Consider the following 72,089-nt stretch of genomic DNA (forward strand, 5'->3'; position numbering starts at 1 on the left):
TCTGAGCTATCCCTCTGGTTACACTCATCACTCAATGGTGCCCTGTATAAAGAAGGATCTCAAAACAGGCATTATACAACAAAATAACAGTCCTAACACTACAATCGCTATCACAACCATTATTCCCATTTTCGCCAACATTCCTCCCCATGATCCTAGGATGTTGTCAAACCAATCTACTTTCCCAAAGTCTGTGCCCTCATTTCTTCTGTGCTCCTGTACGATCTCACCCATTCCTTCGTCTTCTTCTCTGGTTTGCCTGAGTTCTTGCCTCGGGACCCTGGTGCCGTGGTTCTAGTGGTACCAGGTTAGGCTCCCTCGAACTTGTATTGCAGTGGGGGTGGCTCTCACTACCTTGTACGGTCCCTCTCTCCTTGGCTCGTTCCACTTCCTTCTGAAGACTTTGATGTACACCTGGTCTCCTGGAGTTCTCGGATTGGGCAGGGGTGTCTCCGGCTCCAGCTGATTGTCTTTTTCCTGTGAACATATAACTTTGTGTATCTCATTTAATCAATTCATATATTGTTTCAATTCTATCTGGCGATGTTCAAGCGGTGGTCCTTTGTAAGGTCCTCGTATTGTTAGTACTGGCATGGGTCGACCCGTAAGCATTTCATGCGGTGTTAAATGCGTGTTTCTGTTAGTCTGCATGCGATAATTCATTAATACAAGTGGCAAGGCATTTACTCAATTAAGCTTTGCGCTGGCACATATCTTATTCAGCTTTGTTTTCAGGGTACCATTTATTCTTTCTACCATTCCTTGCGATTGTGAATGATAGACACAACCCAATCTTTGCTTTATTCTTAACTGCTGGATGACTTGTTTCACCGTTATCTGAGCTAATCTCATTAGGTATTCCAAATCTGGGTATTACTTCTCTTGTTAGAAATGTAACCCCTGTTCCCTGCTTCTACCCATCTTCTGAATCTATCTATATCAACAAGCATTTATCTCTTCCCAATGACCTTTTTTATCATGTCTCCATATTCCATTACCAAATTTGTAATTTAAATGTTTTGAATTAATTAAATGCATTTCCTACCATTGCCTGTACATAGGGTGCCCAATACGCTTGGATTTTTATCTTTCTCACAACTTCCCCCCTTGCGCAATGGTCAAAACCATGCGCACCAGTGATCAAAATCCCCAGTAACACCGTAGGCGCCACTATAGTACCCTCATATGATCTCCACATTCCTGTAGAGTCCACCTTCGCCCCCCTTCGGAGCCACATGGATTGCTCAAACCGCCCTGCAATCCGTTGCATGCGTATTATATCCTCTAGCTGCGTTATTGGTTCTATTAATTGATTATCTGACTTTTCTTTTACCTGAACCTGTCGTTTAACCAATATGGCTACTTCCTGTGGTATATATTATTTTTATGAATTCCTTATCCGCAGAATGTTTTATCAATGGGTTACTTGTTTCTTTCCAATTACTTTTTAATGCGGTTCTCATCATAGGTCCCAAAACTCTTGCTCTATACCCTTTATTTACCATTAATGACCCATGATGAGCAGCATTAGGTATATTATACCACTTTTGTACGAATTCTAATTCATCTATTTGCATAGCTGCTCCCTGTTTTCCCCACTATAATATATTGTGACATTAATGGGACAACCAGATTTTTGGTTTGCTCCTGCCAAATTTGTTCTTGGCAGGAGTTGCAATTTAAGTCAAATCGTGGTCTCCTTGCATCTGGCAATTGGGCTTCAATATATTTTCTCCATTTTAACCAATTTTGCTCTATTTCATAATTTATTTCCCCTAACCAGTAATCATTTGCGCTTGCAGTTATTGGTATTTCTTGTATGTTTATTGCCATAGTATCTACATATACACCTTCTGGGGAACACCATATTTTCATCCCCAGCATGCATAATGCATCCCTCCCCAAGAGATTCACCGATGACCGGTCAGAGGTCAGTATGGGCAGGGTCGTGGCTCTGTCTCCTATCTTCTATTTGAACCTGCAGCATTGGTTCTTGATCAGCTTCTGTGGTTAATACTGGAAGCTGACCCTCCCTTTTCGGATTCTCTGGGCATCCCTAGTAACCATAATTTAGTCCCCTATATGGATTGGCCGGTCCTTGCGGAGGCCTCTGCTGCTGCTGACCATAGCCCTGTCTACTATTCTCCCTCTTCTTCCATGGATTAGTTGTACAATTCGTTCGGTTGTGTCCTGCTTGGTGACATCCCCAGCACACACCTGGTGGACTTAGTGGGTCTGTCCTTAGGACCCTTCCTTGGGGTCTCTTTCTGCCCTTCCCTGGCTTAAACTGCTGGGGCTGCCTGGTATACACCTGAATTACAGGTACGGTGGGTTGCTCTTGTCCCTGAGGTCTCAGCACTGGAAGTGGTTCTGGTGTGGCTCTGTATGGAACTGGTGTCCCGGTTTCGGCGCCCATTACGCCTTGTTTTCGTTCTGTGAGTTCCCCCAGCTGGAGCTGTGTTAACCTTCTCTGGTCCTCCTTTTCTTGCTCCTTTAGCCTTGACTCATCCTTGTGTGTTTTGGACGTGAGTCCCACCACATCCTCTAACCTGCTTTTCACCGGAGGGGACATGGCCTCTATCACTGCGGTTCTGAACAGAGTTGTCATCAGTGGGTCTCCCTCTGGGTCTACTTCAGTCTCCAGTTTCCACTTCTTTGGTTGCTGGTGCAGGTATGTGGCAGGATTCTCAGTCTCTCCCAGTGGGTCTCCCTTCAGGGTCTTAATATCCATCCTTTGTGGATATTCTTCTCTCAGGGTTGTCCACCTCTCATTTCTGGTCTGGTCAAATGACATCCCATCGGCTCTGGTATTGCCCTGTGCTCCTCCCAGTCCACAGCTTATGAGAATGTCTTCCATCTTTGCCACCCCCAGTACCTTGGCCAACAGGGCTATGAGGTCTCCCACCGCCAGCAGTTTCCCTGCAGTCTCTTCCTCAAGGCTTCTAATCCCTTTAGATGCTCCATCATGTATGTTAAGTAATCCGCTAACTATTCCCTGCACATCCTGCATACCCCAGGGCACATAGTGTCCTTGATTTCCTTTTATCAGGATGGGGCAATGATATCTATCTGGGTGACCTATCTTTCCCCTATCCCTCAACTCTTGTTCAGTAGTCCTGGATCTTTCCTCATGTCTTCTCCTAATATTTTCTTTCCAGTCACTAAATATTTCATCTATTGTTTGTGCTTGGTCTATCTCCCTCTGGCTTATCCCAGACCTCCTCTCCTTCTGTTCCTCGTCACCGGACCTCGGGTCATCTCTTGGGTCATCTCCTGGGTCATCTCCGGGTCCCCAGGTGGTTGCTCCCTCATCTCTGGGTGTGCTGTATAGCTGTTTCTCTGTTTGGCGTGCGATTGGTTCCTTCCCTTTTCCTCTCTCTCTTACTCCGGCTTCCAATGGTTTAGTCCTCTTCTCCTGCCTTGACTCTGACCTCCACACACCTTCTTCTAATCCTGCATAACAATCAAGCTCTATGGGGCTTCTAGATCCCCTTCTCACTTCACTTCCCTTCTCTTCTTTTAACATTGCTTCTCCTTCTGTTTTGAACAATTTCAACATATCTATTTCTCTCTTTCTTGAATTTACTCGAGTTTTGGGGTTCTGCAACATCAAATGTCCCTTCCTTAGGCCACTTAGTATAATTCTTACTGGTTAGTTTTTCCCATTTTTCTGACATCTCTTTTATTTGGTTATTTAAAAGAGGGTTTTTATTCTCTAATACTTCTACTGGAGTTACCATGGTAATCCCTTTCTCCATTTTTCCTTTTGCAGTAATTATTTTTAGGGTTATTGTAAAATGTTTTAATTTTCACTCTTTTCTGTAATTTGTCAAAAGAGAACAATATTGTATTATTGGTTATCTAGGATATCACTTTAAAATTAAAGAAATAAGTTAAGAAACAGCTTTGGAATCAGTTTGAGATATCCTAATCACAATTGGTGTCTTACACCCTGGGAATCAAATATAGATATAACCAACACCTGTGTACTTGCATGTATGTATGTGTACTTGAGAATGTAGTTGTACGTATGACAATGTATGAATGAGTGTGTGTCTATATTGGTATAATTATGTGTCTATGTGATGTGTGTATGAGTATAAGATGTGTGTGTGTCTATGTGTGTGAATGTGTAATGTATGTATGAGTATATAAGGTGTGTGTGTGTGTGTCTGTGTGTGAGTATATAAGGTGTGTGTGTGTCTAGAATGTGAATTAAATCAGTGTGAGCTTAGACAAGAATCTCTTCATTCAAGAATCACTTTCACTCAGCATATACTTGCATATACAGCATATATCTTATTTATTTATTTCGTTATGTATTCATTCATTCATTCATCCTAAACCTAACTGCTGTGGAGTCTATTGTTATAATATGCGCTCAACCCACTCAGTTGGTTCCCTCCCCCTTTTACAACAATACTGCCCAACTCGAATGACGTTTCAAGATGGCGGTCTGTCCGTTTTTCTTTAAACGTCTCCAATTATTACACTCCGACTCCCCAAAAGGGTTGTCTCTATTCTTACTTTTAATAATTTGGCTTTTACAAGAAGTATCTTACGTTTCCTTTAAGAGGCACCGATGGCTTTCTTCCAATTCCGTATACACAGATATACTATATATCACACAGTATTCTCATTATTCTGTACTCTGGGAGGCCTAAAAAGTTCACACATTGACCCGTTCTCTAAAAATATATACTCTTTATTCTTCTATATCTAATTTCTAGAATATATCTAATTAATTAAACTTTTGTCTTCTCTCTTATGTTATATACTAACTGTAGTCCTCAATTCCCGACCAACAGTGTTTATACAGAATATCTCTCTCTCAACACAAGCCAGCACAACGAAATATCACTCAACATAAACCAGCACAACAAAATATCACTCTCTCAACATAACTCAGCGCTTTTCACAAACACTCACAACATAGCAATTTTTACGAACATTTTCACAACATGACATAGCAATTGTACAAATATTATCACCACACGACACTGCGTTCTTACACTAAAACTACAAGCGGCACTTCTACAAGCGTCCATCACGTCACAATACTAATATACACCGCAATATTTCCCTTAAACTACAGGCGGCAGTTTTCTTTCATAACACAGCGCTAACAAGTACTTCTGTTATCTACGTCCGCCTATTTAATACTTCTATCCAGTACTTCAACAATGTATCCGATACACTTCCTCAACACGAACACAGAACTTAGTCACTTAGCTTCGGCCTATACTATCAACTTTCTGTCAATACACCTCCTCAACATGACAGCTAACCTTTCTGTCAATACACTTCCTCAACATGACAGTTAAACTTATTTACAGTACTAACAGTTACGCATGCACATTTTATGAAATCCTCAACAGCTCTAGTTCAAATCCTAAATTTGTTTTTTTGTTGGTAAGACTCATGCACGTGTCTTACCGTAGAGGCCGGAAATCCAGAACGATTTATACAAATTTTCTATACTAAAAGCAGGAATTCTGCTTACTTTGTTTTTGAGCTCATTAAATTTGTATAAATTGTCCGGTCCCCCTCTCAACGATAGTTTACGATGCGAGCCTTATTTATCCATGCTGTTCGTGACGCCAAATATGTAGTAGAATTTAAGTAATGGTATTTTTGAAATAACATACCGTTAAACCAGAGCTGTTGATTCATTCAAAGACTTTATTCACAGAGAACAAAGCCATGTCAGGTTTGCAAAGTTGATCCCCTTTCACTTCCGTTACCTGTCCTTTTATAAACATCACACAGGTCAACGCCCTTCATTCAAATTCCTGTCTACTTACACCAATGATATTTAAGAACTACATTTCGTCATCCAGGGGCTACTCCCACCTGACGTGGCGTCGGTCAGTCTGTGGAGAGATCAATTGACCTAGGCTGTTTACAAAAGCCATCTGTCCTGGCTGTTTACAACTGTGTTTATTATTCATCTATCCTGTTTCTGCAGCTTTGATCTATTGTACTCCATTGTGTTCATACCCTCTAGTCAACCCCCACTTATCTGATCTCACCCCTTCTGAGATGTTCCAGGACCATCTGGTGTCCTTGTGACCTTTTCCCCTAGGTGTGGGATTACAACCCTTATATTGTCTTTAATTTTACCATACCTTCACCTAACTTGTGCCTTCCTACAACTTTATCCCGGAGGCCTTTTGAAAGTACTTTTCCAACCATGGTGAATTCTTTGCAGAACCATGCACTTCTAGTAGTGGAATCCTCAAGAAACAGCTGGTTTTTATTCTGAAGTAATCAAAACCACTACAATTGATGTCAGGTGGGGGGTAATTAGCCTGGTGTTTGATCTGGAAGTTGATTGGTTGCACCTGAGCAAGTTTATAATGGTATACTCTAAGGGGCTGATCACTTAAGCAAACCAGGTATTTCACGAATTAATTTGTAATAATTGTCCAGAATTTCTTTAATTGTTATTTTCACTTTGATGATAAGGGTTATAATGTGTACATACAGCTCAAAAAAGTTAGATTTGATTTATTTTAATTTCCAGGGTGTAATGTGGCAAAAGGTAAAGATTTCACAGGGTATGATGACTTTCTATAGGCACTGTATGTCTACATTTGATTACCTGCAGAGCACTGTTATGTTACTGTTATAAGATTGTTTGAGAAATGTAGGTCTGGACTGTGTTGATATAATTTCAAGAGCCCAAAAGAGAAACTGCTTTTGTCCTTGCAATAGAATTCCCAAGAAATAATTTTTCTTTCTTAAAAGTGCATTTTAAGGTGAGGCAGCGAATCATTTAGAGTTGGAGGAGGGAAAGTCTAATAGCTGATTCATGCTAAATCAACAACAATGCAACCAGGGGTCTGCGTAGGTTCACGAAGGTTGCGCAACTACAGAGGTGGTTGCACAGGGCGTCGCGCACCTCTCTTGATTTCTTGATGAGCGACTGGCCGCATAGATGTTGCACACCATTGATTGGTTGGTTAGTGAATGGAGGCGGAGCTGAAGTAGTTCAGTCATGAAAGAAGATTCGGTACAACTTTGTGCGAATGAAAAGAAATATGAAGAAAAGAAAAGTGGAGCTACGGCTGGGAATCAAACGTTCTTTGTTATGCTCTCCTGGCTGGAAGTATTCATAAAGCACCGGGAGACCGAGACAAACTATCCTGAGGTAAATACAGGCAGCCTTTGTTTACTAGCTAGTTAACAAACAAAGCTAACTAGACACTAGCCTACAGTACTGACTTCTGCTACCCTACTTTGACTGCAGCTGTTCTCAACCATCAATTATGTCATCGGTAATATGAAAGCCACCAGAAGTGTGTTCAGAAGTGTAATGACACCACTGCGCACAGGTTGTGTGTACTAGTTAAAGCCTTAAGCGCTTTAGGGAAGGGGGACCGTCAAGAAACTGTTATTCTCATGTAAATTCCAAAGGTGAAAGGGGACAATGAAACTGATGGTACTGATCTAATTATCTGTAGCCAACACAAACCCCTGCCTGAATGAGCCTCCCAGAAAAGCTGACATTGAAACATAATAAACAGTTACTTAACAATAAGAAAACCGTTGCAATTCTGTAAAAACAAGCTTTTCTCTGGTCTTTACAGGCCTTTTTGCTCCCCTTTTACAGAAATTCAGGGTATCCAAAAGAGACATTCATAGCATCTCTATCATTTTATTTTGACAGCAGAGAGAGGGGAAAGTAAGTGTATAGTCTGGGCTGAACATTGGATAGTCAATTGTATAGTTTGTCATATTGTTCTGTTCACAATATCAACAGAAAATCAGTGCTTGATTTTTATGTTTTAACCAAACTTGTTTTTTTATATCATGTAGAAAAAAGTGATTATGTTCAAGTTAATGGCAAGCATACCATGATCCCTTAATGCCATGGACTTGTTTGAGTACTTTTTAATGCCATTTCTTTTCCTCCTGTTTTCTGGCAGCACTGTTTTGGCAGAGTGACATCATCACAGAAATGGTGGATATTTCCCCCTCTTCCCACTCAAAGGCTTTGGTTTTTCTACTGACGGGTCATTTACATTTTAGAGCCTGATGCTCAGATTCCAGAAACCTGTCACATAAAGTCACATAAAGCCAAGAGGATAAGAAGGGGTGGGCTGTGGCATACCGACTGAAAAAAAATGGACAGTTTGGTTCATTTGAACTTCCAAGATGGCCGTTGCCATTGACATTGTAAGTAAAAATACTTTTTCAAAGCCAAATAAGTAATGATCCATATTGTTTGGATATTGTTAAACATTGCCAATCACGCCCTCTACCCCCTGGAATTTACTCACTCAGCACCCAACCACCCTGTCCCTGGGGCTCAGAGCAACATGATGCAACACACACAGGCTTAATCTCTTCCCGCTAGTCTGTGGTCCCTGTCTGAGCAATGACACACTTAGGTCCCGGGGTCAGCCGAATACTAATAACATGTTTGATTGATGGCAGTGTCAGGGATAGAGAAAGGGGTGGCACAATTAATGTCCTGAGAAACGTTCAGGAGGGCTGTTCGGATGGGGACCTCCTCCTCCATGTTTATTTCTGTTTGTTTTACCAAGGACCTCTAAGACTCGCAGAGAGACAAAATGTTGTTGAAGTCTGGCTTTGTGTCTCAATGCAAAATCGTCTGACGCACAAGATGCTCCCTATCAGCTTCACAATTGTCAAGTTTAGAATTATACTCAAGCAAACTGGACATGATGATAAAGCCTTCCAAATCTCAGCACCCCATGTGTAGTATTAATAGTATTACTAGCAGGATGGAGCTAACCGGAGACCATGGACTGTCTAGGTACAGCATTTTAGAGACTTTGAGGCTGCCAGTGAATTCATGTGTGGAGAGGGAAGCCCACAGGTTGGTCCACATGGGGCAGGGTCACCTTGCTTTACTGTGCTAACATCCCACCAGTCACTTTATTGGCTTCCTTCAATTGAGTTTTTATTAAATTGCACACACATGCAACTGTTCTGACTGGGAATACCCCTTGCCAGTCCATACGAGACACAACTCTGGCTAGTTGTGTTATGATTGTATTAAAACGAGAATAGTGTCATGCCAATAAATTACCAATCCATATCTCTACTAAATGTAAATTAAGAGGCTTCATTGTTTTGTTTCTGAATGGTGGAGTATGGAGTTGAGATATTGTCTTAATCAAAGAAAAATGTACCTAAAAAATAAAAAAAAGAACAGCATGACATTTAAAACATAATGTGCTTTATTCAGAGTAGAACAGTGCAATAGCAGAAATTCAGGGGAGATTGCTTGACAGTCATAGCATCGTAAACAGGGCTACAAAACATAACACGTTAGGGTCAATGACAATTGACCCATATTTTCAAAATGAAATAAGAAAAATACTGAGCAAAATGGATTTTAAATACATTCTTAAGTCCACAAGAATGTATCCTGTGTATTTATATTTGTTTCATAGCTTTTAAGGTGATATAAATACATTTTTAAACAAGATTTCAGATTTTACCACCCAGAAAATGTCAGGTGGCAGGTGACGATATGTGAATTTTGAATAATACACTTTTAATGTATTTACCACTACTGAAAACCTGCAAATATGAATCATTGTAGTGTGTAAAATACACATCACATGGTAAATTCCACTTTAATTTCTTTATTTATGGCAGTTTTATTCCATTTATAGAAATGGTCACTTCTTTTTGTTTTCAAACACCTTATTTTCCATAGAGAGAAAGAATAATAATAAAATAATGTATACAAATGTTTAAATATTATATTATTAAAAACGTTTTTAACAATAAAAAATATTTGTATACATTATTTAATTATTATTATTAATTATATTATTATTTTCAGTTATATTTCTGATTTAATTTTGCAGTTGCAATGGGAATGGAAATATGGAAAAATGTAAATTTGCTGGTCACACCACCTGACATTGTGCTCAATAACGATTGATATTCACTAAATAAAAAGAAGGATATGTAAATGCATTTTACTCTGGTTTCATTTGGCTTTTATTTGAAACTGTCCTGGCGCCCCGCTGGTGGAATGAGCTTCCCACCACTGTCAGGACTGCAGAGTCACTACCGATCTTCCGCCGTAGATTGAAAACCCATCTCTTCAGGCTACATCTTAACAGTCCTTCCTAAAGACCTCTTCACCCCCACTACCCCCCCCTGTACTAACCCTGACCCCAACCCTTGAGACCTCTTCACCCCCACTTCCCCCCTGTACAAGTTCTCTCCTGTTAATAAATAATAATTAAAAAAAAATAAAAAATGCCTTCTGGCATTACGACTGCCAATGGCCCCTGGTGTGAGCATTGATTACTTTGTCTTATGATGACTGTTGGATAGATGATTCACTTACTTAAACAAATGTATTTGTCGTAAGTCGCTTTGGATAAATGCGTCTGCTAAATGCCACAAATCTAAACAAATGTAAATGAAACCTGAGCGTTTTATACTGGAACTTAATTATACAATTACATTTCATTCAGGCCAGCATTCAAAACAATACTGCAACAATGGTAATGTCAATAAGATAACATTTGATCAATGCTTAAAAAATAAAAATGAAACATCAAGTCTCAAGGAACACATTTCAATAATGAGAACTACATTTCATTCAGGTCAGCATTCAAAACAATACTGCACATTCAGCATTTAACACAGTACTGCAACAATGGTAATGTCAATAAGACAACATTTGATCAATGCTTAAAATGAAACATCAAGTCTCATAAAATGTCATATCATGGAACATTGCTTTCAGGAAACACAAAAGAGAATACTTTCTGAATACACATAAAACAGTGCAAACATGTTTAAACACACAAAAAAATAAAGGGTTAGGGTTTTACAAGCCTAAAAATTCAGTGTATTAGATCAACCATCAAACATTCTTTCAGGCACATCTGCTACAGAAACAGGAGATCTCCCTGTGCTGGATTTTGCCAGGTTGTGCTGAGGTCACCTGGTGGATTTTTAGTGTTCCTTTTACAGCTGGAACATTGTCTAGAAGAGCCTCATCATATCTCTTAATGTCTTCATCAGAGATCCAGTAGTACTTGACTCCTTTTCCTTTAACAGGTTGTACAGATCCTCTGGGGTCTGCGCATCTGCGCCTCTTTGAACAGCAGAGTCTGCAATGTGTTTCACAGCCCCACCAACTTCATCAGGAGCCCCTTTGCCATGGGACTTCTCTGAGAAGTTCCATGTCACACACTTGTCCCTGGCCTCGGGCATCATCCGGCCCTCCTCCTCCCCGATGGCAGCGGGGTTCTTCTTCGTCAAGAAAAAAGGAGGAGACCTCCGCCCCCGTATTGATTACCGGGGCCTGAATACCATCACCATTAAGAACAAATACCCACCGCCTCTCATCAGCTCGACCTTCGAGCCCCTTCGTCACGCAGCCGTCTTCACCAAGCTAGACCTCCGGAGTGCGTACCATCTCGTACGCATAAAGGAGGGGGATGAATGGAAGACAGCCTTTAACACCCACCTGGGCCACTTTGAGTACCTGGTGATGCCCTTCGAGCTCACTAATGCCCCGGCCGTCTTCCAGGCTTTGGTGAACGACGTGCTGCATGACATGCTGAACGACATGCTGAACATCTTTGTGGTGGTTTACTTGGACGACATCCTGGTGTTCTCCAGAACGGAGGAGGAGCACCGTCAGCACATCCGTCTGGTCCTCCAATGACTCCTGGAGAACAGACTCTTTGTGAAGGCCGAGAAGTGCCAATTCCACGCCGCCTCTGTGGAGTACTTACCTACGGGCGGACGAGAGGAAGATTCAGGCGGTGGTGGAGTGGCCCCAACCCTTGAACCACCAACAGTTGAGACGTTTTCTGGGCTTCACAGGGTTCTACAGGGGGTTCAGCCCGGTGGCCACCCCACTAACCGCCCTCACCTCCCCGCTCCGCCCGTACTCCTGGATCTTGGAGGCGGAGGCCGCCTTCTCGACCCTGAAGAGTTTGTTCATGGCGGCCCCGGTGCTCATCCACCCCAACCCATCCCGCCAGTTCTTCGTGGAGGTAGATGCTTCCGACACCGGCCTCGGGGCCGTCCTCTCCCAGATTTCTGCGGAGGACCAGAGGATCCACCCCTGCACGAACTTCTCCCAACGTCTGTCCCCGGCGGAGAGGAATTATGGGAGCTGCCGGGAGCTGCCGGCAGTGTATGTGGCCTTGGTGGAGTGGAGACACTGGTTCGAGGGGTCCCAGCAGCCGTTTGTGGTTTGGTCCGACCACAAGAACCTGACGTACATCCGGTCGGCCAAGTGACTCAACTCCCGCCAGGTGCGCTGGGCCCTCTTCTTCACCCGGTTCAAGTTCACCATCTCCTACAAACCAGGCTCCACTAACACCAAGGCCGACACACTCTCCCGCCTGGCCCCGAAGGAGGTGGCTCCGTCAACCCCCGGCACCATCCTTTCCCCCTCCCGAGTGGTTGGCGTTGTCACCTGGGCCATCGACTCCGTGGTCAGGGTTGCCCAACGCACCCACCCCAACCCAGGAGGCGGACCCCCTGGATGTGTCTTCGTTCCCCCATCAGCCCAATCCCAAGTCCTGGAGTGGGGTCACACCAGCAGGTTCACCTGCCACCCGGCAGTGGGCCAGACTCTCTCTTTTATCCGTCGGCGATTCTGGTGGCCCGCCATGGAGGCGGACACCATGGAGTACATTGCCGCCTGCACCATCTGCTTCCGGATTAAAACCTCTCACCAGCCCCCTGCCGGACTACTGCAGCCCCTTCCCATCCCTAGCCGTGGTCTCACATCGCCTTGGACTTTGTCACCGGCCTACCCGCATCCCTGGGAAACATGGTAGTGCTCACCATAGTGGACCGGTTTTCCAAGGCCGTCCATTTCATCGCCCTCCCTAAGCTCCCCTCCTCCGCAGAGACCGCCGACCTCCTAGTGCTCCACGTTGTCCGTCTCCACGGCATTCCCCTGGACATCGTGTCTGACTGTGCTCCCCAGTTTACTTCCCGGGTGTGGCAGGCCTTTTGTAAGGGGATTGGGGCCATGGTCAGCCTCACCTCCGGATACCACCCCCAATCTAACGGCCAGGCAGAGCAGGCCAACCAGTGCCTTGAGGCTGCCCTCTGCTGTGTTTCATCCAGCCACCCTTCCTCCTGGAGCCGACACCTGCCGTGGATCGAATATGCCCACAACACCATGGCTAGCAATGCCACGGGCATGTCTCCATTCGAGTGTTCCCTGGGATACCAAAGTCAGATCCATGGCGGTCCCGTCCACCAGGATCCACCTCTGTCGGTGCCGATGGGTCTGGAGGGCCACTCGGGCCGCTTTGGAGAAAGCCACCGAGCGGTCTAGGCGCAGCGCCAATCACAGACGCAGACCCGCCCCAACCTATCATCCCGGTCAACGGGTTTGGTTACGGGCCAAGGACCTCAACCTCCCCTCCACCTTCCGGAAGCTCGCCACACGCTATGTGGGTCCCTTCCCTGTCGACCGGATGTGTAACACTGCCCTTGCAACTGGATAATTTAACTAACTATGCTGTTTTTTCATTGCTTGATAATGGCATCTGCAAAAATGAATGAAAAAATAATAACTTAAAGGTGCAATATGCAACTTTGAGTAACTTTTTCACCTTTAAACAACTTAATATCATGCAGAAAGATGTATATATTTAAGAAAATGCATTTAATATCTTCAAACACATTAATTAACATCACTTTTTTCAATTGGTTTAACTGTAATTCTGGTCGCGCCACCTGACATATTGGTCGCACCACCTGACTTTTCAAACTCAATTCAAATCTAACAGGCATTAACTTGGACACCTACAAAATATTTGTCCTTGTACTCAAATATACATATATTTTTTAAATCAAATACACATTTTTATAATAACAGTTATTTTTCAGTTAGTTTTCCAGGGGTTGTACCACCTGACATGGTAAACCAACCTCACCATTACTCAAAAATGTCAAATTATGTAATATTTGTGGGAGAGTTACTAACCTTGTCACTCCATTACAGGGGTCCTTTGGGGTCTTCTGTGTGATGTCACACCCTGTTATATGGTTTTCTTAAAGGCACAGTACATAAAATTATGTTTTTATGTTGGTCGCGCCCCCTGACATTTGGAGAATTTTTCGAACAAAGGTTTTTTAAGTAATAAAATAGTTGAAATAGGACCGGTACACTACTTTCCGTCATTTATAAACAATCTAACATAAAATCATGGCAAACTATTTGACTAGGAATTTTATTGAAAAAATTAACCTTTTTATTGCGGTTTTGTTCTCTGCATGTGTTTTTCGGACGGTTGCACCACCTGACATTTTGGGACTTTAAACTCCAGAAATAAATTGAATTTGTCATAAAGGAGATATTGTAGTGCAATTTGATATAACATGTTTTTTTTATTATTGTTTTTTGGAAAATAATGAATTCGGACACAAAAAAATAATGTCATGTCATTGACCCGTTAACAACATTGAGACATTGCTGGGTCCAGCCCTTCTTCTGTCATTCTTGAATACTGGTCCTTGAATTTCAGGACCAAAACAATCTGTATTGATGTAGCCAGTTCGGTAAGAAATTGGCTGCATAACAGACTTCACACGCAAATATTATTCCAAATTCATTCCTATTGCCGACAGCATTCGTATTCTTGAATTTCAGGACCAAAACAAATGACAAAATAGTAGAAAAAAAACGAAATTCTAAATGTTTGCAAACAGTTACCAAAAAACTGAAAAAATGATTTTTATTTATTTATGAGCTAATCATTCAACAAAGTACAATTGTTATACTCATATAGACATAGTTTATCTAAATGTCAGTCAAAGTCAGAAATAAATACTTTAAATTAAATTATCTATTGAGGTGAATGGGTAAGACTTAAAAGTTAAAATGAAAGGGTTTTAGTCACAAAAATAGTTTTTCATACTAGAGCCCTTTCTGACACTGAAATACAAACAAACTTTGGCACAAAACAAAGAGCTCTGTAGCAGAAGATTCATAGAGATAACTAAACATAAAGACAAACAAAAAAGAAGTGTATTTCAGTCAGGACGTGGGATTAATCATTAAAATGGTAGTACATTTAAGTTTGGTGTAATTGAATGGCTCCGCTTTGTATAGCTCCCTGCCTGAAATGAAACATCACAAAATACAAATAACATAAGCAGGGAGCCCATACTATCAAACCCCAACAAAACAGAAACATTCAAACACCAAGCAACTATGTGACCTGTTTGTATCAGGAAAACCCTCCTGGTGTCCCCCTGCACCTTCTTCAATGCAGGGACGAAATGTCTTGCATCCTGGATCAGACAGAGGTCATTCTAGCATTATGTGAATCTAAGACTGTGTCAGCGGTAATTGCCCCGGTACCTGCTTTTAACATGGTGAGCCTCCCGGTGTCCCCCTGCACCTCCTTCAGTGCATCCTGGATCAGACGGAGGCCATTCTAGCATTATGTGACCTCAACTATTCACTATCACCCATGCATCACAGCAACCTCTCCTTCTCATCTGTATTATAGGGCATGGTCTTCTAAATGCAACAGCCCATTAGAGATTCTTGACTCTAAGTTCGGATTCTTGACTCAGCACCCATACAAGGCTCGATGTTCTCCTACATCATCGAGGTGCATGGGAATATTTTACCTTGTGAACTATGTGTTAAAAGTGAATCCATCAGCACTTTCCTGCACATGTTTCAGGATTGACCAAGGGATGCCAAGAAACCACATGGTTATGTGCTAGTTTTCTAGTTCACACGTCTGCGACCCACCATGGATCATTATCTACTTTACTACTGTAATGATGATTTTCGGATGTTGAAGAATGCAGTCACCGGTGATGTAAACAAAGTAGATACGCTGAATAAAAATTGGATCAGGATAGTTTAATTCAGATCGATCTGGGCTCACAATGGAAGATACATGGTCAATGTATTTCCCACAAGAGAGCAACGAAATGGGGGTTTCGCTCCTATTTATACAGGAAGACAAATAAGTCTTTGTAAGCCTCCCCCCCATACCATATGTGGCATGGTGCCAGTAAGTCTGGAGGTTGGGGGGCCCTAGGCTATGTTCCACATCTGGTTAGCATTACAATAGAGTCTTAAATAGTTTGCCCCCAGCTAAAATTCCTCATAACAACTATGCAATCAGTACAATTAAATGTACATTTACGGCATTTAGCAGACGCCTTTATCCAAAGAGACTTACAACAAATACATTTGTTTAAGTAAGCGAATCATCTACCCATCAGTCATCATAAGATAAAGTAATCAATGCTCAGACCAGGGGCCATTGGCAGTCACAATGCTAGAATTATTATTATTTTTTTTTTTTTATTAACAGGAGAGAAACTTGTACAGGGACGTAGTGGGGGTGAAGAGGTCTTTAGGAGGGACCGTTAAGATGTAGCCTGAAGAGATGGGTCTTCAATCTACGGCGGAAGATTGGTCGTGACTCTGCAGTCATGACAACAGTGGGAAGCTCATTCCACCAGCGGGGCGCCAGGACAGTGAAAAGCCGTGACCGATCAGGCAGGGGTTTGGGGGCTGACCATTGCTTGCAAGTAGGGAGGAGCTGTTCCCTTTGCCGCCCGGTAGGCGAGCACCAGGGTCTTGAATCTGATGCGAGCTGCTACTGGGAGCCAGTGAAGGGTGCGGAGGAGGGGAGTAACATGGGAGAATTTTGGGAGATTGAACACCAGACGGGCAGCAGCGTTCTGGATGAGCTGCAGAGGCCTGATGGTGGAGACGGGGAGACCGGCCAAGAGTGCGTTGCACTAGTCAAGGCGAGAGATCACAAGTGTTTGGACCAAAAGTTGTGCTGCTTCTCTGGTGAGGAATGGACGTATCCTTCTGATGTTGTAGAGGAAGAATCTACAGTACCCAGCCATCACCTGCTATGAACATTTCTATTCCACCATTTCATGCTGCCTGTATGCAGGCTGTTAATTTCTGCACACTATCGCATCTCCATGTCATACATTAGCGGTACTCAGTACTTGTGCTTGACACTGTCTTTTGATTTCATCCACTTGACATTCTTATGATGCTGAGGTGTGAGTGTGTGTGTGTGTGTCTGGAAGAGTATGTGTGCGTGTGCCATCTTCATCAGGGTAACCATTGACACCTTGAAGATTGATGCCGCTGAGATAGCAGAGCCGATGCAGAAGGAGTGAAGTGTGTATATGTTCCCGGATTTAGCCCACAATGGTGTCGGAGACGTGCACAAACCTGGTCATAGGTTTTCCCTCCTCGATGATGAACATCGGTTAGTAGGCATCGTCCATGGTCGGCATTGCAAATAGCAGGACATGGAAGAGAATGGGATACAATGCAACTATTACTTGAGAATTACAATGGAGTTCCTCTGCTACCTCTATCAACTAAGTGTTTGAGGGTGATGTAAACAAAAACTCATCGATTTTCAAATCAGAGAATGTGAGAATCATAAGGTTTGAAGAATAATCATGAGCAGTGTATTCACCACGCCTTAAAAGCCCATGCAGCTGTGAGAAAAACCTAGAAAAGCTACTCAGTGACTGAATCTACATCGTGACTTAAAACACCCTCTTCTTAGAGCTGTGCTCTAGAGGAAGAGTCAAAGAACTTTTATAATTGCTAAATTGCATTTCCTTAATCCCTTGAGGAGACTTATAGAGGACTTCCCGAACAATCTAAACTGCAGGGATCATGCCCGCAGCTGAGAGAATCCTGCCATCTGAGCCTTAAGAGGCTGTAGTTCTGTCATCTTTGCCGCCCCATTCACATGTATAGAGCAGCCTTGGACACACGGAACGCAATGCCTTTAGTCTAGAATCTAACCAGTCTAACCATAGCTGAAGGGGGGCAAGGCATTGGTAGGCCAGCGTCCAGGCACCTTGAGCAGGATAATAATTCACACTGTGCTCTGAACCAAGGTTGTTAAGACCCCCTAAAAAATAGAGGAGCTGCATCGCAACTCGATGCGCACGTCTACACAGCATGACTAGCGCATGTCTGACGACACTCTGCATCACACTGGTTCTGTATTGATGTAGCCAGTTCGGTAAGAAATTAGCTGCATAACAGACTTCACACGCAAATATTATTCCCAATTCGTTCCTATTGCCGACAGCATTCGTAGCCAGACTGAAGTTAACGTAACCTGTCGTGCTTATTGAGCCATTATCAGTCTGCTTCTTACAGCTTGCTTTGATTCCTCAAAATATTATTCTTTATTTAATATTATCTCCGATTTCATCGGTGAGGGACAACAAATCAGATATAAGCCGAAAGATTCACTTGCATCCTGTCCCATCCGCATTCTGTGAGTTAAAAGAATGCATGATTTCCAATGCGGGAACGAGAGCTGTGAACATCATGTATTTAATTCTAATACAGTATGTGGTACTTCTTAACCGCTTGAGAGGAAATACATAGGGTTGCCGAGGTGACCAATGCAAGTGACCCTAACCCAGTGAAACACCAAATTCCACTGAATCTGATACCTATGACTAACTAATTACAGTAACCTCAAAACATCCCAATGTCAAAACATGTTAAACACCGTCCTGAAGAACAAAGTAGGCCTATACAGTCCTTAGCACTGAGTCAGACAGCTCCTGCAAGTACAGGAAAACGAAGCCATTCCTAACCTAGTAACCTGCAACACACATTAAATGAAAGCATGATCATTGTGCAATGTCGCTGAACTGAGTTAAAGTTGTATGAGCCTCAGTCCTACAGCATGACACGGTAACCATGATCACTGAAACACTGGTGCTAGCATATTTGCTGGAGCACTCCTTGTTAATGGAGCTAGCTCTGACATTACCACTGAATTGCACCCAGTATAGCGAACCCAGAACCCAAGGTTACATTGTTGAAGCTAGAAAACACCACTCGCACTCGCAAATAACTTTGAACACTAAACTGATATTGCACACCCACAAGAGCTATTGAACATACAGTACATAGTGAAGAGTTCTTATAACTATTTGCTGTGTAACTCCTCACCCGGTACACACTGCTGTAGCCTACCAGTATTGTCACGGTATCCAGAAAATCGGGCCAAAAGAACCCCAACCAGACGACGGTAAGAGCACGACCCATCAGTATAACTCTCATAGCCAGTGGCGAAAACACTGTTTAACCATGGTGGAGTGTTGCATACTCGGCTCTTTTAAGCCCTGTCCCTGAGACATGTGATGATGTTTTCCTTACGTGTGAATCAGCTGTCCGTCACCCGACTTAAAGTGTCCTGCCTGAAGCAATGAAGCAATCAGCTCACATCTCAACAATATGGATGTACAAATCCAACTGGTGACTCTACATGAATGCATCTCTTTGGGGGAGCATTTCTGTAGCTTCTGGTAGTTTGGGGTCCAGGGAGTTCACAGTTTTTTTGGCCTCTCTGATCCACTGCTTAAAATAGTTAACCTCCAGAGCACATGCAGAGAGGACTGTGTGGGGGTCGTATTTGTTGTTGTAGCACAGGTCCAAGTGATGGGCTCCTTCAGGAATCACAATGGCAACCAGGGAATTTGAGATGTTTCTGGTCACTCTGCCACCCGATCAGGGGTCAAGCCCGCTGTAGGGCCTAATGAGATGGCAGTTACACTACAGAGGTTTGGCAAGGAAATGTGGCTATATATTGTTAATAGCAAAGCATAACTTAATATTAATAATCTGACTCCAAGTAATTTAAGTAACACTATGTGCAAAGAATTGTTGAGTTTGTGCTGATTAGTGCAAGAATGGTCAAAGTTTAATTGAGTCAAATGAGGCTTTAATAATACTATAAACTTGTAAATAAAAATAGACAAATACTTCATAGAAAAATGTTACATTCTACCGTCAGCGATAAATGGTATAGAAAGAGAGAGAGAGAGAGAGAGAGAAGACCACATGGCCACTCCTACAGTACTCAGGTTCAACTGAGACCTCACACCAAGGCAGAGAGAGAAGAGAAAAGAGAAAGACCTATCCCCTGCATTCTGCTTTTATATCCCACTTCAACCACAGTATTTAAATTAGAAGCTGTTTGCAAGGAGAACCAATGAGACCATCACACAGCATTACCACATTATTGAGACCTTGTAAAACTAGAAGAGATCACAGCCATTTGTCCCATCAGGGGAAGAGTCATTCGAAGATAGGGGCAGAATTGATGTTTTCCCCCTTCACCGCCATTGCTGCAATAGATCAGTAGAGTGAGTAGACGAAAGAAGCAGATTTAGTTAACTATGAATAATTCTTGGTGAAATTACTTAACCTGTATTAGATATAAAGAAATACAGGAAAAACTGTGTATTATCAGATATCTTGTGACAGATCATGCTTCTGTGGGAGCCAAGATGGCACCCAAGCCTGAATTATTGAGTAATAGCAGCAGGTGTTTACCTGAAGATGATGTTACTGTGGGAGACGATGTCCATTCCCTCATAGACTGTGTGTGCCCAGTCTGCCCATGGCTTCACCCCCAAACAGAGCATGGCACTCATCTGAAAAGGCCTGGAAGTTCCACTCCTCAGGCTCAAACATGTCCTGGACCTCATCAGTGCACAGAGGCATCACCATCTCTGTACAGGCCTGGAGGAGGTACGGTAGAGGCACCCAATTTACATTGCCTGATGCTATAATCACAGAGTAAAAACATATTTTTTTCAATGACATAAATAGAAAACATTGTTTTTCAAGAGTTACTTTGTTTTACGTGATAATACCAGTCAATGAAGCCTAGATTTCCAGTGGCAGTCAGAGATATTGAGACACTGCTTGGGAGATGCTGTGCAATAGCTGGAAGTCAAACACAGTGGTTTCAAAACCAATATGCTTGCAGACCACCTAACAACAAAACAGAATAATTAAAGGTGCAATCCAAATGGCTGGCCAGTCATACAGTAAATCCTTTTTCACTTAAAAGTGGTGGAGTCTGATTTGCATATGAAATTGAGTGGAATGAAAGGCTTAGCTTGAATTTATTACTGTTCACTTGGCAAGAGAGGAAGCACATTCTGTTTAGCCATGCATGATGATTAAAAGATTTAAAAACTTGACATGGTTCCCTGCCCCTTATCCCAACAGAGCAGCATTTCATGTTATAGTGGCTATTACATTACTGGCAACTGGTGCAGTTGAGATTTTAAAACTTGATTTTCATCACCTGTTTGCTTAGAACGTTGTTACTGCACTGTTGTTATGGTTGCGGCAGTTTGCTGTCTCTGTTCTTCTGCACTCTTTGTAAACTAGAGAGACTGTGCCTACTTGTCTGGAGGTGGTAGTGGAGCTCTGGCTATGTGGATTCAAAGGCTTTTGTCTACAAGCTGGGCAGGAGGTGGTGGTCAATGGACGAGGAGGGCTACAGACATGTCCCACTGCAGATTTATGGCATGAAAAATTGCAATTGCTCTAAAGCATTTGCTCCCTACTTTTTAGATAGGATTAGGCTTATACATTAATCTCTGCCAACAGATTTCCCTCCTCTAAGCCTTCAATGCCCCCCCTTCTCACAGTCACTCAGATAATCACATTAGCTTTGTCATAAAAAAAAGCTCCTCTTTGCGCCCACTGTCACGGAGGATGGGAGTTGACCACCAGTGGCTCTATACACCTTAGCCAAGGCTGATGGTAACCAGGCAAAACCCCAAAATACAGAGTCAGAGGCAGTAGGGAGGTCCAAGGCTTTTACTCGAAAACTTAGGTATCTTTACAATAGGCAGCAAGACAGTCTTAGGCATAAACGTTCATTACTTGACAAGGAAGCACTGCTAACAGAGGTCTTAATATACTATAACTAATAAGGTCTAAAGAGTAGAACACAGGTGAGAAACATAAACACAAAACACAATCACTCCTGTAATTAGTAGCAGGTGAGTTCCTAGGGCAGGAAGGACCAAATAAGGGCATCTCCAAGTCACTTCCTCTTGGTCCTCCTGGACGTGCTCTCTGTCGCCGTCTGCTGGTTGGACAGCCTCGTGACACCCACTGCCTAAACTGCTAAAACCACCAAGATTCAAGATTCAAGATTCAAGATGGTTTTATTGTCATATGCACAACAATTACAGAGCAATCGCTGGCAATGAAATTCTTAAGTCTTGGGCTCCTCCAACAGTGCAATAAGAAGTGTAAATAATAAAAATAAAAGAAACAACAACAATAACAATAGTTACCTAAATACAAAACTAAATAAATGTAAATGTAAATGTAAAATGTAAAAAGTGAAATGTAAACAGACGTTTTTATCCAGATGTCGACTGGTATAAAGTGGCATTTTATAAAGTGGCATGTTATAAAGTGGCATAGTTAAAGTGTCATTGTGGTGAGCTAAGTAGCTCAGGAGTTCAACAGTCTTATTGCCTGTGGGATGAAACTGTCCCTGAGTCTGGTGGTGTGAGACCGGATGCTGCGGTAGCGTCTGCCAGACGGGAGCAGCTGAAACAGTTTGTTGCTGGGGTGATGAGGGTCTTTAATAATCCGGTTAGTCTTCTTCCTGCAGCGCTGAGTGTAGAGGTCCTCCATGGATGGCAGCTCCGTCCTGGTAATGTGCTGGGCAGCTTTCACCACCCTCTGTAATGTCTTACGGTTGAGGGCGGAGCAACTGCCGTACCAGGCGGTGATGCAGCCAGTCAGGATACTCTCTATGGTGCACCTGTAGAAGTTGCAGAGTATCCTGGAGTCCATGTTGAACCTCCGCAGCCTGCGGAGGAAGAAGAGCCGCTGTCTTGCCGTCTTTGTGATGGCGTCGGTGTGGTGAGTCCAGGTCAGGTCCTCGCAGATGTGGACCCCGAGGAACTTGAAGCTGCTGACTCTCTCTACTGCCGTCCCGTTGATGGTGATAGGGGCGTGCCCGGCTCCCTGCCGCTTCCTGTAGTCCACAATCAGCTCCTTAGTTTTGCTGAGGTTGAGCTGGAGGTTGTTGTCCTGGCACCAAGATGTCAGGGCTCTCACCTCCTCTCTGTACGCCGTCTCGTCGCCGTCGGTGATCAGGCCGATGACGGTCGTGTCGTCAGCAAACTTGATGATGGTGTTGGAGCTGTGTGTGGCCACGCAGTCATGTGTGAACAGGGAGTAGAGGAGAGGGCTGAGCACGCAGCCCTGGGGTGCGCCGGTGTTGAGAGTCAGGGTGGATGATGTGGCGCCTCCTATCCGCACTGCCTGGGGTCTGCCCGTCAGGAAGCTCAGGATCCAGTCACAAAGCGTGGTGTTGAGCCCGAGGTCCCTGAGCTTCACAGCGAGCTTGGAGGGCACAATGGTATTGAATGCTGAACTGTAGTCAATGAACAGCATTCTCACATATGTGTTCTTCTGGTCCAGGTGGGAGAGGGCAGTGTGGAGGGCGAGGGCGATGGCGTCGTCTGTGGACCTGTTTGCCCTGTATGCAAACTGCATGGGGTCCAGTGAGTCAGGGAGGGAGGAGGTGATGAATGATTTGACTAACCGCTCAAAGCACTTCATGACGATGGAAGTGAGTGCTACTGGTCGGTAGTCGTTGAGGCAGGATGTTTTTGACTTCTTTGGGATGGGGATGATGGTGGACTTTTTGAGACATGTGGGGACCACCGACTGGAGCAGTGACAGGTTGAAAATGTCTGTAAACACACCTGCCAGCTGATCTGCACACACCCTGAGAGCCCGGCCAGGTATGCCATCCGGTCCAGGGGCCTTGTGTGGATTAATCCTTTTGAAGGATTTGCACACATCTGCCCTTGTTATTGCTAGTGTGCAGGGGTCCTGGTCCATCTGTACTTCCTCAGCCGGAGAGTAGCTCTCAAAACGTAGGTGTTAAGGTCATCTGGAAGAGATGGAGACACTTCCTCAGTCACACTCGTAGTCCCTTTAAAGTCTGTAATTGTTCTGAGTCCGGTCCACATGTGCCTTGAGTTGGAGCCCTCAAAGTTGGACTCCATTCTGTCCTTGTATTGTCTCTTAGCAATGTTAATAGCTTTCCTGAGTGCATACCTGGAATTGCTGTACTCCTCCAAATCACCTGAGTTGTAGGCGGCAGTCCGTGCCTTAAGTTTGGCTCGGACTTCTCCATTAACCCAGGGCTTCTGATTGGGAAATGTCCGTACAGTAATCCGCGGCACGACGTCATCAATGCATTTGCCAATGTAGCAAATCACCGAGTCCGTGTGTGTGTTTAAATTGTCGTCCTTAAACACATCCCACTCCGTAGTGCACCCATGCATACATTACAGGCATTGAGCCAAAAAAGCTCTGACCATTCTATTTTTATCACCTGAATTGTTGCACAAGAGGTGATTCTACAAATGCACCAAGCCAGCAAATATAGAAAAGGTAAACAAGCACTCAAATAAATATCTACACTACTTTTACGTATTCAACCTTTATTCATCCAGGTTAGTCTCATTGAGATAAAGTCAAAACATTCCAAGTTATTGGTATGTGATGTGTTTTTTCTATTCAAGTTGATTTGCTGTGTGAGACAAATGGGTGCATTGGAGCAGAATGTAAATGCACTCATGAGTTATACTGGGTGAAATGTCCCTTCTCTGCATTTCCATGTAACCAGCCACCATGGAACACCTCTGAGATCTAAAGGAGTGTCCAAATTAAAGGCTTATTGGTAAGAGAGAAGAAAATAATGGTGGCTGACTTGTAGCTGCTCATCTAAAGAGAAAGCAACCTCAAAATCCAACTATAAAATTAATATTATTGAAGTTAATTTACAGCTGGTGTAAACAAATACTACAAACAATTGGAAGACCACAACACCCAGTTGTAACAAGAATGACTGAGTGACAAAATCATTTGAATCAAAGAGAGACTGTCAGGGCAAACTTTTAAGTACAACCGAGAAAGGTTGCATTGCTTTTCAAAACATACTGTATAAAAGCATCGCCTGATTGGTAGCTATATTCATTGAGTAACACAGGTTGAATGGGTTCAGAGTGAAAGATGTTATGGAAAATACATTCATAGAACCATTTTCAGGTTATACACTTTCATATGACTGATACAACTTGTGTAACTACTGTGATGACATTTTCTCTTGCCACTCCTCTAAAGTTCTATAGCCATTGTTCTGAGAAGCACTGTATGATTTACCATATGAACAGCGGTGATCTCTGAGGGAGTGGTAGGAGAGAGCAATAGTGGGGGGACAGGCGCATCCTGTCGATAGGTGTGAAATGTTGAACGGCGATTAATCAATAAGAAAGTCTCCCCATTGTTCATTCTCTCCCGCCCTTTCTCACGTAAGCACAGGCCCATCAGCCGATAGCCTTGGCGGCGCCTGTATTATGTTTAAACTGTATAAAAGACGAACCTGATCATTGTCTCTTTAGACTTGTGCTGAACGGACCCCCGGTTCTACGCTGGGCTGCTGTTACGCTCTTGTCTCTTGTTTGCAAGCAATAAATACCGGACTCAGATATTGTGGCTACTCAGGACTTGTTTCTTGATTCTTACCTCCGAAGAGCTAAAGTACAGAGTGGTAAATCCTAGACTTCCACCACAATTTGGGGGCTCGATCCGGGATCGCCTGCCCTGATTTCGTCGTCTCTCTGCCAAGAAGGTCAACTCGTATACGGTCAGGATATATTCCTGGAGCCGAAATCCTCCCTTTGAAAGTTCAGAACGCAAAGGTTGAGAGAAAAGGCGCCTGAAAGGAGAGAGATGGCGTTTTCAGGAACGGCGAGTCCGAAAAGACGTTGAGCTCGGAAGAGGTAAGACCACAATATTTGTTAACCCTCCTATTATGTTAGGGGTCAATTTGACCCAATTCAATGTTTACTGTCTCTAAAAACATGGTTAACATACTTTTTTCAGCTAGATTTTTTATGACTTTTCCTAACTTTATGGGGTAAACAAGGCAAACATGAAATTAACCAAAAAAAAATGTCCTGTACACATTTTGTACGCATCGGTCGTGTTAGGGTCATTTTGACCCCTAGCACTATTGTTCTATAAAACCCTGATTTCTATCTCGTTTTTGTTGTGTTGGATGATACTGAGGGCACCTACACGTTCATTTGTGTGTGTGTGTGTGTGTGTGTGTGTGTGTGTGTGTGTGTGTGTCTGTGTGTCTGTGTGTGTCTGTGTGTGTGTCCTTCCTTGTGTGTGTGTGTGTGTGTGTCTGTCTGTGTGCGTGTCCATCCGTGTGTGTGTGTGTGTGTGTGTCTGTGAGGAGAAAACAGTTCCCACGAGATCTCTGATCATTCAAGAAGTAATGAGAGAGGGAAGACAAATTTCCCGCGAGAAATCTGACAGGACTCATAACAACTATGACAGTTCTCATAACAACTCTGATCATTCTCGCAGCATGGGGGGTGGGGCAAACATATAACCGCGGGAACTCTGATAATTCTCGCAGTATGTGGGGTGGGGCAAACATTGTTCCCACAACAACACTGATAATTCTCGCAGTATATAGGATGGGGCAAACATAGTTCCCGCGAGAAGTTTGATAATTCATGCAACATGGGGACAACCTTATAATAAGGGCTGCACACACAGGGCTGCACACACAGCCCTCTAAACCATTTCTCTTTGCATTTGTGCCTCAACTAAACATTTTGAAAATGACCACCAGACAGAGGAAAAGATTTGCTGCAACTGAGGTTCTGTCACAGATCTTTCAGGATGGAAGTGATATAGATGAGGATGTGTCTGAGACAGAGGATAATGTTGAGGAGGACCCTGATTATGCGGCATCCTCCTCTGATGAGAATGAAGCCAGTGAGATAGGACATTCTGACCCTCCTGTAGTTTCTCAAACACAAATAAACCCCCTTGTCATATCTCAACCACCAAGAACTAACATGACATCCAAAAATGGAAAGCTCCTATGGTCTGGATCCCCAGTTACAAGACAGGGTAGACTGACTGCAGCTAATGTCATCAAAATGGTTCCAGGCCCCACCAGATATGCTAGCAGTCATATACAAGACATACAATCTGCATTTGAACTCTTTAATTAGCATTTAATATCAACATAAAGCCCTGCAAACATCAAAACATAATTTGTTTTTCATTTTAGGTCAATGAATGAGATAGTACAGTGATTTGCATATTTCGTAATAGTCATATACAATCAATACTTGATGTATAAGGGGAGGTTGGGGGCAGTCATGTATTATTTACTGGGCTATAAAGATGGTCAGTAGGAAGGCCTAAAGTTGCTGAGATAGAAACTTGGTTAAGACTTTCAGTTAAAATCATTTTCTGCATGTTTACATTGCTCGGGTCAAATTGACCCGAAACATCAAAGTTGTAACTTTATTTGAACATAATAGGAGGGTTAAAAAAAAAAAAAAAAAAAAAAGGGGGGGGAAAAAGGTGCTAGCTATTGGGTTGGATGCCCACACGGTTAGATTCCGTTGTAAATTCTATCGGGTTGGATGCCCACACGGTTAGATTCCGTTGTAAATCCTATTAGGTTGAATGCGGTTAGATTCCGTTGCAAATTCTATCGGGTTGGATGCCCACACGGTTAGATTCCGTTGTAAATCCTATTAGGTTGAATGCGGTTAGATTCCGTTGCAAATTCTATCGGGTTGGATGCCCACACGGTTAGATTCCGTTGTAAATTCTATCGGGTTGGATGCCCACACGGTTAGATTCCGTTGTAAATTCTATCGGGTTGGATGCCCACACGGTTAGATTCCGTTGTAAATCCTATTAGGTTGAATGCGGTTAGATTCCGTTGCAAATTCTATCGGGTTGGATGCCCACGCGGTTAAAAGGTCCGTGTAAATTCTGGTTTGGTCTGCAGTTTGTTGTTTGTGTGTGTTTCTATTTTGTTTTGTTGTTTGTGTGTGTTTCTGTTTTTGTTTTTAATCTAGATAAACTTGTTGCTAAGAGCCGACGGGCTGATTGACACTTCGAGAAGAGGTGTCGGGGACACTCAACGTGTGGAAGGCACACATATATGAATATATATATATTTTCTATTATAATTTTTGGTATACCTAATAGTTAGAATTTGTATGAAACGCGTAAAGACCGGTGTGGAGACACGTGAATAAAAGGTAAGGAACTCACCTATTGTCGTTGACGACACTTAACCTTTTTAAAATACCTGAAAAAGTTGCTACACTAATTGATAATGGGGGAAGCGGCCAGTAAAGCAAACCCGCTGCCTTCGAGCACGGAGGGATGCGCTAAGATAATGATTGAAAAATATGGTCGATGGACATGCGAACAATTGCCTATGTGGGAGATTTTGGGTTTTCCATTGAACGGTAGCTTTAGCCAACAACAGATTAACATGCTAGAAGACAGGCTTGAAGTATTAAATTATTATGCTACAGATAAAATTAAGAAGTTACAACAAGGGTCACGCCGAGTAGATTGGAAGGCGTTTTGGGCTTGGAAAATGGAGGGGGCAGTTAGACAGTCACAACAAGAACAGGCTGAACAGTTTAAGAAGGTAAAACAAGTCGAATTAGAAAAGGTAAAGCCAGGAAAGGAACCACAAGTTGAGTCAGATAGGCCAGGGCTTTCTAACCAGTGTCCTATAGTATTCTTGTCCGAACAGGTTGATGCGGATCTCGACTGCTCCTCTGTCCGTCCTCCACCCTACAGACCCTTGACAGCACCACGGGCAGATCTGGCTCGCCCGAACCCAGCGTCGACTTACGGACGCAATCGAGGGCGAGGAAGGTTCGGAGGCAAGCGCAGCAAGAACGATAATTTTACGTACCCTAGACAGATGGGGTGCTTCCGCTGCCAAGCAGAGGACCACTGGCAAAGAGAATGTCCCGAGCGAGCGAGAAACGGAGAAGAACGGAGCCTTAAAACAAGGAATTACGGTCAACAATCCGAGGGGAACGGAGCGGGAAGGATAGTGACGGTCAGAGGAGGCGGGAGAGGTCCCATCAACGGCGGTACCCGGTGAGATAAAACCAATACGCAAGCACACACGTACACCACAAGTAGACATACAGGCTATTAGGAAAGAAAGTGCATATGAGGTACTACCTAGAATAACATTGAAGGTGGCTGGCAGATCGGTTACATTTGTTAATAGATTCTGGAGCAGGGTACTCTGTCTTAAGAACAGAGGATTGGCAACCCCCACCGAAACTCAGTGGAAGGGTAATCACCATAGTCGGAGCAGAGGGAAGAGGGGTAAAAGAGAGATTCACAGTGTATGATGAAGATAGTTATCAATATAGTAAACATTCATTCATATTATCTGACTGCTGCCCAATTAACTTACTAGGTAGAGACTTGATGTGCGGGATAGGACTAAATCTGTGGTGTTCAGAAGATGGGATTAGAATAGAAAGACGTGTAATGCAAACTATATCGTTGGGTAATGCACCACTAAATTATTTTTACGAATGGAACTTGCCCGTCTCTCGGCTGAGATCAATTGCACAGAAATTGTTGGCGGAAGCCGAGCTAAGAATTAGAATTATTAAGTATGTTCACGGATAAAGATAATTTTCATTGTATAGCTAAGGTCTCGGAAATTCAGTATGAGTGTTGGAAACGTTTGGTTCAGAGAGAAGCCATAGATGATATTTACACTAGCTTTTTAGGCATTATTGGAAAGAGGCATTATTGTTCCATGTCCTGACAGCCGTTTGTCGTACTCTCATGTTCCCCGTAAAAGAGGCCAAACAGGAAGGCCAACCACAAACCTGGCGCTTTGTTCGGGATCTTAAAAAGGCTAATGAAGCAGTCCAAGCGCGCGCCCCTATTGTTACGGATCCATATACTAATTACACATATACGAAGTAATGCTACATATTTCTCAGTGGTCGACCTAGCTAATGCGTTCTCCAGTATTCCTGTACATAAGGATTCCAGTTCTGGTTCGCATTTCGCTTTAAGGATAAGTGATATGATATATATATATAGATAGGTATAGATATATAGATAGATAGATAGGTAGGCTGATTGATTGATTGATTGATTTATAGATAGATACATGGTCTAGAGCCCCTAGGGGCTACGTTGAAAACCCAGCAGTATTTGGGCAGCTATAAGAGATAACTTTAGTATCTATTCAGTAAGAATTTGGTGTTGAAAGGGGGTAGGCACCCTTAACATATTTGGCAGAACAGAGCCACAAGGCAAGCCTGCAGAGAATACTATTTGTAAAGGTGTTGCTGTTGTTGTTGTTATTGTTATTTGTTTTTGGGCCATAAGCTCACCAGGGAGGGCAAAAGCCAGAGTACAAACAGAATAGACACATTTACTAAAATACCTAAGATAATTACTCAGAAACACCTGTTATATATTTTTTAGTTTTTGTTTTGGGTTGGCCTAAAATGATAACCCATGTTTACCAAATGTTTATTTTATTTTTATGAAGTGTTGTCACATGGAGAAGATCATGTGTCAAAAGGGGGGATGACGGATATTGTAAATAAGCATTATTCACAGAATTTGGCATAGTGTAGAAAGAGGGCAAATGGTTCCCCAATCAAGCCATCCTCCCCCTGATGGCCCATTTGATCATGTTATGATGAACTTTGTTGTTTTGTTGAGTTAAACCCCTGCGAGGGAAAGAAATATTGTTTAGTTTTTGTGGGCATGTTTTCTGTGAAGAAGTCGGACTGAACTGGGTTAAAGCTTTTCCATTGATCCTCACAGCTAGGCAAGGGAGGCCTAGAGCAAAGAACGGCCTGTCTCCTCATGGGATCCTGACTGGTAGACCAATGCTACGTGAATTACTCTATGCTAACATGCTGTGCTAACTTGACCAGAGTTTTAAGAGGCATCCACAGAACCATGAGGGAGGCACTCCTCACACCACTAGGGGGACCTCTCCACGACATCCAGCAAGGGGAGTGGGTGCTGATCAAGAACTGCAGGAGAAAACACTGGAGCAGTCCATGGTGGTTGGGTCCTTTTCCAGGTACATCTCGTCATGCAGTCTGCAGAGAGAGGCACGTGGGTACATGCCACACACGGCAAGAAGGCACCACCACTGGAGAGACCAGTGGGGACGTCAGCAGGCAGACCAGGAGCAACCCAGTGAGACCAGCCATCAGCGGGCAGACCAGGAGCGACCCAGCGAGACTAGACGTCAGCGGGCAGACCAGGAGCGACCCAGCGAGACTAGACGTCAGCGGGCAGACCAGGAGCGACCCAGCGAGACTAGACATCAGCGGCCAGGACCAGGCATGACCAGAACACGACAGGACCAGGCATGACCAGCCAGGAGGAGAGAAGCAGCAAGGCCCAAGACAAGGACAACACTGAGCCACCGCAGGGCTCCAACAAGAATCACGTGCTAGTAACCTCTGATTCCAACATAATTGAAACACCATGAAGCCGCCGAGACGATTGCGGCCTACGGAGTGGCTGTATATGAGCTACATAATGTGACATACTGTTCTCTAATAAGACAAGAGGCAAATTTTATCTGGGAAAGAGTGATTGTTCATGATAACGCAGGAAACCAAACCCAATTCGACCTCACCGTAGCTAAACCACTGCCAGCAAGTGTACTTAGTCTGCGGTCCAAAAGCTTACAGTTGTGTACCTAAAAATGCAGGTGGAACTTGCTATTTGGCCTATGTGACGCCCTTAATCAGGTGTGCACTTATCGCTTTCTTGATGAAAAATAGTTATATAGTGATGTCGGTGGTTGGCAAGGCATGTATAAGGAGGGCGGCCACCCATATAATGACAACTAACATGGTGCTCGAACGAATGGAGACAGGGGATGACTTTTCTAACCTGGATCCCTTTCCCGGGTTTAACTTATTTGATGAGGAGGATATGAGAACCTCCGTCCAGTGAAATATGATATTTAGGCTGAAGTGTTGTTAACATTCAAGGAATTGAATGTTAAAAGGAGGGATTGTTATGGAAAATACATTCATAGAACCATTTTCAGGTTATACACTTTCATATGACTGATACAACTTGTGTAACTACTGTGATGACATTTTCTCTTGCCACTCCTCTAAAGTTCTATAGCCATTGTTCTGAGAAGCACTGTATGATTTACCATATGAACAGCGGTGATCTCTGAGGGAGTGGTAGGAGAGAGCAATAGTGGGGGGACAGGCGCATCCTGTCGATAGGTGTGAAATGTTGAACGGCGATTAATCAATAAGAAAGTCTCCCCATTGTTCATTCTCTCCCGCCCTTTCTCACGTAAGCACAGGCCCATCAGCCGATAGCCTTGGCGGCGCCTGTATTATGTTTAAACTGTATAAAAGACGAACCTGATCATTGTCTCTTTAGACTTGTGCTGAACGGACCCCCGGTTCTACGCTGGGCTGCTGTTACGCTCTTGTCTCTTGTTTGCAAGCAATAAATACCGGACTCAGATATTGTGGCTACTCAGGACTTGTTTCTTGATTCTTACCTCCGAAGAGCTAAAGTACAGAGTGGTAAATCCTAGACTTCCACCACAAAGATCTCAAACAAATTTGAAAAAGAAGATTATAAATGAACACTATAAAATTGATAAATAAATAGTAGTATTAGAAGTAGAAGAAGTTTATACGTGGTTATACTGTATGTTGTTGTGGTCGTAGTTGCCATCGTTATAGTGGTAGTAACAGCTATATAAACAATGTTAGACATTATGTACCTTCAATTCTGTCAAGTGCTGTCCATGTTCTTGCAAAATATCAAAATAAAAAACATTACACTAGTGCCTGTATTTACATGTACCTGTATTGGCCAATGTGGGAGTGGCTGGAGGAAGGTAGCTTCAGAGGGATAGTCAACCATCGCCAAATTCACCCAGGTCTCTTGAAGCCAGGCCTTAAAGCCAACTGAGTCCTCCTTTTTGAGTGGGAAACACAAACTAAACTCACTGGACAGCCATTGGAGACCATCAGCTTCACAAATATGACCAAAAGAAGAGAAAAGCTCTCTGTTTGGTTGTTTACATTCAAAGGAGGGCTCATTTATACCAGTTGAGGATTTATTGTCAACAGACCTCTTGCCATGACCTCTTGATGTTGACATCACAGTTCATTCCACTCCTGGCAAAATCCTCTGTCAGAATTTTGTAAAAGACTCCACAAGGTACCATATCAGGAAACTGCCAGATTGGAGCAGAAGCGGCGAGAGCTCTGGAATACACCAGGAAGCAGTTATAACACATTATTTTCAACAACAAACTTTCTCAGACACAGATTAAGCACTTTTAATTTAGATTCTCCATTGAACATGGTCTTAAATCCAGGAATAGGTTTAATTGGAGTCTGGACAACTAGCCTTAGAACTACAAACTGCATTCTATGAAAATATGGGTTGACAAGATGGGCATCATTTATGGCTGCCTGAAGTTATTAAATAATCAGAATGAGTACAACTGCCAGAGTTTCTGTTTCAAAGCCGAGCTACACTATGACATCCTGAGGCCTCTTACCCAACAACAACATTGGGATATTTCATCCTCATCCAGGCAGAGAGCATCCCGCCATACGATCCTCCCACAGCAATCACTGAGCTGAGCTGAGCTCCAGACACAGTCTTCTTCAGCTCCCTGATTGCAACAGCAATGTCTGCCAAAGCCTGCTCTGATGTCAGGTAGTTCAGATGTTTGCTAACCTGTAGAAAAAGTATGCTAAATTTAAAGACAATATAAGGGTTTGTAATCCCACACCTAGGGAAGAGATCAAAAGAAAACAGATGGTCCTAGAACATTTGGAGAATGCAGTCAAGAGGGGTGAGGTCAGATTGAGGGGTTTGCTATAGGTGAAGAAAACAAAGGATCAAAGCTGGAGAAAACAGGATAGAGTAATTAAAAGTTAGGGTTGCGCACACCTTGATGACGAAATGTAGATCTTGAATGTTATTGGTGCATGTAGACAGGAAACAGAAATACGTTGAATAGAAGGCGTTAACCTGTGCGAAGTCTATAAAGGTGACTGAGGAGATAACGGGGTCAGCATTGCAAACCTGAACGGATACATATTCTGCGTGAATAAAGTCTTTGAATGAATCAACAGCTCTGGTTAACGGTATTTTATTTCAAAGTATTATATCTACGACAAAAGCATCTTATAAGTATTGTTGCTGGGGAACAAATTGTAGCGGTGTTCTGCAAAAACCAGCATGGCACCAACTCCTCTGCATCATCCCACATGAAACCCTAAAGACAGGCTGCATGGTAAATATTTGTCCAGCATTGAACAGACAGAGGTTATTACAGTATTATTGCAGAACCAAGTGATGTCCCCTTCATTGCCAGTATAGAACTGGGTAGGGCCTTCTTCTTGGTGCCAATCTGTGATTGGCAATCTGTGATCAATCAAAGTGATCAATCTGCAAGGACAAAAACATACAGTGGGGGAAATAATTATTTGATCCCCTGCTTATTTTGTTAGTTTGCCCAATTACAAAGAAATGAGCGGTCTATAATTTTTATGGTACTTTTATTTTAACAAATAGACACAGAATATCAACAAAAAAAGTCCAGAAAAACATATTATATAAAGTTATAAATATATAATTTGCATTTGATCGAAGGAAATAAGTATTTGATCCCCAAGCAAAACATGACTTAGTACTTGGTGGAGAAACCCTTGTTGGCAAGCACAGAAGTCAGATGTTTCTTGTAGTTGGTCACCAGGTTTGCACACATCTCAGGAGGGATTTTGGTCCACTCCTCTTTACAGATCCTCTCCAAATCCTGAAGGTTTCAAGGCTTTTGCTTGGCAACTCGAAGCTTCAGCTCCCTCCACAAATTTTCTATAGGATTAAGGTCTGGAGACTAGCTAGGCCACTCCATGACCTTAGTGTGCTTATTCTTGAGCCACTCCTTTGTTGCCTTGGCCGTATGTTTTGGGTCATTGTCATGCTGGAAGACCCATCCACGACCCATCCTCAGTGCTCTGGCTGAGGGAAGGAGGTTCTCGTCCAAGATCTTACGGTACATGGCCCCGTCCATTGGCCCCTCAATGCAGTGAAGTCGTCCTGTACCCTTAGCAGAGAAACAACCCCAAAGCATAATGTTTCCACCTCCGTGTTTGACGGTGGGGATGGTGTTCTTGGGATTGTAGCATTCAGCATTTCTCTCCCTCCAAACACGAGTCGAATTTATGCCAAAGAGTTCAATTTTGGTCTCATCTGACCACATCACCTTCTCCCAAGCCTTCTCTGAATCATTTAAGTGTTCATTGGCAAACTTCAGATGGGCCTGTACATGTGCCTTCTTGAGCAGGGGGACCTTGCGGGCACTGCAGGATTTCAATCCGTTACGGTGTAGTGTGTTACCAATGGTTTTCTTGGTGACTGTGGTCCCAGCTGCCTTGAGATCATTACCAAGCTCCTCCCGTGTAGTTCTGGGCTGATCCCTCACCCTTCTCATGATCATCCTTACCCCACGAGGCGAGATCTTGCATGGAGCTCCAGGCCGAGGGCGATTGATGGTTATTTTGTATTTCTTCCATTTTCTAATAATTGCACCAACAGTTGTCTCCTTCTCACCAAGCTTCTTGCTGATGGTCTTGTAGCCCATTCCAGCCTTGTGCAGGTCTACAACTCTTACCCTGATGTCCTTTGAATGTTCTTTGGTCTTGCCCATGGTGGTGGAGAGGTTGGAATGGAAGAGATTGATTCTATTGACAGGTGTCTTTTATACCCATAACAAGCAGAGATTAGGAGTACTTTTCCTAATGTGACAGGACTAATCTGTGTGCCTCATGGGCATATAACCGGTCTGTATGAGCCAGAATTCTTGCTGGTTTGTAGGGGATCAAATACTTATTTCCTTCGATCAAATGCAAATTAATTTATAACTTTATATAATGTGTTTTTTCTGGACTTCTTTGTTGATATTCTGTCTCTATTTGTTAAACTAAAAGTACCATAAAAATTATAGACCGCTCATATCTTTGTAATCGGGCAAACTAACAAAATCAGCAGGGGATCAAATAATTATTTCCCCCACTGTATGTCTATGAATGTGAGAATGGTTACATTTCTCCAGCCCCTTCCCTAGCTATTCATCAAAAATATTGGCAGGGTGACCACTTTGTTGTTGTTGAAATCCCAGATTGCCGATTTAAATGATGTTTCCATGGTAACAATTAAATCTTTGTGTATGATTGCATGACTGTATTATATGATATACAGTATGTGTACAATTAAATTGTATGGACTCAATTCAACTTAGAGTGATTTGTTGATTACACTTTTGCATTTTAGCAAATTTTAAGAGTGGCATAGCAAAGGGTCTGAATACTTATGGTCATGAGGTATTTCTGTATTTCAATTTTAATAAACGTACAGAAATTTCGAAAAACATGTTTTCGCTTTGTCATTCTGGGGTATGTGGATTGATGGCAAATTATTTTAATTTAATCCACTTTAAATTGAGTCTATAACACAACAAAACGTGGAAAAAGTGAAGGGGTCTGAATACTTTCCGAAGGCACTGTCTCTCTCCCCCGGGGCACCATAGCCGTTGAGATTCCCCATATCCATGTTCTCAAAAACATAACTCAGACACACAAGGCTTTACTTTGTTCCACGTAACACAGACAGCATCCGATGTGCCTGAGTATTCCCAGAGGGGCAATGTGATATACGCTGAACCATCTGTTACATGCATGTTTAGACATGGTTGGTCAAACAAACAAGTTAAGTACTGGTATGACAGAGTTCAATGAGGGTATATGAAGGCACTCCGAAGTTCACAAAGTCACTCCGGAGCAATTCCTGAGACCCAGGTTCCTTCAGTCCCCCCCTTTGAACTATCCTTCATAGTTAAACCAAAAATAGAAAGAAAAGAAAATAACAAAGAAAGAAAAAGAACATAAAATGAAAATATAATAACAATGTATTACATTGACACTGATTTTACTAGTGTTTGATTGAACTGTATATTTGGCTTGTTAAACAGTTTCTTCTTGAAAGGATTCCCACAGTACGCACCATTCCCGATTTGAAACAATTATGAGCTTGGCTCACGCCAAACCCATGACCCAGTGTATTTGATGTCCATTGGTGAAATAGTGGAAGGGTCAGATGAACAATAGATAGCCTGCACAGTGTCATACAGTAACAAGCTGAATTCAGGAAATGACTTCAGTTCTGTACAACAGGGGATATGAGGGTCAGATTCCCCACAGACATAGGTAAAATTCTATTCCACATGCTCTCTTGTTTTACCCCTATAGGTGTCACGCCCTCCACTTCCAACTAGCCGGTGTCAGTCCCTCTTCCTCTCCCCAGTCTGTGTGTTCCGTGTGTGGGTGTGGCTCCAGGCTCCTGCCAGCCCATTCACGTCCTGCCGGCCCATACACACCTGTGGCTCGTCTACTCATCACCCATCTGTGTTTTATACCCTGGTTTTCCGTCCACTCGTTGCCAGTTCGTCATAGTACTTCCTACCTATACATCCCAGCATTTCTAGTCTGTTGATTCCTGGTTTCGAAGTGTTTTCTAGACTGTGCTTCTGCCTAACCCCTGTCGGATTATCTGCCTTCCCTAGAACTGCCTACCCGTGTATCGACCCCTGCCTGGACTACACGCTATCCTGCCCTGCCTGCGTGCCCAGTCTACCCTGCCTTCCCGTTCCCCCCCCAAATCCTTCATTAAATACTCTATTATTTTACACCTGTGTCCAGACTCTGTGTTCTGCATTTGGGTTCACTAGCTCTGATTCATAACAAAAGGGATCAAAAGGTCTACTGTTATCTCAAGATTTGGCCACTGACCTGACCTAGTGTGGGTGGACAGCAGGACTACATCCTGCCATGGGCCTTTAGCAACACTGGGTAAAATATCTTCAAATACCTTGTGCCGTAGCAGCAAAAACGAAATCAAAGGGGTTGCATTGTGTTTCTTCAAGTCCACTGATTAGACCGTACAGTTGACTTTTTACCCATTGTAACAAACCTAAGAAATCTCCACAATGATGCTCCCATAGAGCCATGCTTAGGCCAACATTTATTCTAAGGGGTGTAAAATATATCTCCCCCAATTGTTTCATTCAAATCTATTTTTCTAAATGAATCTGCCAATCCCCACTTGACTTCAGTGATAACTGGTTCTGTGATGACTTTATGGAATACTTACATAGAAATCAGATGGTATGGCAACTTCCTACTCCTCAACTCATCTCTTTTGTCAGTGTTACAACCAGTCTTAGCCCGACGATAAACCATCCTTGTCTCTGCCTGGGGAATGGCTTGCTGGGTGTTTACTGGGGCATCTTCTGGTGGTGTGGGGGCTGGGCCGGCCTGAGCAGCTGTGCCTCCCCACCCGATGCAGGAATGCCACTGGGTTGGCATTGGTCTCGTGGCTGGTGTTAGCTGTTAGCATGTCGATTCCATGCTCTCCTCATCCCTCGGGGTGAGCAAGCGCTGGTGGGTTAAGGCTTTGGGCCGGCCGGGGCTGCTACCGCATTCCGTCTCCATGCAGGCATGTGCCATGGGCTACACAGATTGTGGGCGGTTGGTGGTTGCCCCAGGCATTATCCGGGTCTGGCTGAAGTCATCGTATGTGGGCGTGGGGTGGCCTGCGCCGGCGGACGGGGAGAGGCTGGTTCAGCCTGGGTGCTTGGTGTTGGCCCTTCTACCGAGATGGTACAGATTGGAGGGGCGGCATCTGCTGCCTGGACCGGTTTCGGGTCCTTCTTTCCGTTCAGTGGTGGGTGGGCTCTTGTCGTGTGCGGGCTTGGGATGGCTGAAGCCTCTGCTGAAGGCCGTGGCAGAGTAGATGTGGTGTAAGCGGGCGCTGGCCTTGTCCTTTAGATGTATTTTAGATGTGCCGGGGGCCCCAGGCCACTTGTTTTATGCTGATTCTCTCCTACTGTTTAATGTATCAGTTTTTCAGTTTGCAACAGCCTCTAATCTTGTGTTGTTCTCTTTGTGCTTATCTGTCCGAGGGGCTCTGAGGCCCTCAAAACGAGACTCCAGTTCCTGAATTCCTCCAGGCTGAGTCTACTCCACCCTTTATCCTGGTCCTTGCCGCCCCACCTGGGTCCCATCAGAAAGCTGCCCTTCACTATGAACCCCTGAACTCTTGCACCACACCACATTCCACATTAGTTCCGTAGGGGCGGAAGGGTATGCTTAATGATTAACAACAACTGGTGTACTGATGTGGAGCCACTCTCATCCTACTGCACTCCCAACTTGGAATATCTGATGCTTAAATGCAGACTTTTCTACCTCCCTCAATGATAACCGATGAGAATTATCATTACTGCTGTATACATCCCTCCCCAAGCGAACACTACAACTGCACTCAAAGAACTGTACGCGACAGTGAACAGGGTGGATTCGGCTCACCCCAAGGCCGCCTTCATCATTGCAGGGGACTTTCACCAAGCCAGCTTAAAGAAAGTCCGACCGAGGTACATTCAACACATTTCCTGCCCCACGTGAAGATAGATAGATAGATAGATAGAAACTTTATTTATCCCAGGGGGAAATTCAGGTTCCAAGTAGCATACAGACATAGGGGTATCACACATAACATACACATACAACATACAACATTAGCAGTATTTTATACAGGCGAGGTGCAGTTGTAAATGTCTTTGCAGTTAGGTGAGGTGCAAAAAGGTAAGGTGCAATTATAGCATTAAATACTAAAAACTAAATACGGGCTACATAAATATGGACTATTTTTAAAGTGCATTTAGTCCAGGTTGGTGGAGGGAGGTAGGGGCTGTGTATGAGACCTAGCATAGCTAGTAAACATTGTAGATAATGAGGTGAAACAGTGAAGGGACAATACATTAGACCATCTCTACTCCACTTTCAAGGATGGCTATAAATCCCTACGTTCTGCAAATCTGATCACACCTCCATTCTGCTGTTACCTGCCTACAAACAGAGACTGAAGCCAACATCACCTGTGACGTGGATGATTCAGCACTGGAGTAGCCATTCAGACTCTATGCTGCAGGACTGCTTCGATTCTATGGACTGGAATGTATTCCAGGACAATAACAACATCAATGATTATGCACACGCTATTACCAACTTCATTAGCAAATGCGTCAGTGACTGTGTTCCCGCTGTCACTGTTCGAACTTACCCTAACCAGAAGCCTTGGGTTAATGGTGAGATCCATGCTCTGTTAAAAGCACGGACCAATGCATTCAACTCCGGCGATTCCGAAGAGTACGAGAAATCGAGAGGCGATATGCGCAAGGCCATCAAGACCGCAAAAAGGAATTACAGAGGCAAGGTCGAAACACTATACCAGGGCGCTGATGTGAGAGGTGTGGCGCGGCCTACAGACTATAGACAGAAAGCTGACAGCTTGGGTAACGATGCTGCACTACCGGACGAGCTTAACAACTTCTATGCTTGGTTTGACGGCAGCAACACTCTGCCCCCCCATCAAGGCTCTCGCTGCTCGTGAGGACAACGTGCTAGCAATCAATGCGGCCAACGTGAGGAAGGCTTTTAAGCGCATCAACACCCGCAAAGCTACTGGTCCAGATGGCATCCCTGGCCGTGTCCTCAGAGTATGCGCCGACCAGCTGTCAGCTGTCTTCGCGGACAAATTCAATCTATCCCTGTCCCAGTCTGTAATACCTACCTGTATAATACCTAGCGATCACTATCATCCCAGTCCCCAAGAAGAACAAGGTAACCTGCCTCAACGACTACCGCCCCGTTGCACTCACCCCAATGATCATGAAGTGCTTCGAGAAGCTGGTTAAGTCTCACATCAACTCATCATTACCTGCCACTCGGGACCCTCTTCAGTTTGCATGCCGCCCCAATAGATCCACAGACAATGCCATCGCCTACGCTCTGCATACCGCCCTATCCCACCTGGACAAGAGGGACACCTACATGAGAATGCTGTTCATCGACTACAGCTCAGCATTCAACACCATTGTCCCCTCCAAGCTTGTTACCAAGCTCAGGGACCTGGGTCTCAACACCTCCCTATGCAACTGGATCCTGGATCCTTCCTGACAGGAAGGTAGGCAGCATCACCTCATCCACTCTGACTCTCAACACAGGGGCTTCCCAGGGATGTGTGCTCAGCCCCCTACTGTACTCCTTGTTTACCCACGACTGCATGGCCACGCACAGCTCCAACTTCATCATAAAGTACGCTGATGACAACTGTGGTTGGCTTGATCACCAAAAGCGATGAGTCAGCCTACAGGGATGGCGGACTGGTGCCAGGACAACAACCGCTCCCTGAACATCAGCAAAACCAAGGAGCTGATTGTGGACTTCAGGAGGAAGAAGGGGGGGGACCATGCCCCCATCCACATCGGCGGGGCTGCAGTGGAGAGAGTCAGCAGCTTCAAGTTCCTTGGTGTCAACATCACAGAGCACTTAACATGGTCACACCACACCGTGATCAAGATGGCGCGCGAGGCGTGAGGAAATTTGGTATGGACCCCCAGATTCTTACAAACTTTTACAGATGCACCACAGAGACTATCCTGAACAACTGTAGAAATATCAGAAATATCACTCCCAATTATGAGATGAGATTCTAATTGCAGAAATCACAATGCTTTGAGCATGAGGAGATTCATTTAGACCAGAAATAATGTAAACAATCCAGCTTACTTCAAGTCATACAATCAAAACTGTGAACACACCAAATACTGTATGTACATAACATAAAAGGCAAAAGTTCTAAGAGAGCATTCAATTAAGAACACAAAAGTCGTAGGCTGACAAAACGTGTCAACTTTAAACATTCAACCCTCTCACATATCAGATTTAAGAGAAGGGATAAAGGACATGACTTGTAACACAGCTCTTTCCTTGAGCTGGTCTCAAAGGTAGGCTACTTATTGACGCAGAACCACTGGAACAGGGATGTAACAATTGAAACTGAATATCAGTCCAAAATAGGCTATTAAGCACGTATCACTTGGAGCAACTCAACTATAAAATCAATTGCTGTATTAATACAACATTGGCCCAGTGACTTGCTACCATGAGAGATATGAATGGAGTGTGAAAGTCATGGCACGTATCCATGCCATCCTCGTGGTGCACACACGGGACAGCGTGAAATCTGCGCAAGAAGTTCACTACTTCAATTCAACTCCCGTAATAGGGTCAGTGGCTAGGAATATAACAAACAGCAATACATTACACTATTCCAGCAACAGATACAATCTGATTTCCCTTTGTCAATCAATATTTGTTCAAGAGACCATTAACCAATCATTAGATGTTAATATAAAATCTTGCTATATATACAGTGGGGGAAATAATTATTTGATCCCCTGCTGATTTTGTTAGTTTGCCCGATTACAAAGAAATGAGCGGTCTATCATTTTTATGGTACTTTTATTTTAACAAATAGAGACAGAATATCAACAAAGAAGTCATTATATAAAGTTATAAATTAATTTGCATTTGATCAAAGGAAATAAGTATTTGATCCCCTACAAACCAGCAAGAATTCTGGCTCATACAGACCGGTTATATGCCCATGAGGCACACAGATTACTCCTGTCACTTTATCTAATGTCCTAATCTCTGCTTGTTATGGGTATAAAAGACACCTGTCATTAGAATCAATCTCTTCCATTCCAACCTCTCCACCACCATGGGCAAGACCAAAGAACATTCAAAGGACATCAGGGTAAGAGTTGTAGACCTGCACAAGGCTGGAATGGGCTACAAGACCATCAGCAAGAAGCTTGGTGAGAAGGAGACAACTGTTGGTGCAATTATTAGAAAATGGAAGAAATACAAAATAACCATCAATCGCCCTCGGCCTGGAGCTCCATGCAAGATCTCGCCTCGTGGGGTAAGGATGATCATGAGAAGGGTGAGGGATCAGCCCAGAACTACACGGGAGGAGCTTGGTAATGATCTCAAGGCAGCTGGGACCACAGTCACCAAGAAAACCATTGGTAACACACTACACCGTAACGGATTGAAATCCTGCAGTGCCCGCAAGGTCCCCCTGCTCAAGAAGGCACATGTACAGGCCCATCTGAAGTTTGCCAATGAACACTTAAATGATTCAGAGAAGGCTTGGGAGAAGGTAATGTGGTCAGATGAGACCAAAATTGAACTCTTTGGCATAAATTCGACTCGTCGTGTTTGGAGGGAGAGAAATGCTGAATGCTACAATCCCAAGAACACCATCCCCACCGTCAAACACGGAGGTGGAAACATTATGCTTTGGGGTTGTTTCTCTGCTAAGGGTACAGGACGACTTCACTGCATTGAGGGGCCAATGGATGGGGCCATGTACCGTAAGATCTTGGACGAGAACCTCCTTCCCTCAGCCAGAGCATTGAGGATGGGTCTTCCAGCATGACAATGACCCAAAACATACGGCCAAGGCAACAAAGGAGTGGCTCAAGAAGAAGCACACTAAGGTCATGGAGTGGCCTAGCTAGTCTCCAGACCTTAATCCTATCGAAAATTTGTGGAGGGAGCTGAAGCTTCGAGTTGCCAAGCAAAAGCCTTGAAACCTTCAGGATTTGGAGAGGATCTGTAAAGAGGAGTGGACCAAAATCCCTCCTGAGATGTGCGCAAACCTGGTGACCAACTACAAGAAACGTCTGACTTCTGTGCTTGCCAACAAGGGTTTCTCCACCAAGTACTAAGTCATGTTTTGCTTGGGGATCAAATACTTATTTCGTTCGATCAAATGCAAATTAATTTATAACTTTATATAATATGTTTTTCTGGACTTTTTTTGTTGATATTCTGTGTCTATTTGTTAAAATAAAAGTACCATAAAAATTATAGACCGCTCATTTCTTTGTAATCGGGCAAATTAACAAAATCAGCAGGGGATCAAATAATTATTTCCCCCACTGTATATATGTATATATATATATATACACACACACACTCACCGGCTACTTTATTAGGTACACCTGTTCAACTGCTCGGTAACGCAAATATCTAATCAGCCAATCACATGGCATGCATTTAGGCACGTAGACATGGTCAAGACGACCTGCTGAAGTTCAAACCAAGCATCAGAATGGGGAAGAAAGGTGATTTCAGTGACTTTGAACGTGGCATGGTTGTTGATGCCAGACGGGCTGGTCTAAGTATTTCAGAAACTGCTGATCTACTGGGATTTTCACGCACAACCATCTCTAGGGTTTACAGAGAATGGTCAGAAAAAGAGAAAATATCCAGTGAGTGGCAGTTCTCTGGGCGAAAATGCCTTGATGATGCCAGAGGTCAGAGGAGAATGGCCAGACTGGTTCAAGATGATAGAAAGGCAACAGTAACTCAAATAACCACTTGTTACAACCAAGGTATGCAGAAGACCATCTCTGAACGCATAACACGTCGAACCTTGAAGCAGATGGGCTACAAAAGGGGGCCCAACCCAGTACTAGCAAGGTGTACCTAATAAAGTGGCCGGTGAGTGTATATATATCTAGTAATACACAAGGGAGACTATTGGGGCGCTCAGTCAACACGACGGTCATAACAGGACTGTGTTATAGTATATCTGATGGGTGGCTTGTCAACAGTCAAACAGAGCCATGTGCTGCAACACAAAGGATGGGGGAGGAGTTCCATTCCCGAAATCCCTAAAAAGAGTTTGACTCGGTGTGACCACTCCATTGGCAATAGTCACAGTGGGTTATTTGAGATTGAGAATATACACCATGTCTGAAATATGGAGGAGGATTGCCTCTTCTCAAATTCCAACATCGTCACAGAGTGTCCCTGTTTTTTACAGTAACTACAATGTTGGTCGTTGGCTTTGATTGAGTCTACCGAGGACTGACTAGAAAGTAACTCCCAAATGCTGTAGCTGTAAAAGACACACATTCCACATACAAAGAACATACAAAGATGTTAGTGAATAAATACATACAGCAAGGTTCCTAAAAGTATGGTACATTTAAAGACAATAGAAGGGTTAGCAATCCCACACCTAGCGAAGAGATCACAGGAAAACAGATGGTCCTAGAACATTTGGAGGAGGCAGTAAAAGAGGGGTTGGCTAGAGGGGAAGAAAACAAAGGATCAAAGCTGCAGAAACAGGATAGAGTGATCAAAAGACAGGGTAAATGAGTGATAAACAAAGTTGTAAACAGCCAGGACAAAAGGCTTTTGAAAACAGCCTGGGGCCAATCAAGATTTAAGTAGACAAACTGGCGCCAGGGCAGGTGGGAGTAGCCCACCTTGATGACGAAATGTAATTCTTGAATGTTATTGGTGTATGTAGACTGGAACGAGAAGTTTGTTGAATAGAAGGTGTTGACCTGGGTGATGTCTATAAAAGACAGGTGACGGAAGTGAAAACATGTTCAACTTTGCAAATCTGAAACGGCTTTATATTCTCTGTGAATAAAGTCTTTGAATGAATCAACAGCTCTGGTTAACGGTATTTTATTTCAAAGTACTATTACTTAAATTCTACGACAAAAGCACCTCCAGACAAACAGAAAAAAACAAACATGAATAAAAGCAAAGATCTGCACAAATCCCTTGAATAAAAAAAAGATCCTCCAGTGTCCATTCCTTTTCTTATCTACCGCTATTTAAAAGTTTTATTGACACAGGGATAAATGAATTTTTAAATCTATTTAATCTGCAACAAGGGACTCTGAACCTCCTCCCAGAGGGCAATAGCTGATACTCAGTGTGTAGAACATGGGATGGGTCAGTAACTATCTTATTGGCTTGCTTTAGGGTAGCCTGTTCGTACATAGACTGCAAGGATGAATGTTGTCTTACCCCTATAATCTTCCATGCAATCTGCATCAATTGGACTAGTTTGAACTTTAGTTGCAACTTTAGTTGTTACCAAACCAAACTGTAATGCCGTATCTGATAAGGCTCTCTAAGACTGCCTCATAAAAGACTCACATAATTTTTTGATCAACACCATGAGCTCTAAGTCGACACAGGAAGTGCAGTCGTTGTTGTAATCTGGTACGGAGACTGTCCACATGGATGTTCCAAGTTAATGAGTTGTCAATAAAAGCACCAAGGTATTTGTATGAGGAGACCTGTGAGATGGTTTCATCATGAATAACCACAGGCCTGTGGTCGCCAACTCCCCTGGGGTCAAACACCATCTCCTCAGTCTTTTTAACATTCAAGACAAGGTGGTTGTCATCACACCACTTTACAAACCTTTGTATCTCTGAATAGTAGTCAGATAGATCGCTATCCTTTTTCATTAAAGCTAAGATGGCATCATCTAAGAATTTAATGATGCGATTGTTAGCGTTATAGCTTCTACACCTGTTCGTGTATAGGGTAAAAAGGACAGGTGAACTGACACAACCCTGGGGGGCTCCCGTACTCAAGGTTCTAGGTTCTGAGAGAGTACCATAAAGACTGACCTGTTGTTTACGATCGGTTAAAAATGAGTGGTACCATCTAATAATGAGAGGGTGGACATTGAGGTCAATCAGCTTCTTAATTAACAGATGCGGCTGTACCGTATTAAATGCTGAACTAAAATCTACAAATAAAAGACATACATATGAGGTAGGATCCTCTAAGTGCTTAGATATAAAATGTACCATGGCTATGACTGCATCGTCCGTACCTCTATTACACTGTAGCAAGGTCCTAGACACAGAGGCGGACTCGGTGGTGGTGATAAGGGTAGATTGCCCGTTTATTTAGAATTCTGCTTCTTTCTCCGGTCCTCGTCGACTTTTCAGCCTATTCGCTTTTCAGACTTCTCCTCTACCTCTTCGTCGCTGTTGTCCAGCCCTCCTACTGAAAGCAGAGGCACACACATCTTAAACCATTCGTTAACGAGGCTTCATTCGCAACAGGTGTGCGACAAAGCCTCGCTTCCGCACCTTGGCCACGGTCCTGTAGCACCCTCTCCAGGCCGAACGCTGCGTGTCCCCCCACATACCCCCACCGCCCGACACAGGCCGGGGATACGACGGCCGACAGCCTACTCCCCCCCCCTGCACGGGAGAGGAAGTCTGCCATGACCATCTGCACCCCCGGGCTGTGCACGACCGAAAAGTTGAAGGGCTACAACACGAGATACCACCGGGTGATCCTCGCGTTCACATCCTTCATGCGATGGAGCCACTGGAGGGGAGCATGGTCGGAATAGAGGGTGAAAGCACGACCCAGCAGGTAGTAGCGGAGGGCGCTGACCGCCCACTTGATGGCGAGGCACTCCTTCTCCACCGTGCTGTGCCGGCCCTCCCTCTCCGACAGCTTGCGGCTCAGGTACAGCACCGGCCGGTCAGCCCCCTCCACCCGCTGGGTCAGCACTGCTCCCAGGCCTCTATCCGACGCGTCCGTCTGTAGGGAGAAAGGGAGGTTAAACTCAGGCGCATAAAGGGCCGTTTCTCCACAAAGAGCGCCCTTAAGGGCCTCGAAGGGCCCTGGCACTGGCCCGACCATTGGACAGGATCCGGGACACCCTTCCGGGTGAGGTCCGTCAAGGGACTGGCCAGCTCTGAAAACCCCGGCACGAACTGCCGGTAATAGCCAGCCAGCCGCAGGAACGCCCTCACCTCCTTCTTAGTCTTGGGCCGCGAAGAGGCGGCGATGGCCGCAGTCTTTTCAACCTGCGGCCGCACCTCCCCACGACCCAAGTGGTACCCCAGATACCGGATCTCCCTCCGCCCGATGACGCACTTTGGGGTTGGCCGTCAGCCCCGCCTGCCTCAGGGACCGCAGAACAGCAGCCACACACTGCACATGCTGCGCCCAGGTGTCACTGTAAATGACAATGTCATCCAGGTAGGCAGCAGCATAGGCAGAGTGCGGCCGCAGAATGCGGTCCATGAGGCGCTGGAACGTGGCTGGGGCTCCGAACAACCCGAAAGGGAGCACCGTGAACTGATATAACCCGAGCGGAGTGGAGAATGCAGTCTTCTCCAGGGATACCGGCGAGAGGGGAATCTGCCAGTATCCCTTCGTGCAATCCAATGTCGTAAAAAACTTGGCCGTGCCAAGCCGGTCCAAGAGCTTGTCAACCCGGGGCATCGGGTAAGCATCGAATTTGGAGACCGCATTAACCCTTCTATAATCCACACAGAACCGTATAGACCCATCCGGCTTGTTGACAAGAACGATGGGGCTACACCAGTCACTGCGGGACTCCTTGACCACACCCAGCTCCAGCATGGCTTCCAATTCCTTGCACACAATGTCTCGTTTGTGTACCGGCAACTTATAGGGACGCGTGCGCACCGTTAAACCCGGCTGCGTTTCTATATGGTGGTCGATAAGCGTAGTCCGACCGGGCAGGGGAGAGAACACGTCAGCGAACCTAGCTTGCAAATCTGCAACGTCCATGGCCTGGCTAGCAGAGAGATGGTTATCAATACCTACTATTGTGTGCTAACTTTTGATTTTGGGACTTCCAGTCCGAACTCCGGTCTCTCTCTGGAATTATTGTAGCCAGAGCAACAGTGACCACGTCGTTCCATTTATTAAGGAGATTTACGTGATACACCTGCAAGCAATCCCCCCGGTCCGAGCGTACTACCTAATAATCCACGTCCCCCATGCGACGTGTGACCACAAACGGCCCTTGCCACTTCGCGAGTAATTTCGTGCTGGAGGTGGGTAACAGTACGAGCACCTTGTCTCCCGGTGTGAATTCTCGCAACCTCCCAATTTTCTTTAAGAAGGTCTAGGACACCCCGGGGCTTACGCCCGTAGAGTAATTCAAATGGGGAAAACCCGGTGGAAGCTTGGGGAACTTCCCGTACCGCTAACAGCAGGGGATCTAGCCATTTATGCCAATTCCGACTATCCTCGTGCACAAACTTCCGGATCATTGATTTCAAGGTCCGATTGAACCGCTCACAAAGGCCATCCGTGGCTGGGTGGTAAACACTGGTTCGAATCGCCTTGATGTTCAACAACCCGTATAGTTCCTTGAGGGTACGTGACATAAAATTGGTGCCCTGGTCGGTGAGAATCTCTTTCGGGATTCCCACCCGGGAGATTACTTGAAACAATGCCTGCGCTACACTCCTGGCAGAAATATTGCGCAGCGGTATTGCCTCGGGGTATCGGGTTGCGTAATCTATCAAGACCAACAGAAATCGATATCCCTGTGTACACCGATCAAATGGCCCGATAATGTCCATGGCAATACGGTCGAATGGGTTCTCGACCAATGGTAAGGGCCGCAACGGGGCTCAGGGAATGGCTGGGGGATTTACCAACTGACATTCGCGACAGGAAGCGCACCACCTACGCACCTCTGTCCGAATTCCCGGCCAATAAAATCGAGCCATTATACGGTTTAGTGTCTTATCATAACCTAAATGGCCCGCCATGGGGTTGAAATGAGCCGCCTGGAAGACCATTTCCCGGCGGCTACGGGGAACCAACAACTGGGTTACTTCCTCCTGACTATGTGAGTCACGACTTACTCGGTATAACCTGTCGCTGATGATCGCAAAATAGGGGTGGGCGCGCACTGTGTCTGGCCGTACCAAAGTGCCATCAATCGCTATCACTTGGTCATAGGCCGATCGTAGGGTCTCGTCACGAGGCTGCTCGAGGGGGAAGTCACCTAGCAGCGGATAGTTCAGCGGGGAAATCTCGGGTTGAGACCCCCCCGCCGGCTCCGGCTCCGGCTCCTCGGCAGTGTCGCGAGGCACCGCCTCAGCACAGAGCACATTACACGCCTCACCTCTCCCTCTCTGTCGTGCACGCACCCCGGTAGCCCGCTTTACCGCTTGAGGAAACCCCTCCCAATCTACACCCAGAACAAGGGGATGCGTGAGTCGCGGGCTAACCGCCGCCTGTACACTATGCTTTTTCCCCTCATAATGAATTTCGATAGCGACCACAGGATATTCGTGAATGTCCACATGCACACACTTCAACAACACCCTTGATGCCTTTAACAATGCCCCCGGTTGAACCAGGCACTCCTGGATCATGGACTGCATGCAGCCCGAATCCAAGAACGCCTGGTGCGTATCGTGTTGTATCCTTACCGGAACACAATACGCCTCTCCTGGTCCAGGGGGAGGGCCCGGTATGTTGCTGATGCGGACGACCTGCCCCACCTCCATCACTGGGCCATTCGCCTGCACATGGCCCGGCCGTCCGCATCGCCAACACACCCCCCCCTGCCGCTCGTGGTGCTTCCTGTGGGGCCAGGGCTGGTTCTCGATATGCCTGCCCCTGCCATCTCATCCTCGGGGCGGGCGCCGGCCTCTCCTCGTCCGGCTCCTTCCAGGTGCGGGGCCGGGGCTGGTCGCTGGGGCTCCCACGGTGGGAGGGAGAAATGGTCCTCCGCCAAGGTCACGGCGGCCGCGAGATCCTGGGGCCGGTGGTACTGGACCCAGGCGGCGGTCCAGGCCGGGATCCCCGTGAGGAACTGCTCCATCACCACCCGGTCCCCGCCTCCTCCGCCGAGCTGTTCCTAGGGTCCAGCCACCGCCACGCTCTGTCCCGCAGCCGCTGTGCGTAGGCAAAGGGCCGGCTCCCCTCCTCCATCGTCAGAGCCCGGAACCGGCGACGGTGTTCCTCCGGTGTGAGATCCTCGCCGCCCCCTCGAACACCGCCAGGAACGCCTCCGGGTCGTCCAGGTCCCCCATTTTCTGGAGGTGGACCTTGGGGGGACCTTGTGCCGACCCGGGCGCCGGCCCCGCCTTGATGGCCCCGATGAGCTCCCGGAGGAGGGCACAGTCCTCAGCCCTCGCCGTCACCATCTCCCCCACCGCGGACTGCTGCTCCAGGATAAGGGTCATCCTGGAGATGGCCGCACTTAATGTCTCCATCTTCCTCTGTGTCCCAGGTTGGGCGCCAATGTAGCAAGGTCCTAGACACAGAGGCTTACTCGGTGGTGGTGATAAGGGTAGATTTAGAATTATTTAGAATTCTGCTTTTTTCTCCGGTCCTCGTCGACTTTTCAGCCTATTAGCTTTTCAGCCTTCTCCTCTACCTCTTCGTCGCTGTCGTCCAGCCCTCCTACTGAAAGCAGAGGCACACACATCTTAAACCATTCGTTAACGAGGCTTCATTCGCAACAGGTGTGCGACAAAGCCTCGCTTCCGCACCTTGGCCACGGTCCTGTAGCACCCTCTACAGGCCGAACGCTGCATGTCCCCCCACATACACCTATAGGCGAACTTAAAAGGATCTTGTGAGCAGCTGACTTCTGTTTTCAAAAGGTTGATAATGATTTTCTCAAAACACTTCATAACTACTTAAGTCAAAGCAACTGGACGGTAGCCATTATTTTCCTTACAGCATGCTTTTTTGGGATCAGGAATAATAATGGAGTTTTTCCAGGTGGAAGGAACAGCATGTAAGTCCAGAGACTTCTGGTAAATTGGATACCAGGCCTCTGCCAGAAACCCAGAAATGCCATCTGGTCCAGTGGCCTTCCTGGGGCAGGTGCAACAGTCTCTGTACTACAATGCTGGTCAATGGTGATTTTTGGATAGTTCGATGCAGGTAATGTATCTAGAGCCACTTTTTGCTCCTGAGAGAAGTCAGCTATTTCAAACCTCAAAAGTTGTTCAATTCATTGGCCTTCTCACCCTCATTTAAACCACTAAGACACTTCAATGCCATCATTGTTCCAAACATGTACAGTTTTTACTTGTGGTTTACTGCTTTTGAGCAGGGACTTGTAGGTGGGAATTAAATGGACAACATTATGGTCAGAGGTGCCTAATGGGGGTTTAGCCTTGGCTGTGTCGGCGTCTTTAACATTTTCATAGCATTTGTCCAAAATTCTATTGCCTCTAGTATTACAGACTACATATTGCTTGAATCCAGGCAGCGCAGCTTCAAGCTTGCAATGGTTAAAATCACCAACAATAAAACAAGGCACTTCAGGGGTGAGTTTCAATTGCCTGTGAACACAGTCTGCTATTGTGGTGGCTGCCTTTGCAGCGTTTCCACTCGATAAAAACAGTACATAATAAAATATTCCTGAATTCACGGGGGAGATAGAAGGGTCTGAGACTTAGACATACCAGCTCAATGTCGGGATTACAAACCGACTCCCTCGTGGTGAATTGAGAGCACCACTTTTGGTTGACAAAGACACAAGTGCCTCCTCCCTTACTGTTGCCCGAGTTTGCATTCCTGTCGGAGCGCACCAGAGAGAAGCCTTCCAGGGCAACGAACGAGTCGGGTACATCCTCTTGTAGCCAGGTCTCAGTGAACACAAGCAGGCACGAATTCCATTACTCGTGTCGAACTCTGGTGTCAGCTTGTCAACTTTGCTCTTCAAGGAACGGGCATTGCAGAGAGGATTACCTTCCGCGTTTTCCCCTCTTCCGCGGTCGTCCATGTTCGCTCAGAGTCCAAGCCCGCAGTTCTCTCGGTAGCTGGGGAGCAAGTGTGCGGCTGGGGCGGAGCAGCAGGAGTTGGTCTCGAGTGTAGCGTAGGAGCGCCGGCTTGGTATCCCAACACGTTGGAGTTAAGTGGAATTTTGTTAAGTTGATAAGTTCCCAGACGATTAAAATCAGGAACTGTACTTTCAACAAAATCATCATCGTCGTGTAGTACTAGCCAAACACCGTCAGTGTAAACGTATAAAATCACGCAATATTAGACAAGCAATCAAACAAACAAAAACACTACAAGGCAGCAGCAGGGCAGCCTGTGTCGCAACAGAGCAGCGCCAGGCGGTCAGGGTGACAACTCCTATGACTCAATCAATTCATGCACGTCTTTATCTCTTGCCATTGCATTCCTTACACGTGGTGAGTGATCACCTTAAACCTTAAGTATTATTTTGGACACATTAAATTAAAATATAAAGATACAGATACAATGTAAAATAACTTGTAATGCTTTTTCTTGCTCATACACAAAACGTATGCTGCTTTACTTTGTGACTCCCGAAGAAGGCTAGACAATAGCCTGAACGGACCTCAACTGTACATATGTGGGGTCCGAGGCTCTCCTATGTTGGCTGCCGAGGGGATTCACTCTTACGGGATAAAGTTGGCCTCCGGGTGGTTTTAACGTTATCTGATAGAGAATATAGTATACACTTTCTGTCAAAAGGTGATGACGTCACATGAATTTAATCATCAAAAATAATACTTGAAAATTATAAGTCCCGCCCCTTTGGGGCGGATGTGGTGGGCTGTTGATGCTTGCACAATGAGACGTTGGTGAGAGGCCAGGGTGTTCTGCTGTTTGTAAAATTAGATGTAGGAACTTGACAGTTTTATGGGGTGGGTGTTGTTGTTTGCCCAATGAGACGTGGGTGAGAGGCCAGGGTGTTCTGCTGTTTGTAAAATTAGATGTAGGAACTTGACAGTTTTATGGGGTGGGTGTTGTTGTTTGCCCAATGAGACGTGGGTGAGAGGCCAGGGTGTTCTGCTGTTTGTAAAATTAGTTTTAGGAACTTGACAGTTTTTTGAGGATGTGGTCACCCCCCATAGGATATAGAACCGTGAGAATGGTTGGATTAGGGGGGGGGGCTTTTCTCTTTCTAGGAACCCAGGGGCCCTGAACTGTCTGAAGACCAACCGAGGTCCAGCTAAAGTTTGTCACTGATAAGGGCTGTGTGATGTGTGGTGATGACTTTATGCAGCATACATACATCTATGTCAAAATTGCATATGAGGCTTAAAATAAAAGTTCAATACTGAGGGTTAAAATGTGCAATTAAAAAAAAAAAGGCAATTAAAAAATGGTTAGGCTGCTACTCTAGTGGTAGTAATGTGTTCAATAATGAAGGGTTAGGGTTAATAAAATGGGGGATTAAAAAATGGTTACATTTTTAAAAATGTTTAGTTTCAAACAAGGGTATGACCCATGTCGCGGGGGTGTCACTGACAAGATCACGTGTTTCCCGAGCAAAAGGTGTATGGGTGTTGATGCTTGCACAATGAGACGTGGGTGAGAGGACAAGGTGTTCTGCTGTTTGTGAAATTAGATTTAGGAACTTGACAGTTTTATGGGGTGGGTGTTGTTGTTTGCCCAATGAGGCGTGGGTGAGAGGCCCAGGTGTTCTGCTGTTTGTGAAATTAGTTTTAGCAACTTGACAGTTTTTTGAGGATGTGGTCAGCTCCATAGGATATAGAACCGTGAGAATGGTTGGATTAGGGGCGTTTTCTCTTTCTAGGAACCCAGGGGCCCTGAACTGTCTGAAGACCAACCAAGGGCCAGCTAAAGTCTGCCACTGATAAGATCATGTGTTTCCCGGGCAAAAAGGTGTATATATATGACCCTGAGAGCTGGTCACAACGGACCAAAGACTTGTGACAGCGGCATCAGATCGATCTCTCTCCACCATGGAGGTGCAGTTGTGTGGAAATGGCTGTGTGTTCTACCTCTTGTTACCTGTTCAAGTGTTATGGTAACATCACACTGCTGGTCATTTCCTCATAATTACACGTGATATATCTATCTGATAGGCATCGCTTGAGTCTTGCATTGAGGTTCAACGTTTTTCAACGTTTGCCATGTGTGACAGTGAACCTGCATTCTGTAATCCTAGTTTTTTGTAAGCTATCCTGAAGCATGTTCTAAATGTTTTTTCAAGAAAAAAGTGGCTTGAAAGTCTTGGGATCTTTAGCATTGAGCTGTAAGACCAAATTGTTAGGAAAGTATTTGTTGGTCGTACAAAGCTTTTGGCTTTTTCCTTTTTTTCTACATGCCATTGGAACAGCATTTTTAGCACCTTTTTTTTATTTGAGATGGATATGGGAAGTTTAGAAACCAATGCTGGATAACAATACAATCTGACTTAAAGAAGCGTATTGCATATCTTTGAATATAGACATGTTGCATATGTAGGTATGTTCGCAAGTAACATGTCAGTAAAGAAAAGGGTAATGAAAGTCATAGCAGCTCACCACCAAAAGTCTGAATTTGACTATGGGTATTGTCTCTTATTTTAACCCTTGGCTTGACATTTTAAATGTACAACATGTACCGCTATATTCCCATAGACACATATAGAGTTCATGAAAAGTATCACTAATTTGGATCGTTATATACAATGATCGTTTCAGTACGCTGAACGCTTCATCTTTCACTCCACCGTTTCCTAAATCATTTTACCTCACATCCTTTGTTCATCCTAAATTTGTTTCTTTAGCGATGTGGTCTTGCTTGTTGTTACTGCTTATTCATGTTTTAAGTTACCTATTTATACCAGCACCTTAGATTACCAGACCTGTACAACATTTGATAACAATGTTATTTTTGCCCTAAAATAAAATGACTTTTGGAGCTATTGCTTGAGTTGAGTCTAGTGTGTTTCAGATGGTTGGACGTTCAGATTGTTCTGTTTTAGAGAGGAGAGGTGATGAGGGCAGGTGGATGTTCATCATGAAGCTTACTTTGTTTAATACCAGGCTAGTTTGTCTGGTGAGACCACACCAACTCATTGCATAGCTTGTTAACCAACTGGTCCCGGATACACGTAATGTACGTGCACTACTAATTCAGAAATTCATTTTTACACCCATTGGTCGAGAGGGATACTAACTAGCCAACTAGCATGCAGTGGGTGATATTACAGAGAATAATGCCTTTAATGTTTTATTACAGAAATAACTGCCAATAGGTTGTCATTGAATCTCCCCCCATAAAATGTTGCTGTTCATTAGTTATGATCTCAGTTTTGAGCTATGGTGAAGCGTAACAGTGCATATGCAAAACATTGTGAAACTGACATTTATTTTGACTTTTGTTGGACATTCAATATGTAGGCTAGGCTATATCTTACTGGTTGTTTGTAGTCTGTCTGTCTATCTCTAGTGTGTGGAAAGTATCCAGCAAATTGGTTCTTCGATGAATATGTGTAGGCCTAGTACTTGTTTCTGTGGTCACCGAAACCACAGCATTTATAGAGAAGTCAAGCTGCAAAAATGCATCATGGAATGTTGCCACTGGCCAGGCAGGTAGAACTAGTTACATATCAGGATGTGGTTGAATTATCTGTCAACCTGTACATTTTTCATCGTTAGGGGACACAGTTTATCTGAAGCTAATCTATTTCCAGTTTTTGTGAGCCAAATCCAGAATGTATTATATATATATATATATATAATGGCCACATAGGGAACTCATCAGTGAATGGATATGTTCATGGGTGTGTGTGTGTTGTCATTCCAATGAGGGATAAGTGCTTAATTTGAGAGTGACCTGAACAATAGCAAGCCCAGGATGTAAATAATGAAATCACATTTAAATCATACATGCACCATTTCTAGTCTAGTACTTGCATAAAAACTAGGCTTAAGGGTGCCCTCTGATCAGATCTTGACAGTTTTTAGGGAAAAGGCACATTTAATTGCGAAAGAGTATGGTTATGAGGGGTCTGTTTTGTTTAACTAAATGGCATATCATCATGGACATCATAGACCAATTCAGCTCACCAGTAGGCACATTTCACGTGTCTCTGTTGCTTGAATGCAACAATTGAATTGGATTCAATTGGATTGTCTGTTGATCTTTTTTCATCATGCTTAATCGAGTTGTTGGGAGTGTTTTAGAGATTGTTTAACGTCGTCATTGCTCGGCTTTACCCTTTGTTGGTTTGTATGACTTCTTCAACTGGTCCCCACATGGATGTCTCAGTTCAGTTGTCAATCTCCATTCAAAATGGGCTAAGAATAGTATAGATGGATGCCTTTTCCATATGACCCATATTTCTCTGTGTTGCAGAAGGACATTCAAGCAAACAATGTTAATAACAAAATGAAACGTGAATCTGGGTTTGCACTATTGTAGGCCTATAGCCTACTGCTGACCATCTAAACATCTCCTAAAAGTATAATGTCAGATATATAGGCACAGTAATGCCTCTCTTGGCCTTTCTGCTGTCTTCCCCTGAAGAGCTAACCTCCCCTTATAGTAGAGTATAACTTATTTTCTTAATTCAAAGGTAACAATAGGTAACACTGAATGTACTGAAAGCCAGAGTGTTGATATACTTTAAGAAATGACGTATCCACCTGTAATATGCGTATTATGCATGTTCATTAACTTGAACTTATTGACCCCTCAAATTGGGATAGTAAGAAGTCGAAGTTGTCTTTGTTTTCTGATGTCTGTTCTCTGGCAAAAATTGACCCTAAGAATGAGACTGATGGAACATTAGTCATGTTAGTCGTTGAATAGGCATCTACTAGAAAGATTGAATTTGAGCTGGTGCGAAGATTGGTCCTACTTTGTATTGCCTGTTGAGGTGCTGTAATAGAGGAGCTGTTACCATAGTTGCGGTGTAGTGTGATCTTATTGTATGTTTAATTTTGGCTTCAGCTTTTACTATTCATATTCCCATCAGACGACAGTTTTTTCCTCAAGTAACCAACAGAAACAATTAATGTTTGTCACCTTTTGCGGAATTCCTGAAAATGTTATGGTTATCGTTAAACCCCCCTGCAACCTTTAATACGCGTAATGGCACCATAACAATGATGCTTCTCGTACCGTTGTCCGTTATGGTTTATGAGTTGACTTCTCTTGTATTTTTGTTTGTTTAGCTTATGTCTAGATGTTGCTCTTTTATTCCCCCAAAAATATGTATGATGGCTTCTGCAGGCCCTGCTACAGTATGATGGTCTCATATCTCACTCTGTTTTGAGTAGTCAACATTTTAGTTTATTTTATCGGGTCTTTTTTGGTTGCGTTCATTTGGAGAACTATGATCGGCGTCACGCAGAGCTTGGCTCCATCCATCCATCGACTCGCAGCGACTCTATCCTGAGAAAGTACGGTTGCAAAAGAAATCGGAGAACTTTCGTAGAGCTTCCCCAAACCGAACCAATGCCATATAGCTGAATTACATGCAACATGCAAGACATCATAACTAATAATGCAAGGTATTTTGTATCTTTCTGAAAGCATTGAGGGCTTCAGAGCAACTTGGCTTTTTATATACCAACTTGGAAAACTACCTCAGAACGGTCTCGGGTGCTAGTGTTGTATATCCCTAATTTATGATGACAAAGATCAATTTTAGTGACCAAATGACACAAGCCAATACTGTGTACAAACTTTATCATTTTACTTCCTTTAACCTTTAGTTAAGCAAAATTTGTAATTATGGATGAACTTTGAATGTTTTAGTATGTACATTAAAGTTCATGGGACTCAAATTTTGTAATTGGGAGTTCAAGTCTCAATGTTGTTATGTACGCATGCAAATCCTCCCTTTTTAAAATTTAGTAATACTGTAACTAAAACAACCAATGAACGCTCAGCAGACACTGAGTTGGGACTCATTTGTGTGGCAATATAAGCTGAAGTCATGACTGGATGATATATTGATGTACCAATGAAATGGATATTTAGATTTGCAATGAATCACTATCAATATTCCTGCAATATGTTTTGGTAGTATAAATAGTGGGCTCCGGATTGAAAGAAAGAGGCATGTTGATGGGATGTTGTATGCAGAGCAATAATGACTAAAGTCTGAGTTGGAGTTATGATTTGCTGAGCAGTGTAGATGGGCCAACGTTAGGTAAGATGCATGGCAGGTATCACTCTGAGCTGTACCCTGGCCTGTGGTCTCCAGCACGTCTTGTGGCAACTTTCATTTAACATTTAAGCATTGGTAGGAGGTCATCTAATTAATTGAATATAGGTTACCTGTAACTTTGCAAACCTATAAGTAGTGTTTTTAGTGGTTCGTAGTTGGCTTATAGACGCCACTGAGTGATCATCAAGGATCTAACATCTGCATCTTGAAGTGATGTTATCCAGTGCCGCAATAAAACCAGCGAGGCTTTTCTTGCCCTTTGCCATTTAAAGCTGTTTGTTGCAACCAGAAAACGACAAGAACAGTAGCACGCTATTCATTATCCAAATTTGATACAGTTTTTGATATGACGATAGATGTATTTTTGCATGCTACATTTTACAAAGGGAATACACATTTGAAATTACTTTTCTCAATGTATTTGTGACATGATATACTGATGTAGTGGCATATATCGGTCATTCAAGAGATCAATCGATTGAAAGGCACTGTACAGAGAAGGTTGTATGGAAATTAAATTAAAGTTCTTATGTCATTCTTGTTGTCTGAGCTGAAAACATCCCGCATGTTATTGTTTTATGTGTGCCTTTTCAGAGATTTCCTTTCCACCTCCCATATACTGGGGTTGCCATCCCTATTTCATTTACAGCGCCACATAAAATAATTTCTACATTAATTATCATGCAACCTTAAAAGTGAAGACGCTGCATAGAACGATCAGTATTTGTGTTTTGCACTTTCAAAGCAGTTTCAAAATTGCCCCACTTAAGGTTGGGCAAACTGACAAAAAAAACAACAATAAAAGACGAGGTATTTTAAGCTATCGATAGGAATTATAAGGAATAATATGACTTTGAAGAGCTTTTCTAAAAAGGTAAAAGATATATATATATATATATATATATATATATATATCTATATAGATAGATATTCATATATATTCATGAAGTACCTCATAAGCCTGATATATGCTGCATTGACTTTTCTCATTTCTTTTTTTCTTTTGTGTGCTTCATATTATCCAATAAAAAATTGTATTTCCCCTTTTTTGAGAGGTTTGATCATCACCTAAGGCTGTGCACTGGCCATGCAAAAGCTATTTTCTGATTAAGGAGGTCTTGAACAACATGTAGTGCTACATGTTCACTGTCAGATGGAATGAAAGGGTATGTATGAATCTGAAGCGGAATGGTTACGTAGGATTATGTGTAATTTATGCAATTGTTAACATTACATTTGATCAAAGGAATATTTCTAAATTGTAGCAACGTTACTTTCCATGTTTTGCTTTGTAAGGATGCTGTATGTGTCCATATAGCCTAAAACACTGGGTTAAATCAATGAGGACTTAATGTCCACCAACACAACTATCGGGTACCTGGCGACTCCATGCTGTTCAATGTGACTGGTGACTCAGGTATTGCCGTGAAAGGGCTGTATCTGCTACTGTGTCCATCCCTGTCCTATTCCCCCGCAGCTTTGTCTTAAGATTACACATGCCTTAGAACTACACATGGAGTACATTCTTCTCGTACATTTGGCCTTAAAAGTACAAAATTATGCACAAGAAATCCACAACTTGCAAGAGAGCTTGATTCCCATAGACACTTCAGAAACCATGTCATGCGTCATTGCCATATATCTACCTCCTATGAATGTAGGAGTGTCCTGGAGATACAGTCACGTGCTGAACTTGTTTTAGTTCCGTTTTTTTTTTTTTTTTTTTTTTAAATGAATGACAATCATCCCCAAATTCTTATCATATTTTTCTTTAAAAAGGCCAACATGTTCTCATGTCTCAACTTTCTTTTCATAGTAAACACAATTTCCAGGACACTCCTACATTCATTCAAGTTCATCCATAATTACAAATTTTGCTTAACTAAAGGTTAAAGGAAGTAAAATGATAAAGTTTGTACACAGTATTGGCTTGTGTCATTTGGTCACTAAAATTGATCTTTGTCATCATAAATTAGGGATATACAACACTAGCACCCGAGACCGTTCTGAGGTAGTTTTCCAAGTTGGTATATAAAAAGCCAAGTTGCTCTGAAGCCCTCAATGCTTTCAGAAAGATACAAAATACCTTGCATTATTAGTTATGATGTCTTGCATGTTGCATGTAATTCAGCTATATGGCATTGGTTCGGTTTGGGGAAGCTCTACGAAAGTTCTCCGATTTCTTTTGCAACCGTACTTTCTCAGGATAGAGTCGCTGCGAGTCGATGGATGGATGGAGCCAAGCTCTGCGTGACGCCGATCATAGTTCTCCAAATGAACGCAACCAAAAAAGACCCGATAAAATAAACTAAAATGTTGACTACTCAAAACAGAGTGAGATATGAGACCATCATACTGTAGCAGGGCCTGCAGAAGCCATCATACATATTTTTGGGGGAATAAAAGAGCAACATCTAGACATAAGCTAAACAAACAAAAATACAAGAGAAGTCAACTCATAAACCATAACGGACAACGGTACGAGAAGCATCATTGTTATGGTGCCATTACGCGTATTAAAGGTTGCAGGGGGGTTTAACGATAACCATAACATTTTCAGGAATTCCGCAAAAGGTGACAAACATTAATTGTTTCTGTTGGTTACTTGAGGAAAAAACTGTCGTCTGATGGGAATATGAATAGTAAAAGCTGAAGCCAAAATTAAACATACAATAAGATCACACTACACCGCAACTATGGTAACAGCTCCTCTATTACAGCACCTCAACAGGCAATACAAAGTAGGACCAATCTTCGCACCAGCTCAAATTCAATCTTTCTAGTAGATGCCTATTCAACGACTAACATGACTAATGTTCCATCAGTCTCATTCTTAGGGTCAATTTTTGCCAGAGAACAGACATCAGAAAACAAAGACAACTTCGACTTCTTACTATCCCAATTTGAGGGGTCAATAAGTTCAAGTTAATGAACATGCATAATACGCATATTACAGGTGGATACGTCATTTCTTAAAGTATATCAACACTCTGGCTTTCAGTACATTCAGTGTTACCTATTGTTACCTTTGAATTAAGAAAATAAGTTATACTCTACTATAAGGGGAGGTTAGCTCTTCAGGGGAAGACAGCAGAAAGGCCAAGAGAGGCATTACTGTGCCTATATATCTGACATTATACTTTTAGGAGATGTTTAGATGGTCAGCAGTAGGCTATAGGCCTACAATAGTGCAAACCCAGATTCACGTTTCATTTTGTTATTAACATTGTTTGCTTGAATGTCCTTCTGCAACACAGAGAAATATGGGTCATATGGAAAAGGCATCCATCTATACTATTCTTAGCCCATTTTGAATGGAGATTGACAACTGAACTGAGACATCCATGTGGGGACCAGTTGAAGAAGTCATACAAACCAACAAAGGGTAAAGCCGAGCAATGACGACGTTAAACAATCTCTAAAACACTCCCAACAACTCGATTAAGCATGATGAAAAAAGATCAACAGACAATCCAATTGAATCCAATTCAATTGTTGCATTCAAGCAACAGAGACACGTGAAATGTGCCTACTGGTGAGCTGAATTGGTCTATGATGTCCATGATGATATGCCATTTAGTTAAACAAAACAGACCCCTCATAACCATACTCTTTCGCAATTAAATGTGCCTTTTCCCTAAAAACTGTCAAGATCTGATCAGAGGGCACCCTTAAGCCTAGTTTTTATGCAAGTACTAGACTAGAAATGGTGCATGTATGATTTAAATGTGATTTCATTATTTACATCCTGGGCTTGCTATTGTTCAGGTCACTCTCAAATTAAGCACTTATCCCTCATTGGAATGACAACACACACACACCCATGAACATATCCATTCACTGATGAGTTCCCTATGTGGCCATTATATATATATATATATATAATACATTCTGGATTTGGCTCACAAAAACTGGAAATAGATTAGCTTCAGATAAACTGTGTCCCCTAACGATGAAAAATGTACAGGTTGACAGATAATTCAACCACATCCTGATATGTAACTAGTTCTACCTGCCTGGCCAGTGGCAACATTCCATGATGCATTTTTGCAGCTTGACTTCTCTATAAATGCTGTGGTTTCGGTGACCACAGAAACAAGTACTAGGCCTACACATATTCATCGAAGAACCAATTTGCTGGATACTTTCCACACACTAGAGATAGACAGACAGACTACAAACAACCAGTAAGATATAGCCTAGCCTACATATTGAATGTCCAACAAAAGTCAAAATAAATGTCAGTTTCACAATGTTTTGCATATGCACTGTTACGCTTCACCATAGCTCAAAACTGAGATCATAACTAATGAACAGCAACATTTTATGGGGGGAGATTCAATGACAACCTATTGGCAGTTATTTCTGTAATAAAACATTAAAGGCATTATTCTCTGTAATATCACCCACTGCATGCTAGTTGGCTAGTTAGTATCCCTCTCGACCAATGGGTGTAAAAATGAATTTCTGAATTAGTAGTGCACGTACATTACGTGTATCCGGGACCAGTTGGTTAACAAGCTATGCAATGAGTTGGTGTGGTCTCACCAGACAAACTAGCCTGGTATTAAACAAAGTAAGCTTCATGATGAACATCCACCTGCCCTCATCACCTCTCCTCTCTAAAACAGAACAATCTGAACGTCCAACCATCTGAAACACACTAGACTCAACTCAAGCAATAGCTCCAAAAGTCATTTTATTTTAGGGCAAAAATAACATTGTTATCAAATGTTGTACAGGTCTGGTAATCTAAGGTGCTGGTATAAATAGGTAACTTAAAACATGAATAAGCAGTAACAACAAGCAAGACCACATCGCTAAAGAAACAAATTTAGGATGAACAAAGGATGTGAGGTAAAATGATTTAGGAAACGGTGGAGTGAAAGATGAAGCGTTCAGCGTACTGAAACGATCATTGTATATAACGATCCAAATTAGTGATACTTTTCATGAACTCTATATGTGTCTATGGGAATATAGCGGTACATGTTGTACATTTAAAATGTCAAGCCAAGGGTTAAAATAAGAGACAATACCCATAGTCAAATTCAGACTTTTGGTGGTGAGCTGCTATGACTTTCATTACCCTTTTCTTTACTGACATGTTACTTGCGAACATACCTACATATGCAACATGTCTATATTCAAAGATATGCAATACGCTTCTTTAAGTCAGATTGTATTGTTATCCAGCATTGGTTTCTAAACTTCCCATATCCATCTCAAATAAAAAAAAGGTGCTAAAAATGCTGTTCCAATGGCATGTAGAAAAAAAGGAAAAAGCCAAAAGCTTTGTACGACCAACAAATACTTTCCTAACAATTTGGTCTTACAGCTCAATGCTAAAGATCCCAAGACTTTCAAGCCACTTTTTTCTTGAAAAAACATTTAGAACATGCTTCAGGATAGCTTACAAAAAACTAGGATTACAGAATGCAGGTTCACTGTCACACATGGCAAACGTTGAAAAACGTTGAACCTCAATGCAAGACTCAAGCGATGCCTATCAGATAGATATATCACGTGTAATTATGAGGAAATGACCAGCAGTGTGATGTTACCATAACACTTGAACAGGTAACAAGAGGTAGAACACACAGCCATTTCCACACAACTGCACCTCCATGGTGGAGAGAGATCGATCTGATGCCGCTGTCACAAGTCTTTGGTCCGTTGTGACCAGCTCTCAGGGTCATATATATACACCTTTTTGCCCGGGAAACACATGATCTTATCAGTGGCAGACTTTAGCTGGCCCTTGGTTGGTCTTCAGACAGTTCAGGGCCCCTGGGTTCCTAGAAAGAGAAAACGCCCCTAATCCAACCATTCTCACGGTTCTATATCCTATGGAGCTGACCACATCCTCAAAAAACTGTCAAGTTGCTAAAACTAATTTCACAAACAGCAGAACACCTGGGCCTCTCACCCACGCCTCATTGGGCAAACAACAACACCCACCCCATAAAACTGTCAAGTTCCTAAATCTAATTTCACAAACAGCAGAACACCTTGTCCTCTCACCCACGTCTCATTGTGCAAGCATCAACACCCATACACCTTTTGCTCGGGAAACACGTGATCTTGTCAGTGACACCCCCGCGACATGGGTCATACCCTTGTTTGAAACTAAACATTTTTAAAAATGTAACCATTTTTTAATCCCCCATTTTATTAACCCTAACCCTTCATTATTGAACACATTACTACCACTAGAGTAGCAGCCTAACCATTTTTTAATTGCCTTTTTTTTTTTAATTGCACATTTTAACCCTCAGTATTGAACTTTTATTTTAAGCCTCATATGCAATTTTGACATAGATGTATGTATGCTGCATAAAGTCATCACCACACATCACACAGCCCTTATCAGTGACAAACTTTAGCTGGACCTCGGTTGGTCTTCAGACAGTTCAGGGCCCCTGGGTTCCTAGAAAGAGAAAAGCCCCCCCCCCTAATCCAACCATTCTCACGGTTCTATATCCTATGGGGGGTGACCACATCCTCAAAAAACTGTCAAGTTCCTAAAACTAATTTTACAAACAGCAGAACACCCTGGCCTCTCACCCACGTCTCATTGGGCAAACAACAACACCCACCCCATAAAACTGTCAAGTTCCTACATCTAATTTTACAAACAGCAGAACACCCTGGCCTCTCACCCACGTCTCATTGGGCAAACAACAACACCCACCCCATAAAACTGTCAAGTTCCTACATCTAATTTTACAAACAGCAGAACACCCTGGCCTCTCACCCACCTCTCATTGGGCAAACAACAACACCCACCCCATAAAACTGTCAAGTTCCTACATCTAATTTTACAAACAGCAGAACACCCTGGCCTCTCACCAACGTCTCATTGTGCAAGCATCAACAGCCCACCACAGGGCGGGACTTATAATTTTCAAGTATTATTTTTGATGATTAAATTCATGTGACGTCATCACCTTTTGACAGAAAGTGTATACTATATTCTCTTCTGATTCCCGATTGCGCTACATCATTGTGAACCTCAAGTCCTCTACTTCCATACTACCCACAAATCATTTTCTGATCGCAACATATACAACTTTAATCTGCCATTGAAGATGAACACCTACCCGACGATACATCCCTGCACACCTCCAATTCTCACTCCCAGGCTGTGTTCCAAAATGTGTTCTTGCAAAATGCACTCTATCTAGACCGTATAGTAAGTACGGTATACGCACTAGATAGAGGGCAAGAACGCATTTTGGAACACAGCCGCTATTCCGTCTACAAAGGATGGAGGCAATTAGTTTTGCAGGTCTAATTGCCTCCACCCATTGTAGGGTAAAGGATGTTTGGGAACTGAGCTGCAAGGAGTGTGCAGGGATATATCACTGGGTAGGTATTCATCTTAAATGGCGAATTCAAGTTGTGTATGTTGACATCGGAAATATGTCTGGGTAGTATGGAAGTAGACTCACCCATCACAGTTGAAGTTTGATCAGATTTTACTCCAGATACTTGAATAAATATATTACATTTCCACTGTACAGTAACCATGTCTGGCCATGTATGATGTTCATCTGTATCTTCTTTAAAATGTCCCGATCTTTTGACAGCAAACATTTTGCCGCCAAATTCAAGATGAGTCGCGTTGAGCGCCGTCATATTATCGTCGTCTACTATCAAGGGAAAAAAAAGGAAAGGTCTGGTCTGCCCGACTGCCCCCAGCAGTTCAGAGTAACACAGGACAAACTAATTATGTTGAAGAAACACCTGTCCTCATTGCGCTCAACTTGATGAGTGTGTCCTTCGTTGTCATAACTACCTTGAAGATGGCGGCAGGTTAAATGCCAGTATGAATTGCAATATGGGCCTAAAACAAAAATGGTTGTTAAAATATTTGATATACTCACACACACAGTACCCTGTGTAAGCAATGACCAATGAAGTAATTGTTCTTCTTTTGGCTCTACACTACAAAAGTTTGGATTTGAAATCAAACAATTACAATAAGATTAAAGTGGAGATTCACAGCTTTTATTATTATTTGATAGTATTGGTGTAAATATTGGTTTCACCATTCAGAAATTACACCTCATTTTATGAATAGTCCCCCAATTTCAGGATACTCAAAAGTAATGGGACAGATTTATGAATTGTCCAAATTAAGCACTCATGTTGAGTATGTGATCGGCAATCCTTTGCAAGGAATAACTGCCTGAAGTCTGGGACCCATTGACCCGAACAGATGTTGGGTATCTTCTCTGGTGATGCTCTGCCAGGCCAATACTGCAGCCATCTTCAGTTGTTGTTTGTTCTGAGGTCTTTTTGCCTAAAATCCTATCAGGAAATGAAAAGCATGTTCAATTGGATTTACAGTGCATTCGGAAAGTATTCAAGACCCCTTCACTTTTTCCACATTTTGTCATGTTACAGCCTTATTCGAAAAGGGATTCAATTACTTTTTTCCCCTCATCAATCTCCACACAATACCCCATTATGACAAAACCAAAAACAGGTTTTTAGAAATGTTTGCTAATTTATTAAAAATAAAAAACTGAAATATCACATTTACATAAGTAAAGATCAGACCTTTTACTAGGTACTTTGTTGAAAGCACCTTTGGGCAGCGATTACAGCCTCAAGCCTTTTTGGGTATGACGCTACAAGCTTGGCACACCTGTATTTGGGGAGTTTCTCCCATTCTTCTCTGCAGATCCTCTCAAGCTCTGTCAGGTTGGATGGGGAGCGTCGGTGGACAGCTATTTTCAGGTCTCTCCAGAGATGTTCGATCGGGATCAAGTCCGGGCTCTGGCTGGGCCACTCAAGGACATTCAGAGACTTGTCCCGAAGCCACTCCTGCATTGTCTTGGCTGTGTGCTAAGGGTCGTTGTCCTGTTGGAAGGTGAACCTTCGCCCCAGTCTGAGGTCCTGAGCAGGTTTTCATCAAGGATCTCTCTGTACTTTGCTCCGTTCATCTTTCCCTCGATCCTGACTAGTCTCTCAGTCCCTGCCACTGAAAAATATCCCCCACAGCATGATGCTGCCACCACCATGCTTCACCGTAAGGATGGTATTGGCCAGGTGATGAACAGTGCCTGGTTTCCTCCAGACGTGACGCTTGGCATTCAGGCCAAAGAGTTCAATCTTGGTTTCATCAGACCAGAGAATCTTGTTTCTCATGGTCTGAGAGTCCTTTAGGTGCCTTTTGGCTAACTCCAAGCGGGCTGTCATGTGCTTTTTACTGAGGAGTGGCTTCCGTCTGGCCACTCTACCATAAAGGCCTGATTGGTGGAGTGCTGCAGAGATGGTTGTCCTTCTGGAAGGTTCTCTCATCTCCACAGAGGAACTCTGGAGCTCTACCACTGGGTTCTTGGTCACCTCCCTGACAATGGCCCACCCTATTGCTCAGTTTGGCCGGGCGGCAGCTCTAGGAAGAGTCTTGGTGGTTCCAAACTTCTTCCATTAAAGAATGATGGAGGCTACTGTGTTCTTGGGGACATTCAATACTGCAGAAATGTTTTTGTACCCTTCCCATTTACATTCATGGCATTTATCCAAAGCGACTTACAACAATACATTTGTTTAAGTACGTGAATCATCTATCCAACAGTCATCATAAGACAAAGTAATGCTCACACCAGGGGCCATAGGCAGTCATAATGCCAGTAAGCTATTTTTTATTTTAATTTATTTTATTAGCAGGAGAGAACTTGTACAGGGGGGTAGCAGGGGTGAAGAGGTCTCTAGGGTTGGGGTTAGGGTTAGTATAGGGGGGGTAGTGAGGGTGAAGCGGTCTTTAGGAGGGACTGTTAAGATGTAGCCTGAAGAGACGGGGGCGCCAGGACAGTGAAAAGCTGTGACCGAGTAGCGCGGCCACTGCATCCACGTAGAGGCGGCGGTGCCAGGCGGGCAGCCGAGGTGGACGAGCAGAGTGATCTTGCAGGGGTTTGGGGGCTAACCATTGCCGCCCGGTAGGCAAGCACCAGGGTCTTGAATTTGATGTGAGATGCTACCCGGAGCCAGTGGAGGGTGCGGAGGAGGGGCGTGACATGGGAGAATTTGGGGAGATTGAACACCAGACGAGCGGCAGCATTCTGGATGAGCTGCAGAGGCCTGATGGAGGAGGCACTGAGTCCGGCCAAGAGTGCATTGCAGTAGTCAAGGCGAGAGATGTGTTTGGACCAAAAGTTGTGCTGCTTCTCTGGTGAGGAATGGACGTATCCTTCTGATGTTGTAGAGGAAGAATCTACAGGAGCGTGCTGTCGCTGTGATGTTCGCCATACAGGATAAGTGGTTGTCAAGGATCACCCCAAGGTTCTTGGCTGTATGGGAGAAAGTCACAGTAGAGTTTTCAACTGTGATGGAGAAGTCTTGGAGAGGGCAGGTTTTCCCTGGGAGGAAGAGCAGCTCAGTCTTGTCAAGGTTGAGCTTGAGGTGGTGGGCTGACATCCAAGCAGAAATGTCTGCAAGACATGCCGAGACACGTGTTGCCACCTGTGAGTCAGAAGGGGGGAAAGAGAGAAAAAGTTGAGTGTCGTCTGCGTAGGTGTGGTAGGAGAAACCATGTGAAGAAATTACAGAGCCGAGAGATTTGGTGTAGAGAGAGAACAGTAAAGGCCCAAGGACAGAGCCCTGGAGGACACCATTGGTGAGGGGGCGTGGAGAGGACAGCGATCCTCTCCACATCACCTGGTAAGAGCGACCGGCCAGGTAGGATGCAAACCAGGAGAGTGCAGAGCCAGAGATGCCCAATTCTGAGAGGGTGGAGAGAAGGATTGGGTGGTTTACTGTGCAGCAGACAGGTCCAGAAGAATGAGAACAGAGTAGAGGGAGGAAGCTTGAGCGGAGTGGAGAGCCTCTGTGACAGCGAGGAGAGCAGTTTCAGGGCCCAGCTTTAAAGCCGGATTGGTGAGGGTCAAGGAAGTTGTTTTGAAGGAGGTAGTTAGACAGTTGGTTAGAGACAGCACGTTCAAGAGAAGGGATACCGGTCTGTAGACCGGTCTGGACAGCAGACGGGTCAAGAGTTGGTTTCTTGAGAAGAGGCTTGACTCTGGCTGTCTTGAAAGCAGCTGGGACAGATCCTGTGGATAGAGAGGAATTGATTAAGGTGGTAAGGAACGGAAGGAGGTCTTTGGAGATGGATTAGAGAAGGCAGGTGGTTGCCCGCTTGGATGTGACCAGCTTTAGAACATCATCAGGGGAGAGGGGGGAGAAATCTGATAAACCAGAGACTGGGTGTTGCACAGTGGGTTTGGGAGGAGAGGTAGCATTGTTGGTGAGAGGTAGAGGGAAGGAGCTGCGAATGTCACCAGCCTTCTTTTCAAAATAGGTGACAAAGTCATCGGCAGACAGAGAAGAGGGAGGAGGGGGAGGAGGAGGGTTGAGGAGTGAGGAAAATGTGGAGAACAGTTTCCTTGGGTCAGAGACAGAGGATTGAATTTTGGAATGGTAGTATAAGGCTTTAGCAGCTGATGCAGATGAGGTGTAGTTGAGGAGGAGAGATAGATAAGGGTCTAGATCATCAGGAAGGCCAGATTTTCTCCATTTCCTCTCAGCTGCCCAGAGCCCTATTCTACAAGCTTGCAGGGTTTCAGACAGCCAGGGAGCGAGTGGAGTGGATGGTGCCGGCCTTGAGATCTGTGGACAGAGAGAGTCGAAGGATGAGGAAAGAGAGGACAGGAGGGTGGAGGAATCTGCATCAGTGGATAGAAGAGAGAAGGATTCAACAGAGGGTAGGGCGGATAAGACAGAGGAAGAAAGAGTGGTGAGTGAGAGGGTGTGGGTAGAGACTGGTTGGGAGGGTGAGGATTTGAGAGGGAGGGAGAAGGATACTGTGGGGGGACATGCAGCATTCGGCCTGTAGAGGGAGCTACAGGACCGTGGCCGGGGTTGTGTCGGCGAGACTTTTGTTGCACACCTGCTGCGAATTAAGTCTCGTCGGCGAATGTTTAAGATGTGTGTGCTTCTGCCATTTCGAGAGGCGAGGTGAGCTGGGAACGGCGGAACGAGAGAGAGAGAAAGAGACGACTGCAAAGTCGCCGAGTGATCATTAAGGAGGCTGGAAAGCCAAAAGGACATTTCACGAACTGTATGAATAAACGGGAGAGATTCCCTTACCGTAACGCTGCGTCTGCCTCTGTGTATAAACTGACATTGTTACAGATACGAAATGATGGTCAGAAACTGGAAGAGGGGTAACAGTAAGGTTGGAGGTATGGGAGGATCTGGTGAAGACAAGGTCGAGCTGATTGCCCGCCTTATGAGTGGGAGGAGAGTGGAACAGGGTAAGGCCGAAGTAGGAGAGAAGGTCAAGTGCTCCAGACGAGTGAAGCTTCTCCGACTGGATGTTGAAGTCACCCAGTAGTGTGAGCGGTGTGCCGTCCTCAGGGAAGAAGCTGAGAAGGACATCCATCTCATCTAAGAAGTGGCCAAGCTGACCTGGAGGACGATAGATAAAAACAATGTGAAGTTTGACGGGGAGGTGATAGAAACAGCATGGAATTCAAAGGAGGATATGGACAGGTGTGACAGGGGAAGGACATTATGTGACCACTTAGGCGAGATGAGGAGTCCTGTTCCTCCTCCTCGACCAGAGAGTCTAGGGGAATGAGAAAAGGAGTAGGCATCAGAGAGGGCTGCCAGAGTAGCTGTGTTATCCGGTGTAATCCATGTCTCTGTGAGAGCAAGGAAGTGGAGAGACATAAAGCAGGCATAGCCTGAGATAGCCTCTGCTTTCTGGACCACTGATTAGCAGTTCCAAAGTCCTTCCGTGACAGTGAGGTCGTGGTCAGTTGAGCATGGTGGGTAGATTAGATTGGAAGGGTTGCGAGTGGAGGTGTAGCGTCGATGTGTCCTCCTGATGTAGGAAATAACAGGAATGGGGAGAAAGCACATTGTGATTTTTTGCCGGTATAGAGGGAGAGGGTTAGTGGGAAATGGAGGATATAGGTAGGCTCAATACACTCAAGTTAATGATTATTATTATTATTTTTTTAATCAAAGTAGAATTAAAATACTTTGTCGTATGGCCTTCCTCGATGGACTCCACAGATAAGAGTCTATATCTTTGTGTCTGGAGTCTTCGCGTCACGAAATAAATGCAGATTCTGTGATTGCTGATGACGAGCAAGGTAGCATCCCCTCCCACCTGACGATCAGTTAACGACCAGACAGGTTTCACCACTCACTCAATCCCAAATGAATTAGTCCTGGTCCAGGGTGAGCAGGAGTTAAATACCTGGCAGGATAGTGTTTAGGCCCTCCCACTGGAGATTGACAGCACTTCACAGCTAATTGACTTCAAACAGATGACTTCCAATAGAAACTAGGTTCCTGAGCTTAAGACAGGATAGTCACAGCAAAATACACAAGCTACCAACAGCACACTGACTTTAAACAAGATTAAACTAACTTACTTAGACTGGAGAACAGACCTCACCACTCCCCAGATCTGTGCCAACACAATACTGTCTTGGAGGTCTACAGACAATTCCTTCAACCTCATGGCCTGGTTTTTGCTCTGACATGCACTGTCAACTGTGGGACCTTACATAGACAGGTGTGTGCCATTCCAAATCATGTCCAATCAATTGAATTCACCACAGGTGGACTCCAATCAAGTCGTCGAAACATCAAGGATGATCAATGGAAACAGGATGCACCTGAGCTCAATTTTGAGTGTCAAAGCAAAGGGTCTGAATACTTATGTAAATGTCATAAGTATTCAGACCCCTTCACTTTTTCCACATTTTGTTATGTTGCATATAAACATTTACATATGTAACATAACAAAAACGAAGTGTACAAAAACATCTTGGTCGGCTCAAGTGCAAGCAAATGCCTCTAAATTCATTGGATGGCATTCATTGGATTCATCATACAG

General features: G+C 44.0%; 1 pseudogene across 1 annotated transcript; it reads right to left on the reverse strand.

The window, feature by feature from the left end:
- Nucleotides 1–19,288: 19,288 nt before the first annotated feature.
- LOC310824059 (lysosomal Pro-X carboxypeptidase-like) lies at nucleotides 19,289–38,182 on the reverse strand (annotated as a pseudogene). Its single transcript has 5 exons — nucleotides 38,065–38,182; nucleotides 32,573–32,742; nucleotides 20,676–20,806; nucleotides 20,363–20,551; nucleotides 19,289–19,550 (listed from the first exon to the last, which is right to left on the reverse strand). The product of its transcript is annotated as a lysosomal Pro-X carboxypeptidase-like (transcript).
- Nucleotides 38,183–72,089: the final 33,907 nt, after the last annotated feature.

This window comes from Argentina silus, assembly GCF_951799395.1.
Source record: "Argentina silus genome assembly, chromosome: Y".
NCBI lineage: Eukaryota > Metazoa > Chordata > Actinopteri > Argentiniformes > Argentinidae > Argentina > Argentina silus.